The sequence below is a fragment of the Ambystoma mexicanum genome, chromosome 4p (assembly GCF_040938575.1).
Source record: "Ambystoma mexicanum isolate Mex_15411 chromosome 4p, UKY_AmexF1_1, whole genome shotgun sequence".
Lineage (NCBI taxonomy): Eukaryota > Metazoa > Chordata > Amphibia > Caudata > Ambystomatidae > Ambystoma > Ambystoma mexicanum.
Genome location: NC_090927.1, coordinates 401,430,289 through 401,502,377, shown reverse-complemented (window position 1 = coordinate 401,502,377; position 72,089 = coordinate 401,430,289).

The following is a 72,089-nucleotide window of genomic DNA, read 5'->3' as shown; positions in this document are numbered from 1 at the left end:
ATAAAGACAAGAAACAATGGAAAGACGAAACACATTGTGATCAGATACGAGAAGCCTGGAGTTAAAGTAGCAGAAATCATATGAGAATCAAATCACAAACTAAACGTTCAAGGAAAGACAGCAGAAGAGGCTTAAAAGTGAAAGAACATAGGCCAAATGCAAATTTGGGGAACAGAGCGTTCACCAGACGGATGGGAGAAAGGAGTGGTGATCTGCAGAGCATGGATGGTCTTCGGTCACTACGAACCCTCCATCAACATAGTGCAAAATGGATGCAAACCATTGTGGCCGAAGCTTGCAAAACTGCTAACATGGGTCGAAGACAAAGGAGGACCTTTGCAGATAGTGCCATTGGAAAGCCCAAAATTCTGCTTCAGGAATAATGGCACAAGAAAAATGGGAGAGAATCAGAACTGTGCACACGTTTTTGATGCTCCAGGAATGGTTCATGGGACTGCTGTAATTATGGATCATTATTGGGCATGTGGATCCAAAGCATACATCAGACTGCCAAGAGACTGGGGAGGTATATGCACAATAGTGAATGTCCAGGTTCCAGCATTAGGGATCCCGAAAAGTGACCTGAATATTGACAGTTTCCCAAAAACAGATGCTCACCTGAGGAAGAGGAGATCTGTGGAACTGAATGTAGAGAGAGAATTACTTCTCAGGCTGTTCAGCCTCGCCTCATCAGTGTTCACTATGATTTTCATGCCGAGAATCCAAGTTGGAGCAAATACTAAAGGGTTACAGGTAACCAGATGGGAGTTACTGCAGACCATCAACACAACCATAAAAGGATTCAATGCAATCAAGGAAGAGCTAAGAGCCATCCGACTGATGACTCTCCAGAACAGATATGTGCTTGACATGATCACAGCTATGGATGGAGGAGTTTGTGCAAAAATCGGAGAATCGTGTTGCACATTCATACCTTCTCACAATGAGGAAAATGGAACTTTAACAGAAGCTATAAGTATGCTGACAAATCTGCAGAACCAGATGATTGATGAAGCTGACAATGTTGATAATGACAGCTGGTTTGGATCACTGTTTTCATGGGTCCCACAGTGGATGGCAGACGCATTCAAGTTCTTGGGAGCCCTGCTAGTGATGATATTACTAGGATTTTGTGTTATCAAGATAGTAATCTTTCAGTGCCAGAAGACTGCGAAAAAAGCCATAGGGACGAAGATCATGATTGATGTCAAGCCAGGATGGAAGCCCAAAGACCTAACTGATGAAGAAATAAGAGACTTTGTGAAGACCAGCATTCACGCACCAGAAGTAACAAAGGTTCTCTATCCCAGGAAGCACAGAAATTATGTGGGAAGATGGGTTTACTGCAGCGCAAATGGTCAATGTCAATTTATGACATGGAATAAAGACGAACATGTAAGGACAGCAGGAAGCCTGAAAAGAGTAATAAAGATATGTACTCCAAAGAGACACTTCTTCAAACCATCATGTATAGATCCAGAAGACGAAGAAGGAATGAACCCAGACGATGGAATGAAGATGATACAGAACAACAAAGTACAATGAATCCAAAGATGGAAGTGAAAATGGTCGATAAATCGCCCAGAGGAGGTAGTGTAGAGGAGGTCCCAAATAAAACCTGCACTCCAGTCATCCATTTTGAAGTTTCAGGAATGTTCACACCGAGATATGTGACATATGATGAGCAAATAAACCAGGAGAGAGCCGCAGTAGAGCAGTGCCCAGTACCTATCAGAAGAGCAATACCTGTTGAAGTACCAATACCAAGAAAACCCATGGACAGTAGGTATCCATTAAGAAAACCCTACCAGCAAATGAAACGAAATGAAGATTGCCTAAGTACTGTCCAGGAAGAAACCAAAAAGGTCTTAATGGAAGATGAATGGTGACATCACGAGAACCCGGACAGACTCACAGATAGAAGAAATCACGACCCGAGAATGACACTTGGAGACGAAACGCCATGACTAAGGATATCGTGAACTTAAAACAAAAGAATGATGTCCTGTAAGAGGATTCAATTCAACACTACAGCTAAGTCAACGCCTAGTCTATAATACTGAATGAAAACCCTTATTGATATATCTTTATGTCCAGTTCATGCGTTCTGGATGACTACCCCCATATAACACCCCTCTCTTGGAATCCTCCTGACCCCACTGAGCCAAGAAGTAGTTCTGTTTTGCAAGTTAAAAGGTTTATTTGAGACTTTAAACAATATAGATATATATATCACACTTTATAATAAATTAATAATTGAATATCACACTTAATCTGATATGATAAAGATTAACAACGGAGAATCTGGCACTAGCACACTTCTTTATAATCACTAAGGAGTTGACATGAAATGGATAAGGTAGCACACTGGTAAATAGGGACAGAAGAATAATGTGGCAGAGAATGCTTTATAGATTTCAGATGGATGCAATGTTGAATGAAATGCAGTACAGAAAATACTCAATATGATTTCAACAAAACAATGTAATCACTTTTCTCTGGCAATTCACCCCCCCCCCCTTTTATGCAATGCAAGGAAATGGAAGGAAAAGCACACAGTTCTCAGAAATGCAATCAAATGTGATTCAGTTCACCCCAGCAAGCTTAGACAACAGAAGTTTAAAACACAGCCCAAAATGCTTCTATATGTGCTGGCAATGGAGTGAAAAATATGCTAAAATGCTTTTAATTCCCTGTAAAGGTTCAGGGTGAGTGGTATCTAGTTAATATTAGTCCAGGCTCACACTAGCAAGGATTCAGGGATGATTATCAGGTTAAACGAATTTCTGGCAAATGGAAGGCAAGCAGCAGCAGCTTTTTACACGTGAAGAAATTTGCAAATCGCGGCAAAATTTGCGAATGCGTGTTCCGCGATTGCGGTAAAACTATAAGGGGTAGGAATGTGGTTCTTGGTGCGATTAAAAGCTAAGATGAAAGTTACTGCAAGTCTCTAGCCCAAACGGTTACAGAGTTATGAGCGATTTAGTGAAGGTCGTTTTTGGTTTTGCAAATTTTAAACGCAACACTTTTTCAGCTTTAAAAACGATGGCAGAATAACACAATTTCTAAGATGCAGTTCTACTTAGATTAAAAATGGATTGAATTATATGATTTTAACTAAGAGATGTGTTCTGAGTTTTGCCGAGTACTCACAAGAGATTTTGAACCGGAAAGCGACTTGGTCACGGACTTCAGTCTGGTCAGGTCTTCCCGAGTTCCGCTCACAGCGCCTGGCCTCTGGAACTGCTCACAGCATCGGGGTCAGCACTCTCTCTCTCTGGGTACAGCACTGCTGCTGGATTCTGGAGATTGAGGGATTTGAAGTCCCTGTTTATCTTGGAGTCCAAGTGTTGGCTCTTTGAAGGTTGATGGAGGTAAGTATGGATTTTTCCGGCAGAGCTTCCAGCTGCAAATGTATTTGAAGGTCCCTATCTGTCCTGTCTCTCTGCTTTTATGTGTTTTGAAAATGGGTGTGTGTGAGCAGCATCACTAGCCAGCCCCTCTCCACTTATCATTGGCCACGCTTTCATTTCTCCCCTGATTGGGGGAGCTAAGTTGTGTCAGAGTGATGTCAGCCATTTATGATCTCTTGAAAAAACTCCCCTGTCATCTGTGCACCCAAATCTATATCTGATCAAAATACATATTTCTAGTTACACAGTTGTTTGAAATTACATACCCATGTCACATATCACATGAGGTATACTCTGTCCCAAATCTGCTGTTTCTAAGAGCTTGCATTCAAAAATGGCAACTTTTAGCACTTTTTAATGTGCTAAACAACATTGGATCTTCATTAAATTTTATACAACTGTTCCTCACATATCTACCCACATACCAATGCATTTTCGTTTGTCTAGCTGAAACAGGGAGTCTATAATAGTAATAAACAGCAGGGTTTTGTCCCAGAATATCCCACAATTTGGAGTTTGGGCTTGAATTAAAGGTACATTTTTTTAATTAAGTCTCTCAAAGTTATACATTTCTGTCATTTGATTACAAAGAGTTATCAGTGTTTTTGTAAAATATATATTTTACTTTCAATTCAGTCCTCAGAGTGTTGGAGTCCGCCTCCAAGACTTGGGTGGGTCAGTCACATGCATCCTCTGGCAGGCAGGCCTTTGTTCACAGTAAAACAGTAAAAATCAACATATTCCTTTCAGAGGAAAGGGTCCTTTGTGTGGTGTCTGGCAAGCTGACATCAGGAGGCCAGGGAGCCACTTTGCATCAAGTGTCAAGAGTTCTCAGGACAGGCAACCCCTTTGAACTTTTAATGACATGAGACCCCTTTCTTTGCACTTATACAGTTTTGCAAGACAGCTCTCCTGTCAGAGTTTAGACCGCTAGTGCCGCCTTGAGGATTTTGTTGGTACTGCATGCAATTTTGGGATCTTTCTTGGATTAATGCATTCTAAACAGGAATGGTTCTTACATGGTAGTAAATCCTTGCATAACATTGTTTTGATGGGGCTCCTTACAGTAAGATGGTTATGTGGAACCCCACAAAAAGGGTTGAATCTTTAAAGTGGTCCAATGAGTCACGATTTCAGCAACTTTTTGACATCAGTAACAGTGGATTTTGTTAACAAAGACCTTTCTTTACACTGGTGGGTGGCAAGTTAGGTAACCATTTTGGTGTGCGCACAACTGCGCAGCTCTCCTGGATTCTGGGATGAAATGATGGGCGGCGACAGCGCATCCCCATCTTTACCCACTCCAATGATTTATTTTTGTTCTGGGTAAAATGATGGGCAGCGACAGCTTAATCCCCACATTCACCCCGTCTAATGATTCCACATGGGTCAAAACCCTCCACAGTCCAAATGTAAGAAAAGTAAGCTGTAAGCAATACGAAGACAGTCGACCAGTTTACACCTGTAAATATGCTTGGAACCACAAAAAAAGCTAAGGAAACAGTGCGGCTTGCTATGCTAAGTAGGAGGGTAGTGTGGCAAGCACCATTATACTTAAATCTACCTCAAATGAAGTACTTTATTATAAGTATATTTCCACTTTGCAAATGAAGTAGAATCAACCCAGGTTACTAAAGGCCAAAAGAGCAGAGATTCATATTTAGTAAAACGAGAAGAGATGGCTGAATCGAAACTCGGCAGAAGCAACTCATGCCAGGGAATCCAAGGTCATACCAATAGATGAGGCGAACAGTAGCTACATTTAATTGAAACTAAGAACAAATTATCTTGCCTCTGAAAGGTCGAGATAAGAAGACGTAGGCAGGTGGGAGGCTAAATAAGAATCAAATACACAAATTGAGAGAAACAAGACAAATTCACAGTGTGGGAAGCACGTGACCAGCCGAGCAAGAAGAAGCAAGGGTTCACACCTATGCTTGGCACCCGGCCAGACAGAGATATCAGAATTGTTCCAGACAGAAGATGCAGTTTTGAGGCCAACCACAGTGAACTAATTGACACATGGCTACTAAAGTGATGATTGATTGTAAACATAATCGGAGGAAGGCCGGGTAAATAAAGGGCACCCTGCACCTGGCGGACCATTCTGCGTGCTGCTAAGCGAAGTGGAAAAAGTATGCATGGGGTTGGTGCCAACCCAATCACAATAGACCAAATAATATAGGGTCCTATAGTTAGTAGAACCAATGAGACATCGTACTCTTGGTTATGTCTACAGTAGTCATTTTTGAAGGAAGGGCTTAGACGTCCATCTGACAGTCTTTACCCAATCCCCTCACTCCGTTACCATATACAGATATACTACCTATAGTAAAGTTACCTTTTCCTAACCAATAGAATTGCATGTTAACTTTTGAGTGTTAGACATCAATTATGATGAGTTTTGAGTATAAATGTTACAACTTGTATGAAGTTCATTGGATTTGAAGCGACAAGGATGATCACATCACTGCTGATATCCATGGCTCACTGTTTTTTGTACTTGTCATTAAACGGACTCCATTTGCCCAACCATTGAGTTCTCATTATTGATTGGTGTTGGAGTAATACATCTGCACCCCCATCCATCCCAAGGGTGCAGCTATCTCGTCTTAAAGTACTTCTGAGCAAACCTCAGCTCTTTGGGCCAGCCGGGGGTCTCAGAGTGCAAATGTACAACACATTCTCCAATAAATACATTTAGATTACTCATAGACAGGTGCATAGAGATGTAGAGTGACCTTGGAACTAACCAGCGGATATGTACATAGCTCTGTCGACAACAGGCCTTCTGCCAGCTGTTCGTTCACCAGGGACAGCCGTATATAATAATCCACACCTGAGGACATTTTGCCTCTCACACAACTGAGGCTACCCTCCTTTAAAATGGATCTGCAACTCCTGATATGTCATAAGCAGTGAATAGGTTTGTTCACTAGGGATGGCTGGCTTTCAAAGCACCCCACTGAAATGCTTGAGACATTGTACATATACACATAATTAAGGTTCCTAGCTTTTGATGTCTCCCTGGGACCACATGGATAAATGGGGCAAGAAGACCCAAAAAAGAGTGAGCCCACAAGCCATTGTGTGTACTGTGTTAAAATACCAATTTGGAGGGTTTCTGCAATACAATGAATCGATAGTCTTGGATAGGGACTTCATGTCTCCCCTGCTGGGCCTTGAACAAGCATATCGTTAATCGGTAGATGGGAGTTTGGGTCCCTCTCCTGGCCTACAGACTGGCAGCTTCCATAGTGCTACGGGACCCCTAATAGTAGCAGAGTGACCAAACTCAGTGATATTCTTCCCCGTCGCTCGTCTGGCCGGGGCCCCAGGCCGAGTGGAAGGAGCTGCTGGAGGAGGCACCAATATGTTCTTAAACATCCCAACTGAGCGGGTATCAGTGCTGGCCAGCTAAGCCACTTTGTCGGCCAAGCATAGCACCACCTCCTTAACAATGCACAATAGGAGCATACTCTCACTCAGGTTAGCATAACCCACAGCTCTGGGGGATAGAGGACAAGTATCAAATACACTACACCATGAGGGAGACCATCAGCCTTGGCTGGTATCTTGGCTTTTTCCGTATCATGGCTACCCAGGAAATCATGGACTCCCCACCTTGTCTGCCCCCCATACTCAAACCACACTTCTCGACTGTCTCCTTTAAAATTCCAAACCGATTGGACCAAAATGGGTCCTTTTTCCTCAACCATCTCACTCTGAACCTGTGGCATCCCTCAGGGCTGTATACTATAGCCATTGATCTTCAACACAGACCTTGCCCCTCTGGCCCATCTGAAATCCACTTTCTCCCCTCATTTCCAGTTTTAAGCAGATGACACACAGTGCTCTTTCAAGTTGCCTCCCTCCTACCTGACTGCCTGGCTGCTATTCAGGCATGGTCCTCCACCGATGATCTCTGCCTGAATGCCAGTAAGACAGAGATCATTTTAATGCAACCTTTGCAATGGTGCAAATGCAGTTCATCATGTTGTTAGAACTAGAAAGAAAATCCCTAGGGCAAACACATATGATTTCAATGCATTTTCTGTATGAAGGTTGTCTCTGCCCTAGCCCTATAATGGTAAGGTATTAGCACTTTGGCAGACTCTGCTGAGTGAAAAATACTTTGAAAGAATGCATATTTGTTCTAGGGCTAATAACATCATGTGCCATTGTTGTTGGGCCAGTACACAGTTTTTTTTTATAATACAGCCCCACATATTCAGGAAAGCTGCTGTTGCAATCACTTTGTCGATTGGTTTTCTAATATAATAGCATCCTCTGAATTAAGCAGCTCCACCACATGTGCCAATAGTCAGCTTTCATTCCACAACCGTGTCAGCAGTGTGGGTCTACGTTTTAATAAATTTTGCCGGTTCTAGAGGGATCGTACTGCCGTCTGTGGAGCAATTTGATGCCGTGAAGTTGTTATTGACATGCAATGGATGTTTTAGCCGTTTTGTTGCAGATTTGATGCCACATCCTGGGGGGGAGTGGATACCATATGTTATTTCCCAAGTGAGCTGTACTGTCCATGTAATCATTTAGTTCAAAAGCAACCACTCTGGTGCTTCTTTTAGGCCTCATTCTTCTCATGTAACTTTCCATAATCATTTCATCAAGTGTGTTATCATAACTCCTTCAAGCTGGGTTGATTATAGGTGCATCTACATGTGTTATCCGAGTAGAAGAGGGTTCGGAAAGTGTCATCCTCTCAACATACCATTAAGACATGAAAATGTCTTGCATAATCTCCATGTGTGACTGTATTTTAGGAATAATCTTTGGGTTATTTATCACAGAACCAGGTGTAATTTCATGCATTACCTGTATAGGCTCACCGTCCAACAACCTCTTTTCCTGTCTGTCTTGACAAGGCTGTCTTTTGTGTCTTAAAAGGGTCTCTGAGACACTTCTTGCATGTGAATGATTGTTAGTGACACTTATCTCAGACTCAGGTAATTTGTTGTCTTTCTTTGGAACAGGAATGACTACATAGGGTGTTCGGTGCCTAGTAGTTGCCATGATTGTACCTTGCTTATGCTGAGGAAGATTCACAGGAGTCTTAGCTCCATGTACATTTATGCAATATGACATACGTATTGTGATATAGAGCAGTATTATTATGAACAAGATACAAGCATAAATGATGCATAAGAACGACCATTTACAGCAACGACTTCTTTCACATCGTGGATGTCTCCCAGAATCTGGCATAACAATGTACTACTAACACTTCCCATCTTTATTGCCTAGGAAAGGGAAAAGTTACTTTAATACATCAGCATTATGAACTGCTTCTTGAAGCTGCTATCTTGACTCAGCAACTTGTCTCCGATCAGCTGTTTGCTTACAGGATACCAAAAACAGACTCTTGATGTATCCCCGGAACCAGTCTTCAACCAGACGAAATGTGGATGCCTCTACAACAAGAAGAAACCCGACTTCAGTAAGTCTAAACAAGTTCAACGACATCCACCAGTTCCCAGTCGATTCTGTGAATCTGCCTTAGACCAGATGACATGATGAATTGTTTTCGGCATGAAACAAAAGTTCTGTCTGACCAACAATCTTTCGATCTGTCTCTCGAAGGAAAGTTTCATTCGGACCTCGAAGTTCTCGCAGAATAAGTATTTACTTGCAGTATGACGCCTCTCAAGATTTCATTTAGTGCTGCATTGTTTATCGGGTCCCTTAGGAATGTGTGCACATCAGTGTGTCTTCCAACATGATGCAGGTATTCTTCAATCAGACAATAGAAAACCACACTGATCAGTCTGTGAGAATCATCAGTGGATAGGGGCAATTGTCCTTTCCCCACTATACTCTGGAAACTGCGAAATTTGCTCGATGATTGCTGTGAGCAACCTCCTTATGATCGGATCATTCTTAGGATCTTGCAGAAAAACATGTACGCTAGTAATACTCCCCACGATACCTGGATAAGTTCGCAGAATTAAGGAAAAAACTTCAAATATGATTCTTGAAACATTGTCATTGGGAATCACCATGGGCAAATCTGAACAGAAACTCAGGGAGAAATGAATCAGGGTACTGCACCCTCTTCCAATTGTTGAAAATTAACTCAGAATTTGGCATATTTCTCTTCATATTAAGGCTTAAAGCATGCCTAAGTCCAAAGTTTAACAAGCTCCTGTGGCTTTAAGAACAAACAATATTCCATTAACCCTGAAATGACTCTACAAAGTGTTTGAATCAGCTTCCCTTAACTCTTTCAGAAGTGGCTAAAAGAGTGTCCCGAACTAAGCCACAGTCCAATGAAGTCTTTTCTTTTATTCAACAGCCTTTGCGTCCTTCTTCCTTATCATAGACCTTGCCTGCATTTGCTGAGGTTCGTCCCCGATGCTCGAAGAGGGTGGGGTCAGAGGGGTTTTCCAGTATAAACTTTTACATCACCTAAAAAGGTCCAAGCATGTTAGCCTTTCACTCTGACTGCAGACAGTGTGACGTCTTCTACAATGAAAGGGCCGTTAAGTCTGGGCTCATGCCACTTCCATGTGAAATTGCGGATTAGGACCGCATCTCCGGGGAATAATTTGGGAAGACAAAGGTATTGAATTCTACTTGTTGAATCATCTCCTTCTGTGTTCTGTACTGCCCCACACCCTTTTTGCCGTAGCTGACCTGAAATGACAGAGATACTTGAAGCAATACACATAAAATACTCACGTAGCTCCATTCCTAACAGTTCTTCTGTAGGCTGAGTATAACTTCTAACTCTGGAAGGAGGCTTGAGGGGTGTCCTCTTCCGTCTCCCCGTCACTATCTCATGGCAGGTGAGATGGTGGTCTAAACCTGGTTGTTTCCTTAATGCATATAGTGCTAGTGGTAGGCAATGCAACCACCCTTTCTTCAAGGTAATCTTCAACTTGGCTATTGTTTCTTTAACCAAGCCATTGAGCCGTTCACAGATCCCATTTCCTTGTGAATGATAGGCCAAAGAGAACTTGTGCTTTATACCAAGCAACAAGCTAATCTGCTCAAACGTTTGATTCACAAAATGTGGGCCATTGTCTGATCTCATTACTTCACACACACCCCATCTCGAAACACTTCCTGCACTAAGAATTTGGCTGCACAGGTAGAGTCTGGGTGTGTACACGGGTCCAGCCTCAATCCATCTTGAAAATGAACAAACGACTACAATCATGTATCTATATCCATTGCATGCTTGCAGCATGTCGACATAGTCGATATGCAAATGCTGAAAGGGGCAAGTAGGTCTCGGAATAACTCCCCTAACTGTGCGCAGTGTGTGCCAAGCCATACATTTTTGACACACGCTGCAGTTCACTTCATAGAATGCAACATGCTCTAACAAGTTTTGTACGAACCAATCATCTGCAATAGTTGCAGCGAGGTTCTCTCTAGTTGTGTGCGCAGGGTAGTGTAGCTGCTCCATCGCCATCCTTAATAAGGCTACAGGCATCACCATTTTACCAGTGCTGTCTTATTGCCAAAATGCCTCAGAGGGGTTTGAAGAACAACCTCTTTGTGTCCACAAATCCTTTTCATCCTGAGTTGCTTCCCCCTGGATCTCCATTAATTGTATCTTTGACAAATTACTATATCTTTCAGACACATTCATCATTACAACCATTTTCTGAGCATGCAGCGAGTTTCGCTTCATCGTCTGCTGCTTGGTTTCCACGTGAGATAAAGTCTGCCCTTTTAGTATGTGCTGCGCATTTAATGACTGCGATGGCCACTGAGAGTTGCAGTGCCTTAATAAGCCTGTCCAATAAGGCGGTGTGCTGCACTGGTGTGCCATCCGCTCGGAGGTTGCCCCTCCTTTTCCAACGTGCTAACCCTGCATGCACTGTTGACGTCACATAGGCCGAGTAACTGTACACTGTTACTTCCTGGTCTGCATGATTCTCGAGCATGACATCCGCGCCAATAACTCTGCAGCATTTGCTGAATAGTGAGACGCCAGTAGTGCACTTACCAATGTCTGAAACTCCCCATTGGCTGTATGTTTTACTACAGCGGCACCTGTATATCTCTGCCCATCATTCTGATCGATTCTTGAACCATCAATAAAAACAATTTCTCCTCCTGCTAAAGCTTTTTTTTTATCCTAGGGATTTCATCATAGAACTCTTCATAGTTTGAACAGTCATGCACATGCACGTCCTCTGCCAGTGGTTCAGCTACAAACATGATATGATTCACTATTGTGCATCAAACTATTTTGATTGCTGGATTCGATATGACCACTTCATAGGCAGAAGCCCTTTGAGGAGTCAACGTGCCTTTTGGGTTTTCCAAAATGGCAAACAATGCATGTTCAACAAATAATGTCCTAGAGCATCCCATCACTATGCTTGCAGCCTTCTCTGTGGCGAATGCGGCGGCTGCTAGCGATTGTTCACATGGAAAATGACCCCTCATCACTAGGTATAAAATCCCAATGTAGTATGCGAGGGGCTTGTATCCCAATGTGGTTCTTTGCGTAAGGACTGCTATCATAACAGTGCCATCCGTGTGCGAAAACAAAAAGAATTAATCAGCATAATTAGGAATCCCTAAAACTGGAGCTCTGCATATTGCTTTTTTCAACTCTTCAAAACCTTCTTCCATTTCCTCAGTCCACACAATGTTTTCCTGCGTTACCTGTACTTTCTTTAAAGCCTGCAATAAAGACCTTATGTATGAGCTGTAGTCAAAACCCATGCTCTCAATGGTTACACAATCCCAGAAATCTCTGCATGTGCTTTATTGTGTGTGGCTTTGTGGTTTTCAAAATAGCCTCAGCTCTCTCAGGAGTAAACTTCTTTCCTTCATGTGAAATCAATTGACCTATATATAACACTTCCTGTTGACAATACTGTAACTTCTCTTTGTCAACCTTATACCCTTTGTAAGCAAGTGTAATCATCAACTGAACAGAATTGTGTCTGCATTCTTCCTCTGAAGTGCTAAACACTAAAATGTAATTTACGTATTGCAGCACAACACTTTCTAAATCGATATTGCTTAAGTCCATCTGCAGGACTCTATTAAAAATAAATTGATGGAGACTCACAATACCTTTTAACTTAGTCTGTCTGAATGTGAATGACATCAGATCTTGCGAGTCTTTGTGCAATGGGATTGAGCATTTTTCAAATCAATCACAGTGAAATATCGTGCTTCAACAGGTATATTACACAAGATTATAGCCGGATTAGGAACTAGAGGGAACTCGGCCTCTACAATATGGATTATCGGGCGTACATCTTGAATTATTCTCCAAGACCCCCCTTAGATTTTTTGATAGGGTACACCGCAGTATTACATGGTGACTCTGACGTCACTAAGATACCCCGTTCCATCATTAGGAAATCATCTATCTTAAAAATACCTTAATCTGCCTCTGGAGATATGGGATACTGTCATTCTCGAGGTAAAATTGCTCCTAGTTCCAATTTAATCTTCACTTCTCTGACCCCCTTCAACAGGCCTATGTCATAGGGGCCTGCAGTCCATAATGACACTGGCACTTTCACTATATCTTCGTCAAAAGACTCAGGGTGTTTTTGTGCTAACATCATTTTCTGAGGAACCTCTCGTTTGATTGCTCTCACCTAATAAGTAATACTCATGTGAAATAGTACTTCGTCATCAGATGAATGATCTCCAAATAGATCATCTTCAGTGACGTCAGTCAGTCTGTAACCTTCACCGATGGCAATTACTGCACACCATCGTCTGCCCTCATCATCATTTCCATTAAGCAAAGCCATTTCATCTCGCGCTATGGCTGCTTGTAGCTCTAAGGGAAAACCTCATCCCTCTTCTTCATGCATAGGTATTCTTGGCTTAAACAAAAATTCATCAGATGTTGTCATAGTTCTACCTACTAGGCCTGGTAGCCATGTCAAAAGAATGCGTACTCCATAATGGAACACCTCTGGTTCTAAAGGCGTTGCCCATTTATGGCCATTTGTCCTGCAAATCCCATAATAAATTTGCTCACGTTTAAATAATGTGTTCCTGGTGTTGAACACACTATGCCTTCATCGGTAAACAAAATTGTCATATTCAACTTTGTCATTAAATCTCGACCCAAGATATTGACAGGTGTCTGCCTTGAATATAGCAATGGCACCTATAGAGACTGGTAATTCTTCAGTAAAAGGAACTCTACTTGTAGCTCCTGTGAAACCCTGAGTATTCATGGTATTGCCAGACATTGAAAACATACCTTCTCGTATACATGAGTGTGTTGCACCGGTGTCTACTAAAAATGAAAAACGTTTGCCTCCTATATTGATATCTACCCTCGGTTCCTCATGAGGATTTGGCATCACGGTTAGTATTGAACACATAAAGTCTCCCAGTGAGCTGTCCTATTGAGGGTACAGCCTCATTCTGTTACCTGTAAAAGGATTCCTTCCATCGACAGTGACACCCCCTACTCTAGGAGTCATTAGCTGTCCCTTATGGTGCATCGACTGCTACCTGCTGTGTTTGCATGACTTGCTGCTTTCTCAGCGCTTGCTGTTGCTGCTGCATCTTTTGATTCTGAGCAAACCCATCTCCACTCTGTTGTGAATATGCAGGCGAATTGGAGGCCCCCCTCTTAAAAATTGGCCGTTTTGCACGAACCCTTGACTTCTACACATACAAGCAAAGTGCCATGCCATCCCACATGTCCAACATGTAGGAGGGCTCCTAATCTGTCCATCCTGTGTATTTTGACTATCATTATGCATATTTTGAAACCCACCTTGATTATTCTGGAAACATCCCTGATTATTCTGCCAATTCCCTTGATTACTCTGAAAATATGGTGGCGACTCCCCCCTCTCACCATGGAGTTGCCCTTTAGGTCGGACTGTGATCGCATACATCCCCATTCTCTTCCCCACAGAAGGTGTCTGTGTCTTCGTCTGACATTTCCTGTGCCCAGCTCGTGAAACTTATCTCCTCCTTATCTCTGTTCAGAGTCAGTCTATCTAAAGACAAGTCCTTCTGCCCCGTACTACATGAGGCTCCCTCTGTGTCATACACTGTATACTCTCGAGTCGATATTTTTTTCCCATCCCCTTCTTTCTGGGCTTTCATTTCATGGTATACTTTATTGATCGCTTCCCCAATGCTCCTAGAGTCAAACTCGTTCTCTAGATTTACTCTAGAAGGGCTTGGTAATGATTCATATTCTGGGAAGAATTCCTCTATATTCTCCCATGCTACTTCTTGATTAGGATTCATTACTTCCTTCTCCGAGCAATCGAGATTGCATGCTTTTTGCCTTCTTTTGTGTTCTATTTCATCATCAAGCTCTATATGCTTTCTTGCTTCCTCTATTACCCTGTCCTCCTCTTTTTTCTTCATATCCCTTCTCTCGTTTGCCCTGTGTATCTCCTCATCCTTTCATCTTTGTATTCTCTTGTCCCTTAACTTCTGTTCCTCCTCTTCTATTGTTTATCATTCCAGCCGACCTGCTCATCGATTGTTCTTTGTCTGTTATCACATTTTCTTTGCTCTTCTGCTCTCTCTTGTTATCTCAATTGCTCCTCTAAATATAACTGCTTTCGTCTTTGTCTATCTTTCCTTTTCGCTCCTTCGCCTTTCAATCATTCCTCTCTTTTTTTTATCTTGCTCATCTTGATCTTCTCTTTGCCTCACATCCTCGATGTCTTTACCATTGAGTTTAAGTAACATCTGGCCACCCATCCATTAGTTCTGTAAGAGCGCTATCTCTTCAGCTCTGTCTCTTTCTCCCTTCCATCTCTTTATTTTTTTTTTACCGGCACCGTTAATTCCGGACTGGTAAACTTGTAATGAGGGCCAATGTCTTCATCTGTTTCTGTGGCATAAGCTTCTTCACCTTGATCCCAAGATGTCTCTTATCCTTGGTACTTTCTTGATTGCTTTATAGAATATCTGCATCCTCTAGTCTCTGAATCTCATCTATGTATGTCAGCTCAGCTCTGTGTGATGTCACCATTCATCTTGACCCTTTATTTTCTCTGGTTCTTCAGGAATCTCATTTAAACAACCATCATATATCCTGGTGTGCAGATATGCTTTCCTCAATGGGAATCTTTCCTCTAGGATTCCCTTTGACCTTTGTCGTTTCAACTGCTCCGTGTATGTCTCATACTCTGGTTTCCAACATACAGGCAATAGGGGAAGAGCAGTTGAGGTGAGTGTACTTGGCTCCTCCTCTACACTTTTTTTCTACCTAGAAGATTTTTCAGCAGATCTCCTTTGGTGAATTTGTAGGCAGCTGTCCCTCTTCCATAGTGCAAGACCTTTTTATTCTCTAACCTCCTCCTATGGAAAATTAACATTAGGAGGTGCTAACCTATGATCTCGCAACCAGGATTGGACATTTACATTTCTCTCCATCCCCAGGTCCAGCCGCTCTCTAAGGATTGACTTGGACTTTCCTTTTGTGTGCTGGCGCTATCATTACAGCCCATTATTGGCAAAGGCCACTCGTGTTTGCTTTGATATAGGCTTTGCAAACAGGGTCTATTCGGAGTGATGCACTATGGTGCAGTGAGGAATGAGGTAAAGAGAAGGCAAGAGAAAGAGATGGGTGAGGGAAAGAAATGTGAAGAAGAGCAGGAGAAGGAGCGGTAGTGATTAGAACGGGAAAGAGTAGCAATCTCATGGTGTTTTCTGAACATGTATGGCCAGGGAAAGGATGGGTGGTGCAGTGCACAGGAATGTACGGCCATCATCACTAAAACATTCTTCATGCATTTCAGGAGATTTTCAAAAACCTCCCTTTGCCAGCAACTGGATCCAGTAGAAACGATTTGGAAATAGTAAAGTGGAATTTCCAACAGATCACTGTGGGCCTGATTTACAAAAGCATTTTACAATTGCACAATCCCATTCAACAATGTTTTGTAAATGTGGCCTTCTGCCTTCAAGTAAAAAAAACGTGAAACAGCAGAGGTTGGTTAAAGATGGGGTGATTTATCACAAAGTTGTTCCATGCCAGATGTGAGTAGCTTGTGCTAGTAAACTTCCAATTGACATTTAAGAAATTATTTCTACTGGATCCAGTTAAAGCATATGGGTTTTAATAGTGAAATTCACATGACAAACTCATGTGAATTAAACCTGGATCTTTCATTATAGCAACTCAAGAGGCAGACAACCATCTGTGAGCAACTGTATCTATTAGAAAACATTTAAAAATAGCTGGAATTTACACCAGGACACTATGCTGGTATATGTCAATTGTGTTGCACAAAATCCAGTTGCTGATCTATACTTTTTCTCACAGTCAGGTAACCTATACAAATGACAGAAAACAAATAGGCACTTATTTTATTCACCGCCCCAAAAGAAGTTTTCCAATACATAACAGTCCCACCTCAAATAAACACAGAACACACATATGGTCCTATCCTTAAATGTGCTTACACCAAATAAAATGCTTTGCTTTTCCTAACCTAGGTAAATATATGTACTTTCGATTTCCATGCATCTTCATAATGCATTATATAAACGGCCTAACATTTAGCCTTTGTATTTTTTGTGCACAGATTTAGAGTACTGTTCCTATTTCAATAATTATTTCTTGCTCACAGACTTTAAATTCGGTTGAGCCTTGCAGGCAGTCATGTTGCTAGGAAGTGTGGCCTACAGAGGCATTCTTTTAGATTATATCATTGAATAGGTATGATTCTGGGCCTCATTCCGAGTCTGGCGGTAACCCTGCCGACGGACTCAGAATGAATTACTGGTGCCTGACTTCCCAGTAACACGGGGGGATTACAACCCCAGCAGTCCGACAAGTCAGGTGCCGACAATTTGTCAGTCCCCATTCCCATGGGACTCTATGGGAATGGGGATCACGGAAGCACCGGCTTGCCTACCATGGCCGCTGTGTCTGGCAGGGTCAGCCCTGTCGGGCACAGCGACTCCGGCAGGCAAACCCGTAGTGTGCCCGTCCGGAAAACAACACTGCCGCTAATCTTACCGGCACTGTTGTTTCCAGACCAGAACCTTTGTAATGAGGCCCTCTCTTTTTTCTTGAACAAATATCAAAAATCCATTTGCCGCAACAAAATCCAGAAGAAACTATTTGGAAATGAACAGTTGAAATGTTCAAGGTGTATAGAATTCAGTGAGGTGTTTTAATGGAGCACTTTCAGTGACTACGACCAATAGACAACATTTCTGGGAAGCTTCACTGTAACACTAGGATCAGAGATTCTTATACAATCACAGAGACTTCCCCGAATTATGGGATACTTGGACAACCAGCACATATATCGTTTTCCATGATATGTTAGGCATTTTCTTTCAGTGCATAAACTGAATCTCTTTGTCCATTTGCAGCACCCGTCCTTCTCACTTGTAGTATTGCCTTTGTGGGTTTAGTGTCATTTCTCAGTCTTCTTTATTAAACCCCTAAATGGAGGTCACACCAATGAGATTTATTTCCACAAGATGTTGTTTGACATGCCTTTTCTCCAGGGTTTTTATTCCTCAGTGGCGCACATGCGCAAACACACACACCACCATAATACTAGGATGCGAGTTTTGTATGAAAACAATAATTTTCATTTACAAATGTGAGCATCTACATAATATCGAATTCGAAGGATTCCAACCAATGTTAGCGCAGAGGTGGCAAAGGAGTCTGAATGTGTAGGCTGAGAGGGGGAGGTAGGGTCTCTGGCGGATGGGGGAATTACGGTTGAGTGGAGCGTTCAGCGATTCTCGAGATGTTCTCCAAAGAGTAGGATGTTCAGATCCTTCCTGAAGTATAGGATGGAGGGGAACAGTATTATCTGCACTGGTAACGTTTTCCGGCAACAGGGTGCAATGCAGTATAATTGAATCGCATTGAATCACGGTTTGATGCAATACCAAAACAATCTGCGAAATAAAAACAGCCCCAGGTCACTTAAAAGTCCAACATGGTGATTTATTGATTTTTCTTTCGGGATAAAATATTTCCCTCCTCTTAGGCAAGCATTAGCACAGACAATGATTGGGATGAAACAAATGAAGGAATAGGCCATTATATGGCAAAGTAGGGTCTGGACTCTCTAATGAAGCTTGCTTTGTAGGCTTGGCATGGGTGCATCACACTGCTTGCATACAGTGAGGGTTCCAGTGATGTACTTGCCACCTGACAATGGCTACTCGTGGTTCTGAAGGCAACCTCTACTGGAGATATTGATCCCCATTTTTCCTTGGGAAAATTCCAACCAACCACTTACAAGTAACTGTCGCAGGATCTATTTGGTATCATGTGGGTTTTTTGTCATATGCACAACCATGAAGACACAAAGTGGTGATTTCAGTTCCATCTGGGAACTAGTTATTGGTGTATAATGTGTCTGTTGGTTTTAATTGGTTGGCATTTCTATGCAGCTATTAGCCTGTCCCTTATCTATTGGCTTGAACATGTCTTCATATTCTTTTACAGTATTTGCAGTCATGATAACACACCATATTCCGATTCTTGAATCCATAAACACAAAGGAGAGTTCTCATGTCTCCTGCTGGTGGTTCTGTGGCCTGCCACTGGGCCAGCGCAAAACATAGTAAGGGATTATCACCACATTTCAGGCCTCGGGGCTCACCAACCATGTGAACTCCCTGCATAGGAGCCTCAAAGAAGAGCATGTAGCAATTCCATGAGAGCCAGAACCAAGCACGGAAGCTTCTCTTGAACCTATGAGTGGTTGGCCACTCCTCGATGGCCTTGAAAGCTCTACATTGGTTGCTGATTGAGCAGTACATACACAATCCCCTGTATCATGTTTAAAGCACAGAGAGGCAAGCAAGCTATGCACTTATACAAAATAGCCCCTGCATGTACCCTAGAGAAAACTCAAATCAAGCAGCAGTCCTTAAATCTGTAAGCCAACTTTTTTTTTCAAATTTGGCTTTTTATTGAAGTCTCGAGAAAGCATAGCCTTAACCAAAAGCTGTACAACATTCATATATAACCTCAAACTTATTTTAAATTCTTTCCCAGGTTTCCAAACAATAATAAATAAAAAACATAAATGAACAGCAAACAATAATGGAGGCAATGTGATCTAGATATTTGGCCCTGGCTCTTAACCACGCTAAATCAAATGTAAGGGCCCAACCCATCATTGCTGTCTTCGAGAAGCCTTCAAAACCTTTATTTACCTGGGAGATTCTTCAAGACCTGAGCCATTCAGACGATGGCTGGGTTAGTCAATATGGCAAATAATTATTTCTCGATCTTTATAGTTTTGGTTTCTTCTAGGGTGTGAATCTGCTGAAAGGAAAATGTGAGGTGCTTAGCCAAACAAATAAATAAATAAATAAATAAATAATAGAATAATGTTGTTTTGCTTCAAAAGTCACTAGCATTTTTTTAACCCCCTTGAATGTCTTGTTTTAATTAGTTTCATAAAATGTCATCCTCATGCTTAAAACACCACCAGTGTATTTTTACCCCTAGTCGTGCGCTTGAATGTATGTTCCTTAAACTATCTTACGCGCGCTATACCTTTCTTTCATTGCTTTGTTGCTGGTCGATATCTTAAAGTGACAGCATGAGAACATTTTTCTAAATGGGGTTATCTGAAATGTTTGAGACTTTCTGGTTCTTTTGCTCTCTGTCACTGCCTTTTGACCTTTCCCTTACCATGACCAATCCCAAATGTTCCCCCAAATCACCATGACCCCGTCACAGCTTCCATACAATGGGCTGCATCGGACATTAATGAACATAGATTAATTTATATCTATTAAAGGAAATGTGGTGGGGAGCACTTTGACGTCTGCACATGATTGATGGCTGTACGATAAAGGCAAGCATGGTCCCGATTGGTCAACGTTGTCACCTACGTTTATGTATTATTTATGTGCAATAGAGAAGAAACAGTCCCCATTATCGCCTGCACCGCCATGCATGCCTTTCACCCCAGAATCAGGGTGCAAGAAGTACATATTCGCATTTTCACAGTGCATGGTTCACTTTTTAGCGTGATGGATTGCAAGAGAAGCTCTAGATAATGTCTACTAGAAATCATATGTTTTCACACAGCAGTTGCTACTACACAAATGTCTTTTTCATAGCGCTACTATTATGCAACGCAAAGGCACTGCAAACGACAGGAATTCTGATCACCCAACTCAATGGTGCACATTTCAATAGCCTCGCTAGGATGGATGGCTTGTTCGGTCCTGCTGGGATTCAGCCATGCCTGCCACATGCTTTCCACACATGAGCGAGCTGAAGGATGCACCACAATGTGAAGTGTATGCAGAGATTTTACTTGTCAGTGATGTTCGATTCCTTTAAAGGTGCCATCGACCACACGGCGGCTGAGAGGAGGGATGTGAGAATGTGTGGGTCTCCGCTTTCCCTACTTCACCACGTTTACCAAAACAGTTTGTAAACTTTAAAAAGTTGCAAAGTTTCTTTTTATTAAATGCCCACAAATATGGTTTTGCTACCATTGAAGTACACATGTGATTATTAGTGCAATACAGTGTGCTTTATTAACTCTGCAAACAGCTACAACAGGAAATCAAATTCTTCTAACTTATGCTCTCATAACAATGATGTGGATGCAGAGAAATATTCCTGCAAAGCACTACTTGCTGACTTTATTCCTCACCAACCAATTACTTCCAGGTGAAAAAATGATGCTGATGTGAGAATGCCATGAACTGGAGGCTGCAGTCTGCACAGTGCAATGCTTTCACTTCGCGATTCACACTGGGAATGAAGCTAGAGACGAGCATGCCATGCACTGGAGGCTGCAGTCTGCACGGTGCAATACTTTCACTTCGCGAGTCACCCTAGGAAGGATGCTAGAGACGAGCATGCCATGCACTGGAGGCGGCAGTCTGTACAGTGCAATACTACTTTGCGAGTCACCCTAGGAAGGATGCTAGAGACGAGCATGCCATGCACTGGAGGCGGCAGTCTGCACAGTGCAATACTTTCACTTCGCGAGTCACCCTAGGAAGGATGCTAGAGACGAGCATGCCATGCACTGGAGGCTGCAGTCTGCACAGTGCAATGCTTTCACTTAGCGATTCACACTGGGAATTAAGCTAGAGACGAGCATGCCATGCACTGGAGGCTGCAGTCTGCACGGTGCAATGCCTTCACTTCGCGATTCACCCTGGGAATGATGCTAGAGACGAGCATGCCATGAACTGGAGGCTGCAGTCTGCACAGTACAATGCATTCGATTTGCGATTCACCCTGGGAATGATGCTAGAGACGAGCATGCCATGCACTGGAGGTGGCAGTCTGCACAGTGCAATGCATTCGATTTGCGATTCACCCTGGGAATGATGCTAGAGACGAGCATGCCATGCACTGGAGGCGGCAGTCTGCACAGTGCAATGCATTCGCTTTGCGATTCACCCTGGGAATGATGCTAGAGACGAGCATGCCATGCACTGGAGGCGGCAGTCTGCACAGTGCAATGCTTTCACTTCGCGATTCACCCTGGGAATGATGCTAGAGACGAGCATGCCATGCACTGGAGGCGGCAGTCTGCACAGTACAATGCATTCACTTCGCGATTCACCCTGGGAATGATGCTAGAGGCGAGCATGCCATGCACTGGAGTCTGCAGTCTGCACGGTACAATGCATTCGATTTGCGATTCACCCTGGGAATGATGCTAGAGACGAGCATGCCATGCACTGGAGGCGGCAGTCTGCACGGTACAATGCATTCGCTTTGCGATTCACCCTGGGAATGATGCTAGAGACGAGCATGCCATGCACTGGAGGCTGCAGTCTGCACGGTGCAATGCTTTCACTTAGTGATTCACACTGGGAAGGATGCTAGAGATGAGCATGCCATGCACTGGAGGCTTCAGTCTGCACAGTGCAATACTTTCACTTCGCGAGTCACCCTAGGAAGGATGCTAGAGACGAGCATGCCATGCACTGGAGGCGGCAGTCTGCACAGTACAATGCATTCGCTTTGCGATTCACCCTGGGAATGATGCTAGAGACGAGCATGCCATGCACTGAAGGCTGCAGTCTGCACAGTGCAATGCTTTCACTTAGCGATTCACACTGGGAAGGATGCTAGAGACGAGCATGCCATGCACTGGAGGCTGCAGCCTGCACAGTGCAATACTTTCACTTCACGAGTCACCCTAGGAAGGATGCTAGAGACGAGCATGCCATGCACTGGAGGCTGCAGCCTGCACAGTGCAATACTTTCACTTAGCGATTCACACTGGGAAGGATGCTAGAGACGAGCATGCCATGCACTGGAGGCTGCAGCCTGCACAGTGCAATACTTTCACTTCGCGAGTCACCCATCTCATGTTGTTCATACTAAACCACCTATAATGAATTACTAGTTACATGTATTAGAGCTGGTTCCTTTATTTTTGATGAATTGTCTCTACATTTTATTCAGAAGAATGGACATGTGCAACTGGGATTCAAATTGGTTATGTTTTCTTTTCTGCTAACTTTACGTTGGGAGTAATACACGTCAGAAAATGTGGTTATGTATGTTTTCTTTTCCACAAAATGTAACTAATCCACTTAGCAGATGGTGGGATGCATCACTGAACAGCTGTAGTTGTGTGAACTTCATGCACGTGACATTCACACATGTATACATTTGCAAAGGTTTTTAGCTGAAAATAGAACTGGCAGGAAATGTGATCGGATACATGAGGGCGCAGGTAAAAAAAAAGTAGCTGTCAGTCTGGACAGAAAAAAGGTGAACCTTGTCAACTTCATCTAGTTGCGAACTCGGTAACTTCCCACAATTACCTCAGCAGAAAAAAAAAAAAAGATTGCACTCTGCGAGGCGGTAGGGGAGGTACAATAATAATACAGGGTTGATGGTCTGGTTGAGGTCCTCAGTCAGTGACCCTTCATAATCAGATAATAGAGATTCTGCACATGATATTCATATTTCACATGGGGTGGCACTATAGTAAAAACTTACAGCACATTTCATTATTCTGCTCTCTGGCTGCTGATGCTTGAGGACTTAATGGGGGTCATTGTTTACAAAAAATGGTAATTGCATGCAGTGAACCACCAACACTTGCACTTACACATTGCTGGTCCCCTGCATTCAATGTTCAACACTCTCAAAGTGCAGCATAAAAGTTAAGAGGCGTAATTACATTTCGGACCCGATTCATGCAATCATTTGCGTGGTACTTTTCTTGGACTTGCGTAGAGTTCGCACAGGCTCGGCATGTCTCTGTGAGACATAGAGGGCCTTCCGTGAGACTCCACGCAGACCATGAGTGTGGCTTGCACAGAAGGCTGGAAAGGGGGTGCAACACCAAAACTGGGGAAGAACTAGCTAAAAAGTGGGAGTTCTGAGGGATAGCTTATAGGCAGTCCCTCGCACGCTCACAATTGCGCGGTTCGAGATGTATTCATGGATTCCATTGTGCAACATCTCAGCCAGGAAATGGCCATGCAAGTCCTTCATACTATCACCCAAAGGCAGACGTAAGCACACTTGTGTATAGGAATTACAGCGTGGAGGTGGGTTTCCATGTTGGATATCGAGGTGCGTGTACGCAACCGGGGTACCGATCCAATTTACGGGTGCACGTACAAAGTGTAGAGGGGTGCAGGAACGGTTTACGAGGGTTTGCACACATATTTTTTGAGATTACTACTGAGTTATGATTTTGCATATGCATGTTATCGGGGTGCCAGATACAGTTACCGGGGACCCTGCACAGAGTCTGTGAGATGCAGGTCTGCTTGCGGGGGACCCCATGCACTGTTTGAAGGGTGTGTGTATTCACTCCCGGGGGAGCACTCAAAGGTAGCTGCTCTGGCAGTTTTTTCTTTGCGTGGAGGCGTGTTTGGGGAGTTCCGGACACGACTTGCGAATATGGTTACTTTGCGCAGTAAATTCCATGAATACGCGGCCGTGAATTTTTTATCTGCACACAGGCTCGCGCAGTGTCCTTCTAGGTGCGCGGCCCCTGTGGGATTTCTGTGCACATTTCCATGAATAGGGCCCTTGGTCTTTACCTTGACTATACTCTTTGAGAGAAATAAAACACTGCCTGCAAATACACTTTGCAGGAAACGTTTTATATTGGACTCCAATGGAATCCGCCTACTCATATGCAGGTGCTCATGTGAGGCTCAGTCCTACGAATTTCATTCTTTTTACGCCTGCTTGAAAATCTCATGCATGGCGCAAAATGAAGTGATCACCTGAGATAGAGGATGAAAGCAAAGTGGAGATGCTATTGCCGCGTGCATAACCTCCTGCCCCTCAGGACGGCTGCAAAATGAGCTTGAGTGAAAAATGAAAGTGTGCAAGCAATTTTACACGATAATGTTCCACTTTGCCCACTTTAAAATGGCCACCAATTTGTTTTCATATGTACCCGATCTACGTCCTGTGCCCCCCGCTATAAAAATCATCCTCTAATTCCTTTCACCAATACACTGTGCAGTGTTTTTGCAATGGTGTTTCTACTATTTCTGCTATTCATAGTTTAATATTGTGTTCAGTGTTATTTTCAGCTGTGATTAAAAGTCTCAGTACATCAAACAGTGACAATGGAAATGATTAAGTGTAATGCTAAACTGGTAGCAGCACACAAGAAAGACACACTGTGTTTCATGTGTGCTGAACAAGGACACGTAATTTGTCTATTCATTCTTCTTACAATTCACAGGTAACCCTATCTGATCACTCAATGGTTATTTTTTATTGGGGAAATGTGTTCAGTTTTGTCACATTTTTCATCCCTCTACCTTTTTAACTCTTTGACCAATGTTAAGCCAATTTTCCAAAGATTGTGTGTGTGATGTGTGAAGATTGCTTTATCATTAGTGAATAATTTCAAAACTTATGGTGATGAGATAAAACAAGCATTTAGTGGATTGTAGCTTTTCTCAGGACAATTTCTCAAAATCAGTTGCTCAGATGTTCAGGAAATTGTACACACCGACACGTTTTGCTTTGAAGTGGTGCACATTGAGAAATAGTATTGAACTTGAGAATGACATTTGAACACATCACTCTTTTTTCCATGAGCAATGACTTCAATAGAAACTCTAATTGAAACGTCAGCCTTCACTGAGTGTTAAACTGCGTGAAGGGAGTACCCCTCATCTTACCGCAAAGCAGTAATAAAATCAAAAGATCGACTCCTTCTATTTACAAATCACAATCCTGCATTTTTGTGTTAATTGACAAATGCAAAGCAATATTTTGTGAATGAAAACAGAGCACAGCAATATTTTAACTACCAGGCTATGCAATATAGCGTGTTCTAGCATATTGTGAACATGCTGAACCCCTCCCTTTCTTTGTTTGTAGCATACCTTTCCCTCTGTCCTATCCTCTTTTCTTCTGCTTCCTCGTTTTGTTTCCTCTAGCAGACTAAGCTCTGCTTATCCCTGGTGGGGGCTCTGATAATACTGAGGTGATGATTAGGAACAGTATAACAATCTCTTAATATAACAGAAGCAAAACTTGGAAAAATTGGAGGATCATTTGTTAAAAAAAAAAAATAGAATTCAACCCATGTAAACATAACACTAGCTGCATATGCTCAGAGTCAGAGACTGTAATAAATACTTGGCAACATCTGTACCAAACGGGCACTGAAACCTCCGTTTCTAGACGACCACCACTGTCCACAAATTGTTTTTCCTTATATTTTTCACAAGAGTAACCTATGTCGGTTTATGAATTAGTTAGACCACAAACTAGAAGCCTGCTGTAACTATGATAACTACAAAGATGGTGAGCCTACCAAGACAAACAACATTCAGGCCGAAATATGTACTTCCACAGTAGGTTCATTACAAATAATTCTATAACTGTAACCACACGACGCGTGGCCCGTCACGTGACCAGTCAACGAAAGTACAAAATCAATGCAGGTTACTGCAGCAACCACAAAGATGACGAGTCTGTTGAGATAATAATATTCAGGCCGTAATATGTACTCTCACAGTAGTTTCATTAAAAAAAAATATATACGTGAAACCGTACATCACGTAACTCGTCATGTGACAAACCCACAAATGTATATTAACAATGCAATAGGACAAGACAAACGGTTGCCGTTACTGCTCTGAGCTTCCAGGACGCAATGGGCGTATATATATGTTTCCAAGTATGACTACTGGTAAGAATATAATTTGCTATGGAGATACTGTATGTGCTCTATGGACCAGCCCATAAGGGTACGAGATTGATGCACACGCTGTGTTTACGTTATTACAGTTATTATATCAGTTGACTCTAAAAGAGACGTGATGAACACACCGATCAGGCAACAGCCTGAAAGTAGTTGTTAAAGAAATGAACAAGAGCTTCACTTTGCGAAAGTGCTGCAAGCTCTATGTAAGAAGAGCTGATGTGTGTCTTCAGAATTGACCATTTGTAAGAAAACTTTAGGAAGTGCAGTCCTAGCATGTGCAAATTGTACTACTAATTAAGGGTATATTCACTAAAGTACACGTTGCCTGTCTGTTTCACGTTATTTTACTGCAGAAGCTATACAATAATTTCTATCATGAGATACACTCTGGTTTGGTACCAGCGCCAGGTTGTGAAACAAAGACAAGAAAGAGCATCATCAATGATTTAGTTTAAAAGTGGCTGATTTTCTTTATGAAGTAGATCACACTCAATGTACCAATGGAGAATGAGCATTCAGATAAGTTTGAGGTCCAACAGGTAATTTGATGATTAACAATTGATATATGGTTTGTAGACACAATAAGTGACAAATGATATTCAGCATTGCTCATTATTGTCTCCTTTCTTGTCTCCCCTTTCCTCTCACCTCTTGTTGCTTTCATTGTCTAGATTTATGAAACATCATTTATGATTTATCTGAGAATGTTACTTGATTAAGATATTTTGCCCTGAGGAAGACCTAGCAGGTTGAAACACGTGTCTGTGACATTTCTAGTTTCATGAGAATCTCAAATGTCTGACTTTGCACTGGTATCAATAAATGGCACACATTAAATGTCTTTCATATTGAAGATTGTAACTGTCTCTAATATTATATCCAGTGTACAGAGCGTACTTGTGGAACTGTTGTTCTATTATTAAAATAATTACTTGCCAACATCTGTACCAAACGGGCCCTGAAACCTCTGTTTCTAGACGGCCACCACTGTTCACAAATTGTTTTTCTATATATTTTTCACATGAGTAACCTATGTCGGTTTATGAATTAGTTAGACCACAAACTAGAAGCCTGCTGTTACTATGATAACTACAAAGATGATGAGTCTGCCAAGACCAACAACATTCAGGCCGAAATATGTACTTCCACAGTAGGTTCATTACAAATAATTCTATAACTGTAACCACACGTCACGTGACCAGTCAACGAATGTACAAAAACAATGCAGGTTACTACGGTAACCACAAAGATGACGAGTCTGTTGAGATAATAATATTCAGGTCGTAATATGTACTCTCACAGTAGTTTCATTAAAAGTAATTCTATACATGAAACCATATTTCAAGTAACTATTACAACTGCTCAAATACAAGTACAAAATAGTTTCAGAACACCACTAACCTGCTCAGATGACAGCAACTTTGTGAAAATGAGAAATCCCCCTGAGAGTCCTGCAGTCCGCCACCTGAATTGATACAGAACGGAGGAAAGCGTAACTCCCAGGGAAACCCTCTGGGGAAGAAAACCCTTGACTGGAATCGGGTGCAATGTTTATTTGGAATTCCTATCCTTCGAATCTTGTCTGGCGAGCTAGGGAGTCGCAGGGGATTAATCCTCTTCGCATGGAAGAGTCACTGAAGTTGTGGCTGGGTCCAAGACTCTTGTTGAATTCTATAGTACGCAATGACAGAAATAGTAAGTACGTGACACAATCAGAAAGGAGGGATACAGAACTGACAGTGTTAGAAATACCTACATGAGATGGTATTGCAAGGTCTTGGATTTTTGTGGGCAAGAAGGAAACTCCAGATGAGAAACTGTCTATTAGAAAAGGTAAACAATGAGAATAGTTTCCCTGAGGTAGCGTTACTTGTATTAGATGGGAGAGAATAGTGTCGGAACTTCCTAGGCTATCTACCTGATCTGCAACTACAATAGAATAGTCCGCCTACTACGGAGAGTGATCCGAAGGGCGAGGAGCGGCTGAAATTCCAACCGGCAGTTCGCGTCGGAAGATCCACGGCGATGAGAGGAGGAGTTTCCCCACGCGATTCTGAATCAAGCCAAGGGCAGGAAAGGCGAAGGGTGAATCTGTAGGAAAGAATCTAACACACATACAGCAGGTAAGAAAGGAAATCTACAGCAGGCAGGTTAACAGAGGTTAGTTAGTATCAAACTTACGAAGTGTCTCTCTTAAGAGTAGCGACGCGTTGTGTCCTCCCGTTCCGGCATCTATAAACAGTCACATGATCGCACGAACGTGGAAGTCCTGAGCGGACATAGTCTGTTGAAGCAGGCACACTGTGACGGGCTCGTTTGGCGGCCATCTTTGGACGGGTAGAAAAGGCTGCATAACCATATCTATTCCAATGCCAAAGAGACCAGCGCCTGTAGTGATTCATAACAGTAACTCGTCATGTGACAAACCCACAAATGTATATTAACAAAACAAGAGCACAAGACAAATGGTTGCCGTTGCTGCTCTGAACTTCCAGGACGCAGTGGGCGTATATATATGTTTCCAAGTATGACTACTGGTAAGAATATAATTTGCTATGGAGATACTGTATGTGCTCTATGGACCAGCCCATAAGGTTATGAGATTGATGCACGCGCTATTTGTTTACTTTTTTACAGCTATAATATGAGTTGACTCTAAAAGAGACATGACAAACACACCGATCAGGCAACAGCCTGAAAGTAGTTGTTAAAGAAACTAACAGGAGTTTCACTTTGCGAAAGTGTTGCAAACTCTATGTAAGACGGAGCTGATGTGTCTTAAGAATTAACTATTTCTAACAAAACTTTACGAAGTGCAGTTCTACCATGTGCAAATTGTACTACTAATTAATGGTATATTCACTAAAGTACACGTTGCCTGTCAGTTTCACTTTATTTTCCTGCAGAAGATGTATGATAATTTCTATCATGAGATACACTCTGGTTTGGTAACAAAGACAAAAACTGAAGTTGTTCTTTGAGATATTCCTACCACTATCAATACAGATTAGTTTCAACACACGACAGGAATAAGGTAATCTTAATAAGTACCTATCACTATGTCTGTCATTATCTAAGTAGAATCATGGATGATGGTGCGTTTGATTTTTGAGGTATAAATAAGTCATGAGCCGTATCTAGTAATCGCCAATGAGGACGACCTGATTGTTTGGTTAATTAATTACCAGCACTAGAATATGGTCCTAGGAGGACACATCTTTGACATCACTGTATATACTCACAGTGGGCATCACTTACTAGCCAGGGGTAATTTATCCTCTCTAATTTGAGAGTCACCACATGATTATGTGGTTCTATACAATGTCCTGTACTTTTCAAGATGGCAGACTCTATATATAGTTAGAACTCCTGAAAGTTAAGAAAGAGTATCATCATTGATTTATTTTAAATGTGCCTGATTTTCTTTATGAAGTAGATCGTACTCAATGTACCAATGGAGAATGAGCATTCAGATAAGTTTGAGGTTGGACCAGTGATCTGATGACTAACAATTGAGATATGGTTTGTAGACATAATAAGTGACAAATGATATTCAGCATTGCTCATGATTGTCTCCTTTCTTGTCTCCCATTTCCGCTCACCTCTTGTTGCTTTCATTTTCTAGATTTATGAAACATCATTTATGATCTGAGACTGTTACTTGATTATGATATTTTGTTCTGAGGAAGACCTAGAAGGTCGAAACACGTGTCTGCAACATTTCAAATGTCTGACTTTCCCATGGTATCAATAAATGGCACACATTAAGAGGCCGATTCATGGAATAATTGTGCACTGAAATGGGTGACGCAAGTGAGAAAAAGCTAGCGCACGCGTGCGAATCACACGCAAGCGATTCATCGAAGTCTGTGCGCATGTTTTTCCAGGGAGCTGCACCAAAACCGCGCATGGTGCACATGGGCACACACATCACTGTGACATCCTGAACGCCGTGTGCGATGCGCACAGCAAAAGCGCACAACGTGTAGCGCACACACCAAAAAGGGGGTGAAACATGCGAAATGGGGAACAACGTGTGAAAATAATGGCGTAACTGGGGAAGTTCTGCTGGGAAATACATGGAACGCCCACACGCTCGCGAACAACACGTATTCATATATTCGAGTAGGGGAAACCCGCACACCCCAAAATACACGCACAGACATAAACACGTCTGCCACACAAAGGCAGGTGGAAGCATCCCCACGCAGTATAAAAGTGCGCGCAAACAACAAACACGTATATACAGATACAATGAATGTTCCATTTCTCGCACCATTGATCGTGTGAGGTCTATGGCAGGTATAGGTTTCCACCTCATATCATCCTAGACCTGGTCACTGAGTGGGAGGATGAGCTCACATCACCCACCTTGTGCTCCAAGCACTGAGCCCTTTGGAAAAGGTGCTCAATGTCCTGCATTCTTTTGCCACTGGGTCATTTCAGCAGACAACTGCCATTGTTGGGGGTGTCTCACAGGCCACGCAGTCAAGCTGCCTACACCAGGTGTTGACAATCATGACTGCGCACCCCTCAGTCCGCAGGCACATATACATACCCAGAACACCTGCAGAAAGGCAGGCCGTGGTCCAGGACTTTTACAGGGTGGCACACTCCCCAAAGTTCTTGGTGCCATAGATTGCACCCATGTGGCCCTACGTCCACGGAGGGCCACTGAGAACATCTACTGCAAACGCAAGCACTGGCATTCCATCAATGTACAGGTTGTATGTGATGCCCATGGAATCATCACCTCTATCTATGCAAACTATCATGGGTCTACCCATGACAGTTTCATATACAGAATGTCCACCCTGAGCCGGGACCTGGAAGCTGGGAAGCATGGCGACACATGGCTCATTGGTGAGTACAAATGTCTGTGCACATGCCTGCATGTCACAAACAGACAAATACACAAACCCAACTAATAACAACCATCATCACCTCCCCAGGGGACAGTGACTACCCTCTGAGCACCCACATGATGATGCCAATACGGAACCCCACCCCACCACACCAGGTAAGATACAACGCAGCCCATATTGCAACCAGGGGTATAGTGGAGCACACATTTCGGAGTGTTCAAGTCACGCTTCCGCTCCCTTGACCGCTCTGGTGGGCAGCTACTATATGCACCCCCTGTAGTTTGCAGCATCATTGTGGCAGCATCTGTCCTGCACAATGTTGCAACACAGCGGTGCGTAACGGTGGACATGGTGGTGCCCCACATCCCCACCCACAGGCGCTGCTCATGGGAGGGGAAAGGGCACTTGGCGAGGCAGCCCGGACCCAGCTTGTGGCCACATTTTTCACCTAAACTCCCACCCCTGCGGAGTGCACACAGGCCTGGCACATACCAGGTGACAATTGATGATGACAAAGAGACAGTCAACTGTCACAACCTTGCCACCCTGAGAATGTTTCCACAGAAGTGCTACATTGTGTGCATCCCTAGCTACTTAAACATAACCAATCCGGTGTGACCAAAGGAACACATGCAAGGTGAATATCACACCACCCCTTGCAAAACAGGCCATGAAAATCACGGGAATGTCACCCAAACCCTCCCAACCCCCATCACCCTCGTCAGCCACACCATGACATGGATTGCAACAGCAAAAGAGCAAACCAAAAGCACAACACATGACAAATTAGATACAAAGTGCCACGTGATAAATGGAAAGAGGCCTGAGACAATCACACCTGACATGGAATCAGATGAAATATGACTGACCAACAACCTCCCACACATACAAAGTCATACACAAATGCATGCCACCAGCGGTACCATCAACAAAAGACAGAATACCTGTAGGCATACACATTGGCCAATCCAAATCTGCAAATCCTAAAACCGTGTGCTGTGTGTGTCCCCTGCAACAGACCGCTCAGCACACAGCACCGTGAGCGGCCATTGTGTTTGGGAATACTCCTTGAGCATCATATAAAAAAGGACAAGCACCAAAAATTACCCAGTGAAGCATGTACACGATCCCAAAATAGTAAGTGATCATGTGCTACAGGGACACAGCATGGCGGAGAAGGCAACCTGTGTGCACGTGTGGGCATGGATGGGTGGTTGTATGTGTGGTGGTGCATTGTGTAAGTGTGTGTGTCAGTAGGGACATGTACTCAATGCATGCATGTGAAATGAAGTGACCCTCAGTGTCCTGTACACATCACATATGAACATTGACCATGTGGACACCCCAGTGTGTCAAACCACACCAATCCCGTGACACATGAAAAGTAAACACAGCACAGGAACAGCCATTGCCAGCAGAACACATCATGTACATAGTACCCCACATTGACAATGTCAGAGAATGCCCAATCACTGTAGCCCAAGCGTACTGTCTAACAACAAAAGCCCTCCCTCATTTCCTCATCACCTTGACTTTCAGAAGCACTGTCTCTGGGGTCTGTCGGCTTCTTCCTTCTAGTCTACCTGGCTTCAGGATCCCCCTTCCCCTTGGTTTCCTTGTTCTTCCTTTCGTGTAAATAGGGTCTAGCCCCCTCAGACGCCACGTTGACCGGTAAAAATACCAAATCGCAGAGAACTCCAAGGAGGCAAACCCCCAAACCAGGAAAAAAGCCTCTAGGCACTGAAAAACCCTGGAAGAGTCTCCAGTAGATGACTTGAGTACATGTCCAAGTACATGTCCAAGCTGAATGATAACATAACTTCCAAGGTTGCACAGTTGTACAATGGTTCAACAGGATGGGTAGGAATTTGAGTACACAATAACCAAGGAGGCTGGCACAACTGGATGATTGAGCTGAAACCCAATCAATCCTTGATAGCGTGAACGAAGAAAGGCAGAGACAGCACAAGTCTGGAATTGCACAGTGAATGCGAGATAGCCTAACAGCTGACAGCAAGTTAAGAGCCAGAACAGTTGAATACCATTGGTAAAAGGCCAAAGACAACATAAAAGTATGGATGTAATAGATGAAAGACAGGAGGAGCGAGAGAGAGAGATGCTCAGGTGCAGAAGTGTACTGAGGCAGCGTAAGAGTATGTGGAAATAACTGCCTGAGAGACGAGCAGACAGATCTGCAACAAGGACAGTAGCAGGAAGAAAAACAGGCACTAAAGGCACCAGAGTGTGAAAAACAAGTAAAAGAGCTGTAGTGCAGTTGCAAAACTGCGCCATCACTCAGCAGTGAAGTCCAAGACGGAAGACAGATACAACGTGCCGTCCAAACGGAATGGAGCGGAGAAGTAGTTTAGGCAGACATCTCAGGTGAGGACTGGACCGTGAGTTGTGCTTCTTGGGTAACATTCCTAATGCTTCCTCCTTTGCCACAATCCCCAGGGGCTGAACTTAACACATACCAACTTGACGTTGTCATCACCTGGCCCCCTCCCACCATCAGTGTGACTTTGACAGCTAAAGGGTGCAGGCTACCGTCTACAGCATGAAGTGCATCAAGCACATATACAGGCAAGAAATTAAAAAACATCACAATCAGCTTCAATAAACGGACAGTTCAAAAATGTACTCACCAAAATTGATTGCAGACATGCCATGGAGAAAACATCCATAATCCCCACTAGGGGTGTAAACACAAGTAGTACAGCAGCAGACTGGCCACAGATATGACGAAAGTCCAATGCCCTTGTGTAAACTGCTGTCACACCGAACCATCCTTGCAAGTCCATGGAAAGGGGAAGCAGGTGTGGCATATGTGTCTGGACCCCAAGCCACAAACACATACACAAGACAAGCTTGAATTGGCCCAGCTGGAACAGACAGTGGATGCTTTCAAAAGCCATAAAGCACCACACTGTCACATGAATGCACAATAGACAAACAATATTATAAAAAAATAATAAATGGCCACATATGACCTGGGGGGAAAGAGGGAGCACCCGGGGGGGAGGTAACAGGGTGCACCTCAACACCCACATGCGATGATGTTGAGATAAAAAAAAAAACTCCATGGGCTCAGCGCCTGCACGGCCGACCTGTGTGGGAGATAAGTCGTCGTCCTGGTCACCCTCTGGATGGAAATCAGATGGAGGACGTGGCACAGTTCCCTGACCATGCCTATGCGCAGCTTGCCCCTCGACGGCAGCAAGCCTGGAGGTCTGGTAAGCCCGTTCCTGTGTGGCGATGGCACGTAGGTCAGCATGCAGCACCTCACGTGATACATGTGCTTCCTGTTGCAAGGTAGCATGTGTAACACAAAGTTCTGCCTGCATGGCCTCGCATGACATCTGGAGCACCTCCCGGCATGCATGTAGCTCAGCCGAGAAGGTATTCTCAAGCTGCTCCAACCTCTCCTCTGTCCGCTGCCTCTCGGACATGTTGAGCACACCCAGAGTAGCTCTGAGGGATTCATGGTCATCCCTCAGCGCCTCCATGTGTGCCTCTGCGTGAGCAGCAAGTGCTTGACGCAGAGACATTATTTCAGCCTGGCGTGCCCTGTCTTAGGCCACCATTCCCAGCCTGAGTGAGCAGCCCGTGGACTGTGCTGCCCGCTGCTGGAGCTCCACCTGCCTAGCAGGGGGGAGCACGGATTGGGCCACACGTTCCATGCTCTGAGTGATCTTATCAATAGCTGCCCCCTGTTGCTCTGAATTGGCATAAATGGATTGCTCCCACTCAGTATACCCCAGTGGCGCACGGCCACCGGGTTACCGGACATGACACCAGCGAGGCCCAAGCAGCCGTGGTCCTTGCTGGATTGGCACTGCCCGCGGCTGCAGGACTACATCCCTCTGTTGACATGATGCCCCAGGCACATCAGCAACTGGCGTGGAGTGTGACCGTGTGTCCCGAACCACCACAGGCGAAGGTTCCAACACTGTCTGGCCCCTCAGTGCAGGTGTCACAGACAGAAGATCGTCCACATCAGGATCACTCACCGGCAATGAATGGACATGACACGCATCCAACTCAACATTGTGCTCAGAGTGACCATCAGAGCTTGACTGATTGCCAGCCCTGGGCACGATGGTCTGGAACACAAGTGGGTTCTCGTGGTCTACCACCCCACGACCCCCACTTGTGCCGGGTTGCTGATGTGATAGCAACCCCGTGTCTGGAATGACATCACCATCCTCTGGCTCCATTGCGTCATCACCTGTAACGTGAAAAAAACAAACATGACTACAAATGTCAGAAGCACATAACCAACACACACATAGACATCACATCGACAGCCAACACATGAAGCAGACATGGCACACACAACTGAAATTTCGGCATGCATCCAGTGGCATTGATATGCAATGGCATCCCAAAAGCAGAAATGGATGCGTGTTAATTGTGAAGCCTACACATGTACTGAATGTAGTATATCACCTCCAACACACACCACCTCTGACAGGCATATATCACAGGCATAAATGACAGATGGCAACAAAGAGATGGCACGTACCATAAGCATGTCTGAACAGCCAAATGGCCACAGCTGCAAGTGAATCAAAACACACCATGACACACGTAATATGCATGTACACATGCATCACTAAATCATCATCACCAATATAGCTTCATCCATCTGCAGGTCGGCCAGTACCGGGCGTCATGGGCCATGTAGACATAATGAATGTCCCGAGCAAAGCGAGGGCCTCCAACGAGGCATGAGGGACCATAACGCCCAGTACGGTCTGAGCTGCCAGTCCATGAAGCCTCCAGAACCCCCCTCAGGGCCTGGTACAGCACATTGTATATTGAATGTGCCAAAAAACATTATTCAGTGTGTCAAATCATCACGCCTAGGCTCCACCAGATTAGCTAAGTGGGCCTGGGCGTACATGTACTGCACAACAGTGCACCTTCAGGATTGTGCCAGTTGAACATAACGGGTGCAATGCAGAAATCTCAGCACCATTGACGTTAAATAACAACATATTAGTCATTCAACAAAAAAGCTGCAGATAACATAAGTGTAAATAAACACTTTCACATGCACATAAGTGAGTAGCTGCAATGTTGCACTACGCAACTTTGAAGCTGCTTGCATATGTATATGTGAAAGTGTTCAGATACACCCGTGTTCATATACACCCGTATGGTGAATATGAACAGCATCCTATACAGCAAAGCAAGCAGCTACAATGCTGCTTGCTTTGATGTATGTGAAAGTGTACACACACACACATGTGCAGGCAGCTCCAAAGTCATTACAATCCGATTTGCAGGCTGTAATCAATCTGTGGCCTATACCAGTTAGTATAGGCTGCAGATTGACCAATCAACTTTGCTAAACACCCGCTAGGGTGTTCCAATACAGAGTACATGTGTCACAGGATGAACCTGTGCCCGTGCATTTCATGACAGTGAAGGGATGACAATCTGAACATACATGCCAGGTCACTTTGACATTGCAGCAGTGAGTAGGCATGTAGAACGGTGTAACATGGCTCAGAAGTGGGTGGGTGCAGTGCAGAACATGTGTACGTTACCAACTATCTACATCAACAAGTACGTTATGATGTCAATCAATAAACATGAAGGCAGTGTAAGGGCAAGTTCAGCCATCATGTGCAATGTGCATGCAATGGGTTGCATGGCTACAGTCAACACCCCCCTCCCCTTAGTGAAAAAGCAGGGAGGCATTGCATGGCAATGAAAGGTTGACCAGAGAATTGTGTATTGGCAGACAGTATTGAGTAGCATCAATTACATCATCTGAGTCAACTGACACCACAGCAGATGAGAATGGGACAGTAAGCAGGACACATAATGAACCCTCAGTAGTACACCCATTTGTGCAGAAGGCACTACACCAGTTGAACAGAGTCAGGGGGCCTGCAACATGGGGAGGCCTGTGCCCCACACAGAATATGACACCCTAAACATGTGCGTGATGCAGGACTGAGCCAGAGTGACCATGGAATGGATGACCAAATTCCATGTTACGTATGTCATCCTGGACACGTATTACAATGATCATCCTGGCAAGAACACATAGGGGCATGCATGGAATGCACATGGATCATGAATGGGCACACATGTCTCAGGGAAGCATCTGCCATCTGCACAGTCTGAGTGAGACACCCTGCATCAAGGACAAAGGATGTACCCCACAGTATGTGTCTGGCTGGTTGGCAGGGGGAAGTGTGCATGTGCACAGGAGTGTGGAACAGGCCATTGCAGTAGTCCAGCATGTTACCCACCAGTGCCATGGTGAAATTGAGGTGCAGGGGAGTGGAGGGGCAAGGGAGCATGCCCGGGTGGAGTACCCACATACAGGCTGAAGACACATGCACATCAGTCATGCAATGACGTAGGCCAAGTGCTGAGTAGAAGGACACCCCAGGTTACATGCAGAAGGGTCAGTGAGCTGGAACATGCACCGGAGGGGCAGCCGGGTGACTAGCATGTGAGTAAGGTGCACGTGTGGTGATGAGGACAGTCCCTGTCTGCTCTACATGTCTAGCATGCAGCACAACAGGCACGCAAAGTGAAGCATTGCTTGACTCGCACATGAGAACCATCTACACATAGCATGTAGTGGCAGTCAAGCAGAACACATCACACAAGCAAACCACACATGGGCTGGATAAACACACAACACTCACCGGACGGGCCATCAAAATCCAGCATCTCTCCCACCCCGTCGACCAATTGTGCCAGGATGAACTCCGCAGCAATCACCTTGTGTGGAGTGAGTTCTTCCTCCTCAGGTGCTGGCCCACTGCCAGTCACCAGAGTCATGGCATAATTGGAGACACGCTTTAGCTTAGCACAGTGTTGGAGGTCATCCCAACGCTTTTGCAGTCCTGAGCTGTGCGCACCTCATGTTCGAACACCCTCGGCAACATGCTTCCAGTGGGCCCAAACGTGTGACAATTTGGGCCCACTAGCATATCATGTTCATGTTCTGACACGTAGCCCACAAGGAAGTCCAGTTCTTGCTTGCCGAAAGGCTTCTTCCTCGACATGCCGGAGGCCGGAGCCGTGTCTGGGGTCCCACCCTCTTGTGCAGGTGCAACCTTCCTCCTCTTGAACAGTGGTCTGGACCCTGACTGGTCAATGCAACCCTGATCAGTAGGGGCAATGGTTCTGGTGGACTGGACTAAGGGAGTGACAGGTGGAACTAGGACGGAAGCCCTGACTTGCTTCAGTGGCTGCTGGGTGCTCTTGACTGGACCCAGTGCAGCAACATCCACTGTTCCAAAGTGTTTGACCAAAGCTGTCCTGGCTGGCAGACTCACAGCCTGGGTGGTATTGGCTGCATCTGCCCATGCAGTTCCCAACACCCGGCTGCTCGGGGCAGCAGATGACAACACTGCCCCAGGGACATGTGCCTCGGTCAGAGCAGCCCTGCACGCACTTTGCTTGTGCTTCCTGACTACCTGGAATTCTGCATGGGAATCGCATCATGCGCTGGCCGACCCTGAGCCTGGGTGGTGGTCGCCACAGCTGCACCTGCAGCTACCACTACCGTTGGGCTTGTGGCAGTAGATGAAACTGACTGCCGGGTCACATGGGCGCCAGTGTCAGATGCAAGAGCTGCATCTCCCGGAGCCGCAGGGGGTGGTGGCATGACTGCACCAACACGTGTCAGAACATCCTGCCGAAGTGGCGCACCCCTGCCTCTTCCCCCTCTGCAGCCACCCTGGGCACCTTGGACTCCCCCCTACTCCCTGGTCACCCCAGCCACGTCCCTGACCATGCCCACCACGTGGAGAATGCCCAACTGAGGCACCCCTCACCTTTTGTGGCCTCCCAACCATGGCACAGATGTAGTAGTTCCAATGGGAGGTGTACACGACAATTGTCCTGAGAAATTGGGGTGAAGGGGATGGGGTGCTAGATGTAAACAGCACTCTTGTGCACCTGCAAGGCTGTATGTGACCCTGGTGAGAAAATGACAGGTCACGCAATGATTAGGCCCCCCAAATCTGCAATAAAACTATGCACGCAACCCCGGTCGCCCACATGTATGGAATTAACCTCCCGCAGTACGCAGTGGCACCCAGGGACACAAAAAACGCATACGCGTGGGACACACAGGCTACTATAACCTCGAAAACGAGTACACAGGGGGACCAGCAGTGGGAAAAATTGCATGCGTGACTCACCATCTGACTAGCATTAGAGAGAAACACACGCGTATGCAAGACCCCCACCAAAAGAAGTGGTACGTCTTTGATCCGCTGTAAAGTGATGGTGCGTGAAACAAAAAGAAGTAGCAACACATGCGTCGGTCTCCACGAAAAGCACGTACAGCGAACTGCTGGGACGCGCTCACCTTTAGCCCATGCCGGGGGAAACGCCCGCACGTGTCACCTCACTTATGCGCTTAGGCCCTTTCCTCGATTTACACGCATTGACACGCGAACGTGCTGTTTTTGCACATGCGGATTCACTATGCACCCGTGCCGAGGGAAACACCCATTCGCATCACGTCACTTACGTGCTTACGCACTAAAGGCCCTTTAATCGAATTACGTGCAGACGTTCTGTTTTTTCACGTGCAGATTCACTCTGTATCAAGCTGGCTACGCGACAACACATGGAAGTCCATTTTCCTGCCCCCCAGAGCCCTGAGCCACCTCCGACGAGCTGTCTGCTGCTGCCTGCCTGCCTGCTGGCCACGTGCCCTGCTATTTGGTGCCTGCACATCAGCCATCTGCAGGGGTCCAGTTGCTGCGACCACCCCTGTTGGAACAGAAGACTCTCGGCTGCTGTTCCATCGCTCCACAGCCCAGCCCCTGGCCCCAGTTGCCCTTCCACACCTGCTTCGGGGGTTGCCATGTTGGGGAAAACACCATCTGAGACCACTGGCAACCCCCAGCCAGAGAGGCAGAGGGCTGTCAGCTTCTCAGCCAGAGAAGTTGGCATCCTGGTAGAGCAAGTCATGGGGCATTATGATGCACTCTTCAGACGACCCTGCACCGACAAGAAAGGACAGAAGAGGACCTGGTCGGACATCGTGGTTGCCATCAACATGGAGGGGGTGGCAACCGAAGACTTCAAACATGTCCAGAAGCGCTGAGAGGACTTCAGATCCAGGACCCTCATGAAGGCCCGGCGCCTCTTGCATGCAGCGGATGCAGAGGGGCGCCGGGTCCAACTTTCCATTGAACAGATGAGGGTCCTGGAACGCATCGACCCAGTGCTACACCACCAGGTCCTGGAGAGGCAGATCCGTCTGGAGTTGAGCGGTAAGTGTCCATGAATACTCATTGGACGCAGTGCATGTTGAGTGTACAGCTTGGACATATGTCTGACATGGCCCATGTATGGATGTGTATGTGCAGGGACATGCCAGTGCTGCATGTGAGTCCAGTCATGTGTGATGCACATAAATGGTGTATGTGTTCCAAAGCATGACGAACAACTGCATGTGCAGATGTACACTTGTTAGCATTTCTGTGTATGTACTATGCCATGGTTGGGGTGTGACATATGGATGATGGTTCCACCTTCATGTACGTGCACGGCGTACATGTGCGTGTGTGTGTTTGACATGTGTATGACTATGATTCGCCATGGATGCATGCGACACAGACATGTAGGTACCCGATTGGCAGATGTAACATAGTTGCCGATGGTTGCACTGTGTCCGGTGGTGGAGATGTACAGATGCATCTCTGTCTGGTGGCGTGAGTGCATGTTTTCGGCACTTCCCATGTTGCTTGTGATGTCATGTCAACCTTTGGATGTTCATGCAGTTGTGTGTGTATGGATGCTGCTGCCTGCTGCATGATTCCTGTTAAGTTGTACATGTGTGTGGGTTCAAATGATATGAGTGTTGGGGAGTGTGATGCCATCTGTGAAGTTTGACACTGCCACTCATGTGAAACTGTCATGTGTATATCAGACCATTGTACCGTGCCCTGATGCCTGTGTTCTATATCTCCCTGTCTGCAGCGTTGACTGATGAAGAGGGCGGAGGCGGTGCTGTGGAGCACAGCGACAGGGATCCCACTGCCAGCTGGAGACACATGGGCCAGCTCCCCTCCCAGGTACTGATATCTTCTGGACGTGAGGAGTCTGGTGCCGCATCCATGGCCGCAGCTGCCAAGGGAAGGTCCAAGAGGCAGAGGTTGGAAGTGGACTCCTCGGCAGCAGTAGGGGGAGCTGAGCCCCCACAGGGGCCTACGGAGGAAGATGGCACGGAGTCATACAGGTTGGTGGGGGGGTTTGGTTGAGGAGGAGGCCATGGAAGCCCCACGCATGGGGCCTGGAAGGGGGGATTCAAATTGTGCTAGTGGTGCAGTCCACTGGCAGGGACAGGAGGCAGCACAGGCTGCCGTGGAGGTGCCTGAGTGTAATCCTGTGCCCGATCCTGTGACTGCATCATCCCGCACCAGCAGGGATGCCTTCGTCCAGACCCGTTTTCAGGGAGGGGATGCGCAGACAACAGCTGGCCTTCCTTCCCTGTGGACATGGCAATCCGTGACCAGATTGAGCCTGTCCTAGCTGGTGTGGCATTGCGCCAACATGGTATTCGGGATGACATGCAGGGTTCTCGTGAGGACAATGCACTTCATTTCGAATACCTGTTTGGCCACGTCGCACTACTAGGACCGGTCGTAGGCACTGGGTTTCTCCGTGTGCTGGATCTTCTTGCGCCCCCCCTCCTCAACTGAACCCCCAATGCGCCAGTCGTCCTCCGTGCCATCTTCCCATCCAAGTATCACCTGGACCCCCTGTGGAGCTGCCCCTGAGCCAGCGGTCAGGCTGGTGGAGGATACATCCTTGCCACAGTCGGGAGTCGGAGGTCCAGCAGTGATGGCCACCCCACCAACTGGACCCCAGCAAATGGAGGACGTGCAGGCATCAACAAGCAGGGCACATGCATGGCGGCACCAGAGGATTCCATCAGCTTGGATGCCATTGTGGTGCCAGAGGCAGTTGCATTGGAGGCAGCACCAGGCTCAGCATGGGAGCCATCATGGCTCGGAGCCATCAACATCCCGGGGGCAGGCATCGGCCGGCAGGCAGAAGGACCTAGGATTGGGAGTGTCTTCCGTGTGGCAGCGGTTGGGCCAGCAAATAGATGCGGAGCAGCGGTGGGCGGAGATGGCACGGCTCACAATGGTCAGGGTGGAGAACTCCATGCACCGGGCTTTGAGGTGGGTCGAGTGCCATGAGGCAACTCGCAGGCAGTTGGAGGATGCCATGGCTGCATCCCTGCGAGACTTCCAGGCCAGGGAAGAGGCCCGCCTCCAGAACATCGACAAGGAGTTCAATGATGCCCTGGCCCGGGACATCGAAAATTGAGCTGTCGGACTAGCCCAAGCCTTTGTATATAGTTGTTTAGGTTTAGGTTTCATTTAGTTTTTTTTATGATTTGGAATACACAGACTTTGCTCCACTTTTTGTACATAGTTGTGTTTTACATAGGGTTTTTTGTAGGTTTCATTTTGTTTTGGGATCATGGACCCTTCAGACTTTCATTGTAAATAGTTCTGCATGTGTTCGTACTATCTTTTTTACATCATCCCATGGAGTAATGGTTTTTTATACTTTTAAATTTTTGATTTTTTTATTTGGACTTTGGCAATGGACCACTTTTCATTTTTCATGTCTTGGATTTTGCTTTCTTTTTCATTTTGCATTAGTTACTTCTTCATTTGCATGTGTGGTTTTCATTTTGTCATTTTTTCCTGATTCTTCATTATTGGTGTGGTCTACTCATTGGTTTCGTGCATGTCTCTATGAGCATTGGCTCAGTCATGTGTTGCCACTGTGTGGCTCTGTAGGACATTTATTTATGGGCATGCTGGTTCTTTTCAGACTCTCATGGCATGGGTAATTTACTAGGGTGTGGGTGCAGTGGATGGTTGCGTGTTTGTACCAGGCGTCAGGGGTGGGAATTGGGTTGACATTAGGGCTGTGGGTCTGTATACTTATGACCTGGTGTTTGCCGTCACTGGTGGGGGGGCATGAGTCAGTGCCTACTGGTAGGTGCCCGTCACTGGTGGATGGGACATGAGTCAGGGCCTGCTGGCAGGTTGCAGTCACTGGTGGGGGGACATGAGTCAGGGCCTGCTGGCAGGTGCCCGTCACTGGTGGGGGGGACATGTGTAGGGGCCTGCTGGAAGGTTGCTGTCACTGATGGGGGAACATGAGTCGGGGCCTGCTGCCAGGTGCCCATCACTGGTGGGGGTGGAAATGTGTCGGGGCCTGCTGGCAGGTGCCTGTCACTGGTGGGGGGGACTTGTGTTGGGGCTCACAAGTGCATGGTGCCAAGTGGGCTGCCTGCGGGGCATGCCCAGGGGTGTAGAGTTGTCCCCTGTGGTGTGGGATGCCTGCAGGGTACGGGGCGGGGTGAAGGGCTGCCTGCGGGGCATGTCCAGGGGGGATGGTCTGCCTGTGGGGCATGGGGAGGGTGGATGGGCTGCCTGCAAAATCGCGTGTAATTGTCACTTGCATACCCCCATATTCATGCAGCAGTGTGGTGAGGAGCCACATGCACCCACTGCAGCCGGTTGCCAGTCAAAGGATCGAATCTAAAGGGTCGACAGGTCAAAGGAACGACACCAAAGGGTCGACAGGTCAAAGGATCGAATTTTTTTTTTTCACATTTTCACCCCCTTTTTTGCTAAAAAACACTTTTTTTTCCCTAAATGAAAACCTAAAAAAATATATATAATTTTTTTAAAAAATGTGATCCTTTGACCTGTTAACCCTTTGGTGTCGATCCTTTGACCTGTCGACCCTTTAGATTCGATCCTTTGACTAGACACCACTGCAGCCAGCTCACACCACAGGGGTCCATCCTACACCCCTGTCCATGCCCCAGAGCCAGCCCATCCACCCTCCCCATGCCCTGCAGGCAGACCATCCTCCCTGGGCAAGCATTGCAGGCAGCCCATCCACCCTTCCGATGCCCAGCAGGCAGCCTATCCACCCTCCCCATGCCCAGCAGGCAGCCTATCCACCCTCCCCATGCCCTGCAGGCAGACCATCCCCCCTGGACAAGCCCCGCAGGCAGACCATCCGCCCGGACATGCCCCACAGGCAGCCAATCCACCCTCCCCATACCCCGCAGGCAGACCATCCCCCCTGGACATGCCCCGCAGGCAGCCCATCTACCCTCCCCATGCCCCGCAGGCAGCCCATCCACCCTCCCCATGCCTCGCAGGCAGCCCATCACCCCTGGACATGCCCCGCAGGCAGACCATCCCCCCTAGACATGCCCCACAGGCAGCCCATCCACCCTCCCCATGCGCCGCAGGCAGACCATCCCCCTGGACATGCCTCGCAGCAAGCCCATCCACCATCCCCATGCCATGCAGGCAGCCCATCCACCCTCTCCATGCTCCGCAGGCAGCCAGCCCATCCACAATCCCCATGCCCTGCAGGCAGCCCATCCACCCTCCCCATGCCCCGCAGGCAGCCCATCACCCCTGGACATGCCCCGCAGGCAGACCATCCCCCCTAGACATGCCCCGCAGGCAGCCCATCCACCCTCCCCATGCGCCGCAGGCAGACCATCCCCCTGGACATGCCTCGCAGCAAGCCCATCCACCCTCCCCATGCCATGCAGGCAGCCCATCCACCCTCTCCATGCTCCGCAGGCAGCCAGCCCATCCACAATCCCCATGCCCTGCAGGCAGCCCATCCACCCTCCCCATGCCCCGCAGGCAGACCACCCCCCTGGACATGCCCCGCAGGCAGCCCATCCACCCTCTCCATGCCCCGCAGGCAGCCCATCACCCTTGGACATGCCCCTCAGGCAGACCATCCCCCTGGACATGCCCCCCAGGCCGTACATCCCCTCTGGACATGCCCCGCAGGCAGACCATCCCCCTGGACATGCCCTGCAGACAACCCATCCACCCTCCCCATACCCACAGGCAGCCCATCACCCCTGGACATGCCCCGACGCCCCTACTGGGCCAAAGTTCTTCAGAAACTCTTTGCGGCAACAAACTATCATCATTGAGGTGCACCGCATGCCTCATCTTCGCAGGACGTCCATCGATCATTGACGAGCACTGTCAGGAACAAACCTGCTGCCTCGACAACTTTCTTAACCATTTCTTCAAGGGATCTCGATGATCTGTGGCTCCTGTCTTAAAGGGAGCTGCTGAAGAAGGACCTGTCGACGACCCGATGTGAAACTCTGATATTCCAGGTACATTGGGCTGTAGAGCTGTTTTAGAAGGAAATAAGACTTACATAAACAATATATGGACTGGGCTTGTATTACATCTTTCTTTACAGGTTGCCCAGGTCGGGGGATCCTCATACAGAACTGTGCCTAGTGGTAGGGGCCCAGCATTCTCTCCATTGTTTTAACCAACCTGCTTTCCTCCTATGTCTATTGTTGGTTCACTTTATTAACTGATTTGTATGAAATTTGAACTGAGCACAGTGGATGACTTTTAATGTAATCAGAGTAATAGTGATACCACATAGAAACTGTATATATTTAACATTTTAGTTTGTCTTGAGCGCAATGTAAGTTATTGTGATTGTGTACATAACTTGAACCTTATTTATATAAAGACTGTGTTTTCACTAACATAGTGTGTGAGCATTCCTTTGTGGGTGCTTGGGGTCTACACTGTACTTAAGTATCAGCCTGCATCACTTCCTGAGAGCTTAAGCCTTGATTGCACATCCATGATACCAAATAAAGAATCTTGGCTGGGGTGCTCTGTGCCTCTACTCTGCCATATAGAGAGCAGGACTACAGATACCCCTCTCCAGTCTTAACAGGGACTTTATGGTTAAGTTGCACTAATAAAAACCTATGAAATTAAATGAAAACACATTGTTAAAGGGACGTTATGGTTAAGTTGCACTAATAAAAACCTGTGAAATTCAATGAAAAAACTTTGTTAAAGGGACGTTATGGTTAAGTTTCACTAATAAAAACCTATGCCATTCAGTTAAAAAAGTTGTTAAAGGGACGTTATGGTTACAAGTAAAACTGAAAAACCTCAGAAATTTGCCAGCTATGGTAAGCTAAGCAACCATAACTCGCGCCACCACCGTGCACTGCTAAAACTAACACCCAGGACATCAAAGATGACATCACAAATGTCATTGATGACACGCTAGTCTCTTAAGAGGAGTGTGAATGTGGTTCAGCAGAAACGCAGACAGCAAAGTAGTTCAGTCCAAAATAAAGGAATGTCAACAGATGGTTCTATAAAAATATAAATACTTTAAATAAAAACAACCTTGTACAATAATAACTAACTGGAAAAAAACACTGCACAAAACCTACCCCTGAGGAATGAACACAGAATAAGCAAAGATAGTAGATGTGACACTCTGGGTAATGAATCAGGGGTGAAAGGCAATCAAAAGCAACAATGTTCTTGAAAAAGGATATGTGCTTGTGAGCAAAAAGGGTTAAAAGTGTCCTAACCAGTCTCTAGGGCCCACAAATGGACCAAGGGGGCAGTTAGCAGTCAATAGTACCTTATTTGCAGTTCTTGATGGTTTGACAGCACCAAACCAAGTTTCTTGGTGCTGAGTGATAGATCAGGAGAGAGCAAAAGGCAGCGACGGAGGGTCCTGCTGGTTCAAACTTGCTGAAAAGTTCTTGAAACATACTCCAAGCAGTTCAATGGTAAAAGACAATAGGAACCCGGCTGTCTTGGCTCTCAGAGTGCTGTGTGTCCCAATCAATCGACTTAAGGACACAATGAGTGTTTTGTTCATGCCCCCACACAGGTGGGAGGCTGGCACACAACTGCAGTGGTCCTCCAACACGCTGAGGTCCTGGGCACCGCTGTGGCTGGCAGAGAGGCAGTCTTGTTCCAGCAGCAGATTGCCCCCAATGGTCACTGGGGATGGTTAGGGGACACAGCTGATCTCTGCCTTGGAATACCTGCCATCACCTCACAACTGGTGGACTTCAGAAAGAACTTTGGAAAGGACTGCTCTCTCTGCTGGATCCAGTGAACCCAGCTCAAGTGATGATCCAAAGATGCTTCAAATTGATTCCCAAGATGATTCCAAGAAGTCTGCATGCTCTGAATATATACAAAAAAGATATCCTACCACAACCAGATAAGGAAACCAAGGTGTGGCATAATATAGGATGCCAAACGAGGGACAAAGTCATATAGAATAAGCATCATAATAAAAATGCGCAAGGGAGCTCCACTGAAGAATTAAAGGAACTGAAGAAGTTGATTATGATCAACTCGGAGAAAATAAAAAATGTGGGAAACCAGAGAGAAATGGAGCATGAAATTAGAGACAGTAAAGAAACTAATGTCTCAGAATTAAGTATTGGAAGTAAATCCGACAGCCCATCCATTCTATTGAGGGTCTTAGAAGAGGAGGTGACGGAGAAGCAGACATTGAAACAAACACAAGGCTTAGATCCTAACCAGGGAGAAGATCAACCCTTTGTACGTGCCATTTCACGTAGAGAAAAGAAAATGAGGGCAAGAGCTATTAAAAGAAGAGCTAAGAGTGAAAGGATTGCCAACTCTGGTACATCAAAGAAATCACAAAACCAACCCTCCTTAAAAATAAAAAATACGAACATGAACATTAAAGATATTTGTAGTTTATCAGGTGAGGGTGGCACATTAGATTTTACCCAACTTAATGAAGAAAGTAAGTTGGCATTGGATGTAAAGGAAGACTCAGGTAGACACGATCTGGGAAAAGTGGGCACTCCCACACAGACAGTAGGAACTGTATGTAAGGTCCATGATGCTGAATACGGAGCAGCCCAAAACACCCTATCTGAAGCCATGAATCTTAAGGGGAAAATTGCTACTACTAAACAAAAAAATAATAAAACAGAAACAACTAGGAAAAAAAAGATCTTAAAAAGTCGTATGATATTAGAGCAGAAGGGTGTAAAGTGGTAAGGAGTATCCAACAGTTTTTCAGCACAAAAACAAAAGAAAACAATGTTATAGAAAAAGTGCAGGAGACAGGAATGGATAAGACATCACATAAGGATGCCCCTAAGGGTTCGGACCCCCTCATTAATCCAACCGAGCAAGAAGCGTGGGAGGGATTGAAATTAAGGAAGCCAGTGATAATGATTCAACTGTTATTCCCAGTGAAGATATAAAATTACTGGTACAGGAAGCACTTCTCAAAATTCTTCAACAGTCATCCAAGCTTGCTCTAACCCTCCCTGCTCCATTAGTCCATTTAGAGCACAAATTCTTGGGGGAAGCACCAAGAAGGAACCCTCCTGAAATTGTCACACAAAGTAACAAAGACAATAGTCTACAGGGACCAAATGATCGACCGCATGAAGATGGGTCTAATACTGATATGCCAAATTTAAGACATGAATATCTTTCCGCTAAGGCCTCGGTCAGTAACACTGAGATGAGTATGGAAGGTAGAGGGGAAGGACCACCGATTAATCGAATACAACAGGTGGACAAGGAATTCGACGAACGTATCAGAGAAAAATTTGAACTATGGAATTTAGAGAAGGCCCATGAAAAAGGAAGGGACATCAATCCAGGGCGGGATGTAAAGTTTGAGACCAGCGGTGGTAGGGAGTGGGAATCAGATAAGCAAACTAAGCTTGAGGAACAAGATCTTAGGTATCAAGATGCCGGGCAAGAGAACTGGAGAGAATGGAGGGAACCGAAATATGTGGATGACCCTAGTGTCATATTGAATTTTGTATTAACAATAGGAGGTCCCCCCTCCCTAAACTGAGTCAGAATCCTCTCATTGTTTAACGAAATTCCACGCCTCTCATTGATCTCCTCTGGGGATATTGAGCTCATAGACTACATCCATCCGATGAGATATGATTGTGTCAGGATTGTGCTCCATTCAAGAGCAATTTACGAACTTGTACTCGCAGAAGGAGTGGCTTTGCAAAGATTTGGTTACGATATTGTACATTTTATTCAAGGTTCGGGAACACAACTGGGTGGGGACTGGATAGGTTATTCCAGCAAGTCAGAAGGGAATAACCAAACAAATGGAGGTTTCAACGTAAACATTGAGAAACAGCTCAAAGACATGAATGAGCTTAGAACATTGGCACAATCCCTGCGAGAATCCATAGCCAAGATTAAAGGTCTGAAAGACTCCACCTAGAGTATTGTGAAGCTAAATTTGCTAGCATGGAACTCTAGGGCGTCTCGCCCTTTAACTTACTCCGTAAACACCTGTTCAGAGCTCGTGAAATATTCCTTTCTGTGCATTCAAGAAACCTGGGCAACTACCGCTATATTTCTAGATGGCTTTACAATTTTTCAGGAGCCCGCTATGAAAAAAACTAAGGGGAGACCGGCGGGGGGACTGATTATTGCTATCAAGAATAATACTAACTTTGAAACAGTAAAGAATTTTAGTATAAATAAAGGGTGTATAGCCTTACTCATAAATGTGGGTTGGAAGAGTGCACAAATTTACTTGCTAATCATAAATATATATTGGCAACCAGAGTGTAATTTAAAGCAGTTTATTGAGTCTATTGATTCATTAATTCATGAATGTCAGGACTTAGATAAGGATTTGTACATTGTTATGTGTGGGGATTTTAACTCTGAAATTTGTGTGGAAGAAGAACAATATGTAGGAAGGGTTGGTCGTACTAGAATGGAGCGGGGGGACTCACGTAAGCACCTTCAGGGGCAGCAATGGGCACAATTTATAGTTGGCTGGGGGCTTCAGTGTGCAAATAATCTGCTGGAAAATTCAACGGATAAATCTACCTGGTCAAATGGAGTTCTACTATTGACTATATTTTTGTGTGTACGAAGACATTTCAAAATATACATGAGTTTAAATTAATGGGCGTATCTGAGAGTGACCACAAAATGTTGAGAATGGTATTAGTAACTGAGGTGGACAGGGTGGATGTATTTAGCTATGATATTCCACTGTCTTTAAATGCCCAACAGAATCGAATTGTATGGCATAAAACAAACATCAATAGAGTTATTATGTTTTTTCAAGAAGATTTTGACAATAGCACGTACACTCAAAAAAAATTGTTATATGCCCAAAATTCCTTTGGGGGCTATATAGAATCCATTGTTATTGGCAAAGCAGGATTAAACAAAAACAAAATATATACAAATAGGAAAGAACCCCACAAGCATGTATTCTCTGAGGAAATGAAAACACTAAAGAACGAACGTAATCGAGAAATACATAGATTCCTAACTTGTCATAAAAACTCACTAAAAGTGTTGAATAGGAGTGAATTCTCCCAGTTAAAAAACAGATGGAAGAGGAAAGCTAGGTTCCTATGTGCAAAATTATATCAGGGAGACGCCGAAGACATGTTGGTATCTCTTCGTGATGCTAACACACGTAGATTTTGGGCATTAGTAAATAAGGGAGGGACAACGCAAATGAAAGCTCAATCCGTTTGTGTAAATTCTGAAAAATGGGAAGGACATTTTGGTACACTATATTCAGCTCCAGGGGTGGCTTGGAATCCCTCACTGCAAATGGTAAATGTCATTTGGGATATTCCATTTGATGTGAAAGATATCGAATGTATCATCGTTAAAAGCTCCTCTTTGAGGGCCCCTGGTTCAAATCTGCTCTGTAATAGTGTCATGAAGGGAAACATAAATACATGGCCAAAAATGTTATTCCTCTTATTTAAAGACATTCTGTTTGCAAAGACTATCCCTTCAAGTTGGAGAATGTTGTATGTTGTACCCATCTATAAAAAAGGGGATAGGTCAATTCCATCAAGCTACAGACCCATTGCTCTGTTAGATGTTGACTCCAAAATTTTTGCAAGCCTCATACTGGTTCATATTCGGAGTTGGATGGACAAGTGTGGGATTTTGTCCCCCAATCAGTTTGGGTTTAGAAAAAATGTAGGTACAGACGTAGGTGGTGTTCTAATTAACATCTTAAAAAATGCAGCGTGGACCCCAGGAAATCTACCTATCTATATAGCTTCAACTGATCTCACTGCTGCTTTTGATCTAGTGGATAGAACAATTTTGTCGTCCAAACTTGAAAATTTAGGTATGCCAACACCTCTGTTATCTATATTGTATAATATGCATGGAGATTCTAGACTTAAGGTGAGACTTAATGTGGAGGGAGTCATATCTGAAGAGATTAGGGTAAAAAATGGCCTAAGGCAATGATGTATTTACGCACCGCAACAACTAACTAAGAGAGACCAATGGAGTTATTTATAGACGTATGTCCCGAACTCCTATAAAAACTTTATAGACAATATTCGACAAAAGGGGACAGACCGTCTTTCTCTTCCAATAACTCTCCTGACAATATCCCTATTTTCAAACACGGTCCGAGAACCAAATAAGGACCGCATACAGGGTATTAAGAATCAAATTCAGTACAATTTTATTCAAGAAAAAAACAACACTCAAAATTCTAAAAAGTCAACATATCTAAAAGAAGAATGTAAAACTGGGTGCACTTGAGTTAAAAAAATACAATAAAAGTTCTAAATCAGTTTTAAATAAAATACTGAAAAAAACTTTCACAAACCAGTCAAGGCGTCGCCTATACACCCAACAGAAAACTCCTGCCTATACAAATCTAAACAAAGCAGTACACAAAAATAAACCCTGGTGTATAATAACGCTTTTGGTAGGTAGCACCTTCAAACAACCCCTATTCAGGGTTTGATAAAGGTGTGTGAATAATCTACTGTTTGTTGATTGTCTACCCCTTACAGTTGCTACTGGGGTGACAGAAACCACTAGATTGGTCTATGTACAGCACCTTATTATTTAAGGTGTCCCTATGCCCGACATGTTTCATTCAAAAAACATATTTAGCCAAAATTACTTGAAATTCATCAGGGGATCAAAAGCAAAAAAATCTGCTATACATACAACAGATAAGCAAATTCAAAGACAACTATAAGTAACTGTCTGAGAAGATGGGGTGTGTCTCCATGTAGGGATACTTCCTCATGCTGAAGATTTAGGATGAGAAGCCACCTGTAGGAAAAGGAGAAAGGGAGAACAGGGAAACAAACAAGAGAAGGAGAGAAAGAAGGAAGAGAAGGGGTGGGTTGGGGTTATAAAATATACCTCAAATTGACTTACAAGGCAAAAACTGACCTAAGTAAGACTCACCGATTTCAGTTTCGCCAAGGCAAATACTGCAAAGTGACAGTGAAGGGGGGAGAAACATCTCCACTGTGGACGTTTAGTTACACGTTCTGCGGAACAGGAGAAGAGAACAACATAGCCAGTGTAAGCACATCTTTGCCGATCAAAAAAAGCACAAAGTCATCCGGGGTGAAAGAGGAGAGAAGAAACCATTTTCATCATCCCCTAATTTCCACCACGTAAACTAGTCAACCAAGACAAGAATCACAATACCCATCTCGTGTATCAGCGTGACCTTGGCATCTTTGGTCACACCATCTGTGTGACCCCGCCTCGCCTAAGCCATGTCTCATCTGAATATTAAAGGAGGACGAAACACGAGTCATGTGAGCTTCCCTTATTAAAAAGAACCTAGTCATATGAAGGGTATGAAGTCCTTTTATTTAACACAACCGCCACCGTGCTTCATCACAACTCCACCACACCGCTACTGGCAAAAATAGAGAGTGCACGAGGTGAAGATGAAAAGGTAGATACACCATAATAGCGTGGAGGTGCACCGACAACATGACATCCATCTAAGAAACATACCCTCTGAAGGAGGAAGGAAGACAAGGTGAGTAAAGGAGGCTCTTGTCACTTGCACTGCGCCCCGGCTCTGAAATGAAATCCCAGGGGAAAATCGCCACATTAATGCAGAAGTACCTGCAAGTTAACCGCGAACACATCCGTGATGAGTAAGTTGAAAAAGAGAGACAGCCAACGAGTAGGCATCATGCATGGCTTACCGCGGGGAACTGTAGACCGCAGGTTAGAAATGTGGAATCTAACTCCCGTCTTTCTCCATGCCCAGTGCGGTTCTCGTGGACGAAGAAGATGTATGGAGGGAGAGAAAAGTTGAAATTCCAGTGTCGTGCAAAAACGCTTTCTTCCTTTCGTCCTGCCAAATCACTCTCTGGTCAATAGAGGTAACCCGGAACCATAAGAGAGGATGGGGGGTGTGTCTAACGCACCGACCATTTTTAATCTGTATTTCTCAGATATGGGGCAGAGTTTTAAACATCTTTTAGTTAACTCACCAAAGATTGAGGGTACCAAGATTGTATGGACTGCCTATGCAGACGACGTGACACTGTACGACCATACTCCCATTGGACTCCAGCGTCTCTTATCAGCTTTTAAAGATTACATCTTTGTAAACGCGCTAAAAATAAACCACTCAAAAACAGTCAGAGTGCGTCTTTCCCATTGGCTTCTCATGGTTTCTAAACCATGAGAAACTTCCCACCAGTATAGCAATCAGATACCTTGGGTATCCCGTATTCGGGGACAAAAAAAGGAGAAGTTTCGTAACCTCCTGAATGCGAAGGTTGGCACAATGACTGCACAAGTGAGAAAAATGGATTCGAAATATGGAACATTTTCGTTAATGCCATGTATTCGCCTGTATAAAAGTCGAAATGTTGCCCAATTTAGTGATGGCCTAGAATTAGCTCCATTATGGTGCAGATCAGAGGTGGCACTATACGAAGCCAAAATTGTAAGATCAATGGTGAAGTGTCTGCCTAAATGTGTGCCCTTGGCGGCAATTCGATATGAACTTGGCAAGCACTCATTGAGGAGCGTTTTAGAATGGCGAAGATTATCCCTTTATAGGAAAATGATTACCAGCAACGAATCTACATTGTGTGATATTATGGGGAAGGGCATCCGGAGTGGTGCTCCTACTTCTAAATATCTGAAAGATATGATGGAGGAAGCTAATGCTGTATTGGATCTATTGGGTGTTCCTAGAGATATGTTAATTCGGAACCCAATGAAAGTAAAAAAACTACTGTCACAAGCGGACTGGAATCTTACAGTACATGAGGTCAGAAAAACCTGCCTATACAATCATATTGTAAATGACAGCAAAAAGATGGGGGAAACTGCACCATATCTAATAAAATTTCCGGATCGAGAATGGAGACAATACTTTATGAGATTTCGATTTAATGTTTTGGAAACGGGAGAAATACATGATATTAGAAATTGTGAAGTCAGGGGTTATTCGCTCTGTAAGTTTTGTAAACAGAAGGATTACTGCGAAAGGAAAGTATCAGCTATTTCAGTTGCCATGTACCCAATACTGAGTGCGTGGATTTGGAGCTTCTGTGGCAAGATATGTTGCATGGGAAAAGAGTAAAGTTACAGATTGCAATAATAAGATTTCTAAAAACGTGTTGCAATCTATGATATTCTTTTAAAAACCAGATGAAATAATGCCATATAATGTACTTGCAACGCACTGGCACCATATTAATTAATGTGCTGAGTTTATAAAACCCTGTCAAAGCAATACGAAATAGTTTCATATAATGTCTGGCAACGCATTTGAATTGTATCAACTCCTAAAAGTAACATACTGGGGTGTGTTATGGAAATGATAATCGTTACCCGTATGTATTGTTGGTAAGAAAATTGCTGTGTTTGGATGAGTGTTTTTATATGTATTTTATTGGATCGTACTGCAAACCGAATCTTAATATTATCATTAGCCATATGGCCTTTTAGAATTTTAAGATCTGAGTTTTTAGGGATTTTATGAAATTGTGTACGTAATTGTTATATGAAATTATATGGAAATCTTGAGACTTCTTTGTTAGTATTGTTTGTGCTTGTCTATATTCCTATGTTTCTTTGTATGTTCAAAGGAAAAAATTAAGAGAAAAAAGAATGTTCTTGTTGTTTTATGTAACTATAAATAAAAAAGAAAAAAAAAGGTGTGGGACCCCTTCTTTTAAAGGTGAAAGCGCACAGGTGAATGGACTAAAGCTTGCCCATTTTAAAGGCCCAATCCCTACTCATGAAATGAGTGGAATTTGCCCTTCTCACATCACACCCAAAGTTCTTAGTGCTAAAGGAAGTGGAGGGGACAGGAAAGAAAAAGAGACAGAGAGATTCAAAATGGTGGAAGTTTCTTTAGATATGCATCCCCCTGGTTTGATGCCTGGCTCGTTGTGAAAGGGTGTGTTCTGGTTCACAGGCCAGCATCCAGTAGAGTGGCTGTCCCAGGGAGAAAAGTGCTACCTGCCCTTACAAAGGAAGAAAGAGAGGCACCCCACCAGGTAACCTTCCCGCCACTTGAACAGAGTCCAGCCTGTATGGGGTAATACACATAACCCTTCCACAGCTGAACTGGGCCCACCGTGCTGACACATGTGCAATATCAATTTAACGTGGCTGGGATTACTCTGAAAGAATCTGACCACCATATCCTAACTCAGGTAGGGCTTATATTTAAAATTATATGTGCCACCAGGCAACTTTCTTCAGAGTTATGTAGTTTTGAAACTGGGGTACATATTTTAAATGCAGCTCTTGTGGTTATAGAAAGGGAGTCTGTTTAGAAGAGTTCCCTTTCAAAGATTTGACCGCACCATTTTATTATTTAATGAACATCTGTACATTGCTGTCATGAAGCATAATTGCTGTGATGAGTCATACTTAGGTCGTTTGTCCAGGATTGTTTCCTCAAAAAATAATAGTGCTAGTGTCACTCCTGTGTTGGTTTTTGTGTCCGCAGCAAGCATAGTGTGTACTTGTGCCTTGCTGCATCAGTAAACATGTGGATAAAACTATATACAGATTGCCCCGTATGTTAAAACAAAACCCACTTTACCGATCATCACAGTGTCGTATTGATACCACAAACCTGAACATGAAGCCTTTCGATGCAGGCGCGTATTGACAGATTTGCGAATCTCCATATTCATGCTACAGCTTCCAGAGGAAGTGCATGCATTTTCACTAAAATTTCTTCCAAACATAGTCTGCTGGAAACTTTCCCTGGATTACCTTTTTGGAGCATGGGGTTAAGATAAACAATTCCCAGTGCTGCTATAGAAATATCAGCTCTCTGGATCAATTTAACTAGGGAAGGCTCCTAGGCCTATGTTAAGAATCCCTTCCTGAATGCCTCTGGACCCCTCGAGGCTTTCATCACTGACAGTGGCTGGAACTTTCTCAATTCTCCACTGTGAATGGCCTACCCGCGTCCAGCCGGTAAAATAGCTCAGTGGGTTGAGCGCTCGCTGCTGCTATCTGAGCGTGATCTGTAGGTTTTAGGTTCGAATCCTGGCAAGGCCAACTCAGCCTTTCATCCTTCGGTTGTGTGATATTGTATGTAAATATGTGCTCTGTAAAGCGCTTTGGCTTAAGGCTCTATATAAATAACTCATCATTATCAATCCGTCTCAGGGACATGACAGTCAGACACTGAAGGGAGAGCCCTGTGAGATTGAGCACAGACTTCATTGCCTCCACGGACTGAGTCAGGAGTGAGCGATCTTTTGCTGACACTCTCTTGGCATGGCTTTGTATTCCACCTTGAAGCCATGTTCTGTACAGATTTGACATTCTGCCAGCTTCTGAAAGTGGCCCTCTCCCTACCCGACAGAGTGCTTGACCTCCCAGAGTGATCAGACAATAAGTGGCCATGTTTCATCCTTAAGATGCCCAATCAGATGTCAGCGAACGCTCAAGATGAAGATCATTTTCTATTCCTTGTATTCTTCTTTTAAGCCAAGTGAAATGTTGTAATAAAAGTTTGTAAGAACTAGATGTTACAAAAAAACATTTTTAAAACAATAATAAAAAAAAAAATGCCCATGTTCCAGCCCAATCAGATGTCAGCTGCTTGTCAACAACTGGCTGAGATCTCCTCTTACCTCAAGCTCTCTGCCAGATTCTAGCGAGTCATCTCTAGATTCTAAACTGTTGTCAAGCGCCACACTGCCCCACGTGTCACTGCACCTGGACCCTTGCCTCAAATGCATAAATATCAATGGTTACCTCCTAAATCATTCCACAGCACTCCGACCATGTACTATATGAGTGATCACTCAGTTCAAGGTGATAGCAAGCGGAAAAGGACATTACTTCTAAACATTAGTGAATAACATATTCATATTCTAGTAATAGAAAGAACGGGAATCAGGTGGGTAGAATCAGGTTTCTTTATTCAGGTCTTGGGCACATATATTGAAAGTAAAGGGGAAGGAGAAGACCCACTGGTCCCCCCACCCAGGTAGATATTCCAGCTGTAACTCCTGAAACCTCTTGGAGGGAACCTTCCATACTATGCATGCATTCCAACACTCACTCTGACATTACAGCTACAGGCTCACCAACACAGAGGGAAGGGAATACCAGACACTACACACCTCCCTTTCATCCACAACAAAAACCTACAGAGGGATAATGTACGGGGATGGGTGAAGGATACCACAGACCTCCCTATCAACCAAAGACAGAGCCACAAGTGATCATAACAGAGTCAAGAGAGAGATAGACAACACAAGCACAGCAGATGCACTGCTGTCTGGGAAGAGGCGAGGGAAAGATAGAACTAAAAGAACAAACATCCCAATCGGATACAGAGAACAGGGACCACACAGACAGATGGCCCACACAGCCTCAATGCCAGGTGAGGAAACACCTGCAATCAGGACCAACCCTCCTCTACCGAAGGATAAACAAACAAAACACCACTCTCTCTCAGCACACACACACAGCCTGTCTAGCAATCGAAAATGGAAGTCAAGTTAAATAAAACCCATATAACAGCAGCATACACCATATCAATGTGTGCATGCACTGAATCTGATCATTTTCAAACACCTTCCACTTATATTGTCAAGTGGAGGATACCAACATCGCAGCAGCATAAACCATGTAGATGCGGCTTACATTGTTAAATGGAGCATACCAAAATAGCAGCAGCATTCACAATAACAATGCGTGTATGCACTGCTTTGTTAAGAACAAAGGGTCACCATTTAACCAAATGCGCGACCTTTGTCCCATTAATGATTTACCCAATCAACATTTGTTAAGACCACTTTGCTTTTTAAATCACGTGACCTTTGCCACTTCACTCCAAACGGGCATCCTTTGTTGCATTATTGATATTGCCAATCAACATTTGGACTTTTCCCCTTTTTTTCCAATACACATGACTATCGTCACTATTAGTCATTTTGGACCACTATGGTTCACACATTGTCACTGTACTTCATGTGCAACCATTGCATGATATATATTAAGACCACCATTGTTGCAGTTTAGAATTCCTTAACTTGGCATCACATTTCTTACTTCAAAATGGATCATGGCTAATACAACATTCCCTTAATCTAAAATGCATCACTGTTACGCATTGTGCAGCAATCATTTAACAAAATTCATCCAAGAAATACGCATCGCTCGCTTTAATATAAACTATGAACTGCTAAACTACAGCATTAATATTTTTCATTGCCCCCTGTTATTCATAAGCCTTTTCAGTGCTAGCAATAATTCTTCAATCACTTCTAATGAGGGCAATCCGGAAACTCGAGGACGTGTTAAAACGAAATCTTCTTCTCCTCAGCGCCACCGCTAGCAATTAAGCACGTGCCAAACTTGTGGAGGGGCTAAAAGCCTCTGACGCTGCTTCGTGTGTAAAACAATTACATTACCTCATGTCCACTGCCACTCATCGCCGCCACTTTTAAAACATCAGTACACAAAGCATAAGAAAAAACAAAGGTTTCCAGTAGTCGCTGCCGCCCTCATTGTGTGCACATTAATTCCATCTGTTGATCACAGGCAGGTGCGTTAACCACCGTCGGCATGTCTCCATTTCACTGGATGACTACGAATACAGCTCTCATGACGCTAAGCTTCCGTGTCTGTCATCACGCACGGCACGCTGCTTCGTCCTTTCTTTTAATCCCAGAAACATGTGGGTAGAAGCAGGTTTCTTTATTCAGGTCCTGGGCGCCCAGGTTACAAGTCAAGGGGAAGCAGAAGAGCCACCAGTCCCCACCACCCAGGTAGCTCTTGCAGCTGCAACTCCTGAAACCTCTTGGAGGGAAGCTTCCTTGCATGCATGCATCCAGCACCCGCTCTGACATCAGCGGGGGAAGGGAAGGGAATGCAAGACACTACACATATCAGTATGCTTATACATACATGCCCCTCTCCTGTTAGGAGAGCCATCCCTGGAGGAAGTTATTACCTCGTCTATGATAAGGCCGCTATTGCGCCTTGCTGGACTTTCCCGGTGAAGTGGGATCACTGTCTGAAGGACAATGGCGGAGAAGGGTTTTTTTTCTACTAGGTGCATTTCTTTCTGGGTGGGGTTCTCCCCCACTGGACTGTTGTGTCCGCCTTGAATCCCGCTACGCGGTGACGCAAGGCGTCTAATAAAAGCCCCACCCCCGAGGAAGGGAGGCTGTTCCGGGGCAGAGACCAAGTGAAGCGCGTCTGTGTTTCCTTTCGCTCGTGTTTGGAGCTTCGTCACTGAGGCCTACGCCCACGGCCTCGCTCGCCCTGTCCCAGGCCGCCGCAGCGCTGGGACAGTATTCTACACTGGCGACGAGGACGCGAGAACCACAGCACACGCACAGGGCGCCATCGGTGGATCTGCCATTCACGGCAAGACGCACAATTTTTGGAAACCCGGTGGGGGGGGACACACAAAACCCCACCCACCTTAAAAAAAAGTAGAACATTTTTTTTTTCTTCTAAGGTAATCCCCTGACAGAGGGGGATCATAGACACTCTGCACAACGCTATGAAGGCCATAACAAGCAATGCAACTGCAACTGGGCTCAACAACCCTGCACTTCGACACCTGACAGGGGTGGCATATCCACGCACGCCCCACAAGGGAATGCACACGCAAGGGAGAACGCGGACCTCGGCAGGAACCCACCCAGGTGAGCCTGAAGACCCCGTTAGCGGCAAAAGTTAGGCCCAGTCATGGCCTCCGACACATCCACCCCCAGGCCCGGCACGCCATCTAGACTCGCCGCAAACCTATCAGTGTCCACACCGCAAGCCCGCCCACAAGGTGGCTTGTAGACTTTGATACATCCTTTTGACCCTTACACGGATCCGTTGTCGGTTGGCCCCAGATGGCAACTATGGATCCAAAAGTTTGAAATGGTGATGGAATGCAAGGACATAACCACGGCCAGAAAAATGAGATCACATCTGCTGTTGAACGTGGGGGATGAGGTGCTGCGTATTTTCAATTCGTTAACCATTGATGATGGCCAAGACATTTACCAGCAAGCTAAAGATGCCCTAACGGCCCATTTTCTCCCACAACTCAACCCTGACTATGAAACATTTATATTCTGCACTACGATTCAAGCGGAAGAGGAGACCTTAGATGCCTACCACACCCGGCTCAGAAAACTGGCAATATCCTGCAAATTCGCTAACACTGAGAAAGAGATCCAGAGACAGCTCATCAATGGCATCCAATCGGAAAAACTGAGAAGGATGATACTGAGTGAAAAAGGAATCTCATTAACACGAATTCTTGAATTAGGTCATCCGAGGGAACTATCACATGCCAGGGCAGCGTACATGGGCACCACACTCCAAAAACTACAGCCAGCACTCTCGGCAGCCAGAGTAGCCCAGATCACCAATCGACAATCAACCAGGGAGGAAACTGGTGGAAACTACACGCAGGCCAGATGGCAGCCACGAACCCCGGGGTCCACAGAGTGTGGATCGTGTGGAGGACCGAGACATGGACGGCGGAACTGCCCGGCACAAGGGACCACATGCGGCGCATGTGGCAGAAAGTATCATGCCAAAGTGTGCCGGTCGTCAGGTGCCCAACAACAAGCCCTGCAAGGAGCCCAAGAAAAGAGTGGGGGTACGAAAAAAAAGCAGGCGAGCGCCCGACGAGTGGAGACCACGAATTCCTCGACAGAGGAGGAAGGTGATGACACAACCAGGGCCCAACTTGAGCCTGTAAATGACCGACGGCGAAATGGAAGGAAAGTCTACCTGGTGTCAGCCCTCAATCATGGGCAGGCCACACCAAGGAAAAGACTCAGGAGACGCAAATGCCAGGTCACAATCCAAAACCAGCAAGTAGTAATGACCATAGACACCGGGGCATCCGTGAATGTCATGCCCATGACCACCTTCCAGACACTGCAGCCACAACCCAATCTGAAGGAAACGGACACACTGTTGTTCGCATACGGGTGCAAGAAACCATTACCCGTGGTTGGCAGGTTCAGCACCACCCTTAGGCACGGCGAAACCGTTCTACCATCCAAAATCTACATGGTCAACGCGGGGATCGAATGCCTCCTGAGTGGAGATGCTGCAGAAGATTTGGGGCTGGTGAGCTTCATCTGCGAAGTACAGAACTCACAGGAAGTCGAGAGGGTACTAGGATATTACCCCAACCTGCTAAAAGGGATAGGATGCCTCAAGGGGAAGTCGATCAGACTCCACATTGATGAGTCGGTCAAACCAAGAGCCGTACGACACAGGAGAACCCCATTCCACATGCGTGAACTGGTAGAAAAGGAGCTTGGAGCGTTGGAAAAGGCTGGCATTATAGAAGAGGTGAATGGACCCACGCAGTGGGTTTCCCGGATGGTAGTCACTAAAAAGCCTAAGCAACCTGGCAAGGTTCGAGTCTGCATAGACATGCGGTTGCCAAACGCCGCCATCAAGCGGGAGCGCCAGATTACTCCAACACTAGACGAAATTGTGGCTGACCTCACGGGGTCCACGATATTTCCGAAAGTAGACCTGAAAGCTGGCTATCATCAGCTAAAGTTACACAGGGACTCCCGATACATCACCACCTTCTCTACACACATCGGTCTACGAAGGTAGAAGCGTTTAAGCTTTGGAATCTCCTCAGCTGCTGAGGTGTTTCAACAGACAATACAAGAAGTCATTCGAGGCATACCAGGCATCCTAAATGTCAGCGATGATATCCTGATACATGCAAACAACAGGGAGGAACACATGAAAAGACTCCACATGCTCCTTAACAGGCTAGAAGGGGCAGGATTAACCATTCACAAAGAAAAATGTGAATTCCTGAAAACCGAGATATCTTTTTTTGGCTACACTTTCAGCAGCACAGGTATCTCACCGGACCCCCAAAAAAGTTGCTGATACCCAGGCTGCCAGTCCTCCCACCACGCCAACCGAAGTGCGCAGTTTCTTGGGGATGGCCACATACTGTGGAAGATTCATCCCAAATCTGGCCACACTGTCGGAACCCCTTTGTGAGTTTACAAAGTCCAGCACAAAGTGGGAGTGGGGAAAGGTGTGCCACGAAGCTTTTGAAAGCATAAAAGCGTTGCTATCAGCGGACACCACGATGGTGTACTATGACACCATTCTCCCAACAGAACTATACGTGGATGCTAGCCCCGTGGGCCTAGGGGCAATCCTCACGCAGGTCACAAAAGCGGGTGAACAGAGGCCTATCGCATATGCCTCCAGGGCACTCACGCAAACAGAGCAACGTTATTCTCACATTGAGAAGGAGGCGATAGCTGTACTATGGGGATGTCGCCATTTCCATCTCTACCTGTATGGCAAAAAATTCACAACGTATACGGATCATAAACCATTGCTGCCAATATTAATGGGTACATCCACCCACCCACCAGCGAGGATTGCCAAGTAGTTATTACACCTCCAACAATACAATTTCGAACTGACATACCAACCAGGAAGTGGAAACCCGGCAGATTTTCTGTCAAGGCACCCCCGAGAGGCCACGCCACAGGAAATTCAGGTTGCCGAAGACACAGAGGAGCATATCTACCAGGTAGACATCATGGAAGAAATTCACAAAGACTCTTGTTGCAACCTGATCAAGGACACCATTATATCAGGGAAATGGAGGTCATTCATGAGGAACACCCACATCAGGACGGCAGAGGCAAAGGACTTCCTCACAGGGATGTTCGCCATACGGCAAGACCTCTCCATCACGGAGCAGGGGCTCCTCCTCAGAGGGAATTGAATCATCATCCCACCAAGCCTCCAAGACAGGATAGTAGCACTAGCACATGAGGGCCACCAAGGAATGGTGCGGACCAAAGCTCGAATCAGGCATCGAGTGTGGTTCCCGCAGATTGATGACAAAGTTGAAAGACTGATCAACACCTACCATGCCAAATAACTGGAGGCTCACCAGACCCAGAACCGATCCAATCGGCCACACGTGGACTTGGAAGGTGGGAAGCAATAAGCATAGACTTTTGCACACTACAAGAAGGGCTATACCTCCTAGTGGCCATAGATGACCACTCACGCTACCCAGAGGTAGAGATTGTGAACTCCACGGCAGCGGAGGTAGTCAATCCCGCGATTGAAAAGATGTTTGCGATGCATGGACTGCCCACAAGAATCAAGAGCGACAATGGTCCACCCTGAAAGAACTAAACATACGCTACCATCACATCATGCCGAGGTGGCCCCAGGCTAATGGGGACATGGAACAGTTCATGAGGACACTCAATAAGGTCCTACGGCTATCAAGGGCGAATGCCAGTCCGTGGCAAGTCGATCTGTATCGGTTTCTGCAAAACTACAGAGTCACCCCTCACAGCACGACTGTCATCAAATCATCCATACCACACCACCCCAGCAGAAGCCCTGATGGATGGACCAGGAGCGAACTGAAGAGAAAACAACTGGAGCCAACGCACGAATGAGTGCCAAGAGACGGGCGAAACAATCCGACCACCGTGTGCGTGACCAGGTGGTCATGCTACGAAATCCGTCGAGATCCAAGCTAGACTGTCGCTATGAAGCAGTCCCATGGACCGTCAGCAAGCGACAAAGCACCATGATAACAGCCCAAAGAGAACACCGACAAGTGACGCGTAATGCGTCGTGGTTCAAGGCCGTGCCCAAGAACTTGTGGACCAATGGGGACTGTCCTCAAGAAGAAGACGACCGCCTGCCGAATGATGTCGAATCTGAACCCTGGAGCTGTGGAGTGAACCAGAAATGGGTGATCCGGACACTGAAGGTGAGACACCCAATGAGACAATGGGACCCAGGTCCAGGGATCGGGGATACGGGTTGAGAAATGCCACCAATCCGCCAGCCCGGCTCAAAGACTATGTGTGGCAGATAGTCCCACAATGACTCTAAAGAAAAAAAGGGACACCCTGTTGGGTAGTTTAAGTATTGCATTTGAATGTCATATGTTCTGTTTTGGTTTTAAAGTTATGATAAAGGAGGAATGTTGTGTCCGCCTTGCATCCCGCTACGCGGTGACGCAAGGCGTCTAATAAAAGCCCCGCCCCGAGGAAGGGAGGCAGTTCTGGGGCAGAGACCAAGCGAAGCGCGTCTGTGTTTCCTTTCGCTCCTGTTTGGAGCTTCGTCACGGAGGCCAGCGCCCTCGCCCTGTCCCAGGCCACCGCTGCGCTCAGACAGGATTCTACATGGACCACTTTTACTGTATCTGTGCGCTATTCAGAGGTTGCACGGTGGCTTCAGGGAACGTTCACCCAATCCTACAAGCCAAGAAGGGTTATGGGACAGAATGTCATCCTTATACTGAGTGTAATAATAACTGCAGTTATGCACAGGTACAGTAAGGTAAGCAGTCCTATAAAGCACAACATTAAAAAGCTGCAAAACAGCGCTAGAACTGCTGCATAAAACGAGTTACATTATTATTATTACACAAAACAATGAAGCACAATAGTACGTAGAACCCATTATGAAGAGAGTGCACACAACCTTAAATCTGTAAACAGTAAGACATACACGCATACACACACACCCACACCCCACATACACACCCACAAAAGCATAATAGTGGTCAAACCCTCCGGATTAAAATAGAAACATAAATGCACACATACAACTTTTCTTTAGTAAATTAAGTGATTGCTACGCAGGTCACTGGATTACATTCTGGCAGGACTCACTCATTGTTTTATTCTTCTGGGGTTGTTAAAGCAAATACTATTGAATTGTGAGATATATCCACTCTTAATAGTTAGACCACTTTGGATCAACGACCTCAGGAGAGGGTTCTTAATAAAAAGGAAATTACGGTATAATCATTACGGCATAGTTATCAATGTAACTAAGGATATTAATACAAGCTCCTAGAACTCATCCTGTGGTAATGTTCACTTGCACTCATACACTCAGAAAATCACGTTTGCACTCAATAGGATTTGATTTCGATTTGATCTGATTTGATCTTTTTCTAGAGTGCATGTACCTCATTAAGCTTCTTAGTGCTAGGATTCCCCACACAAACTCAAGCATACCACTTTCTTTTCCAATAAGCAGTTCACGTTTATTTCACCAGCTAGCCCATCGAGTTTTGTGTTTGCTGCTGAGATCGTCTTCCAGCATGTAGTTTTGACTATCAGCAGTGCTGACTCAGCATTTTAGCATTCCCCGCTTAACACTGAATAAATAGAACACCATTTAAATGAATAATGTTAATACTGTTATTTAATGCAAAAAGAAACATGGAAATAGCTGTGACAAGTGCTTTATTAAAGCTATTTTTAGCCTCAGAAATATACCTGCTTCCTTGGGATCTCAAGCTGTGGCTGACTGAACAGGACGTGTAAATACCCTTACATCCGTAAGGTTTAATGGTGGCGCGCCAACATAAATCTGCACTGAAACCCACATCCACACGCAGGCTTTAGCATGTCTTTACCAAAAAACACAGGTAAGGAATTGAACACAAATCCAGTTTCTAAAAAGAGTTAATAAAAGTGGTATACATTTGCCAAAGCGAAATGCAAATTTCAATATGGTGTTAGTGTGCTCTTCAACTTTTGATTTTTGGAAATATAATAATTTAGCTCCCCAGAATACTATAAGTTTGACTCGAGTTACTTAATCTCATACTATTACTGCGATTTCTTTCACAGATCTAAGTGCTCAATTATACAGTGTGCTCTTTAACATTATTGAAAAAAAAATGTATTGCATGCATATGAGCTCTAGCAGCAGCAACAGCACTGAGCTTTAAGAGGGCAATTATTGCTTATTAAAAGCTCCTGAGGGGAACGCAAGACTTGTAATGAGTATTGAAAAGGAACTAGCATTGCCACTTGTCCATGCAATTATCTGAACATTATGCACATACTAAAAGAACATATAGATGTTTTAGCAAAAGTAAAACGATTTTGTTGTGGAGTTCGATTTGTAGAAAAGCGGCGCAGCCCTCTTCAAATTAGAATTAAGACACACAAGAGTGCTCAATTTGTAGAGAGCAGCCCATGTTAGGTGTAATTGCTTGGATCACAGGAGCATATTATGTTCATTTCAACATGTCTTAGGTGCACTGGATGCCTTAGATCAGGGGCCTGCAACCTTTGGCTTTCCAGCTGTTTTGGACTACATTTCCCATGATATCTGGCCACTGCCTATGGTGGTTAGGGATGATGGGAGTTCATCGGGAGAGCCAAAGGTTACCGACCCCTACCTTAGATTAAGGTAAAAATGTGAAGCTTGCGAAGCCAAGCTTCTGTATGGCCTCTGGTCGATTATAAAGGCATGAGCGACTGACTTTGCACATTCATATAGTAGGCAGGAAGTCTACATGCCACACTCTCTATGGGAACATAAAATAATAATAAGCAGAAGTGATTAATATAATTCAACATGTTTTTCCCTTACAAAAGTGGAATTGTAGATATTCCCCCAAAGAAGGAAAGGACCTTCAAGCTCATGTGGCGCCAGCCACTCTTATCAGAGGAAACTAGCAAGGGATCCTATCATGAATTGAAGGGCCCGCCTAACAAGGGGACTAGAATGCGGGGACACACACAAAAGGTTTTTCCTGAGAGTCCTCAGGCATTGGGGCAGGGCATGGCTCGTTCTGCCCCTCAGTTTAGGATGTGGCTGTATCTGTTACAAATGCAAAATATATCACTTTTTTTAATACTTATCATCAAGTCATTCAAAGAGTTAAATCACGCTGTATATGCAATAAAACCAATTTAATGCGCAGAGTGATCTATCATCCGCTCTTAGATCATGGAATTGGCAGTAATAAGGCACTTTTACTTTGATGATAAGAGCCGGGAAACCAGGGTGAAACTTAATGCTTCAGGGTGCTTAAGAGCCGGGAAACCAGGGTGAAACGTAATGCTTCCGGGTGCTTAAGAGCCGGGAAACCAGGGTGAAACTTAATGCTTCCGGGTGCTTAAGAGCCGGGAAACCAGGGTGAAACTTAATGCTTCTGGGTGCTTAAGAGCCGGGAAACCAGGGTGAAACTTAATGCTTCCGGGTGCTTAAGAGCCGGGAAACCAGGGTGAATGCTTCTGGGTGCTTGGTTGTGATTCCAGTGTCTATTAAGCAGGCTCGGGAAAAAGCTCTACCTATCAAGTGTACGGCACGCCAAGCCAAGCCCTACAATCATCAACCTCTTCTCGACCTTCCTTTTGTGAGATGATGGTGAAGGAGGATGTGGAACAGCAGGTCCAAGTGCTAAGAAGCAGACACAAGGCAGCCAGCACACTATACGAATACCCAACATAAAATAATAATCTCTGGGTATGGTGCAGTCACGGGAAATTGTCTCAGCCAGTCTGAGCCTTGGATGTCAGCGTGTTTTCTGCCTAATTGCCGGAAAACGACAGATGCTTCGTATGGGATGCCTGTCCATTCTGCTCTCCAACTGACTGACCAATAGTGATGGGAGTTTCCTTGGAGAAAATACTAACCGCTTTAAAAGAACTTCACATTCTCGCCAGAGGTCAGCATCCGACGCTGCTCACTTCCCCACACAGGTGACAGCTGATTGAATCTATTGATAGCTCCAGAAGGCATTATTGTAGCACAGTTTACCTGGCTATTTTCAAAACTGTCATATGTAAACTACAGTTGGAACAACATAGAGCTGTTTTCATAGTTTTCGGCCTTAAGCACCCGTAGCATGTTCTTGACTGGAGACATGTGCTTAATTGTCTTGCTGTACAAAATGTTGTCAATATGAATGACCTTTATTTTATTTTAAAAGTCAAAAAGGTTAAGGTGCAGCTGTATATTTCTAGTCAGGTATAAGAGTATGGCCATGGCAGGACAGGGCGACCCAATTTTCAAAACACAAGGACAAATGTGTAAAATCTATTTCATAGGCATAGAAAACCATACATATCCTCCTTTTATTCAGCCATGGCCTACTTGATATGATATGATATGATATTTTATTTATATCGCGCTCATACACATGTGTTTCAGAGCGCGACCAGGCAAAGGGAGGGGAACAGGGGAGAATACAAAAACAACAATCTCACTAGGCCCAGTGACATTGAGAACGCGCAAGTGCATGGGGAAGGGAAAAGGGGGAAAGTTCATGGGTCGGGGGAGGAATTTGAAAGTGCAGAGCACAGGAGAGAAAAGATAAATAATAAGTAAATAAATAAGTAATGTGATCAAAAACAGTGGAAGTGCAGCTTGTGAAGGCAAAGTGCAAGGTTAGTCAGATAGGGTGTATCTGATAAGGGCAGACGACCAGTGGGGGTGGCTGTATGGGTACAGATACATGCCCCAGTGCAAGGGGTGGCCAGGAGGCAGTGCAGGAGGGTGGCAGGGTGAACAGGTATCTGGGCCTGAAGGACAGATGGTGGCCAGGTGCAACAGTGCCAAGAGAGAAAGCAGATCTGCAGTGGAGAAGAGGAGCAAAGGCAGAGGCAAAGAGGAAGGTCTTGAGGAGCTTCCAGAACCGTAGATGGTTCTCCTCAAGTTTCAAGGTGGCAGGGAGGCAATTCCAAAGGGAGGCCCCAGCTGAAGACAGGGATCTACCCCCAGCTCGTTTCTTTGAAAGACAACTGACCCTGAGGGAGTTAGAGGTAGAGGAGCGAAGGGCTCGAGAGGGGAGGTATTTATGGAGGGATAGTTGAAAATATTTTGGACCCATGCCCCAGAAAGCCTGGTGGACAATGCAAATGGTTTTAAATGTAATCCTTGCATCCACTGGGATCCAATGAAGGGATTTCAGAGCTGGAGAGATAATAGCCCAGGGCTTAAACACAAGGACATGTCTCGCAGTCCTGTTCTGGATTAGTTGTAACAGGCAGAGAGTGGAGGCAGGTAGATTTAGAAAGAGGCTGTTACAGTAGTCCAACCTAGAGAGAATCAGAGCTTGGGAGACAGTGAACTTCTGAGGGAAGGAGAGGAAAGGAAGAGTACCTCTACGGAGGTACAGTAAGAAATGTAACTTTTTAGAGACATCAGAGATGTGTGCAGAGAAGGAAAGTGTGGAGTCAAAGATGACCCTGAGGTTCTTAGCTTCGCAGGTAGGTGTAGGAGAATTGCCAATGGAGGTCGGCCAGAGAGTGATGAGAAAGGAGGGAGAGGGTGTACCAATGAGGAGGATCTCAGTATTGTTGTAATTTAAACAAAGATCATTGGCAGCACACCAATTTTGAATGGCGATTAGACAGTCAGAGATGAGGGAAGGAGAGGAGGCGGCTTAAGGAAGCCTGAAAATGAGTTGGATGTCATCAGCATAGCATTGGATATTTGAGCAGAAAATGGAAATGCAATAGAGGAGAGTTGCCAGGTATTGGTTGAAAAGCCAGGACGAGAGGTTAGATCCCTGGGGAACACCACAGGCAGAAAGGGAGATAGACGATAGGAAGGACCCAAGTTGTACCTGGGAGGGTCGATCAGAGAGAAAAGAGGTTAGCCAGGCCAGAGCCTGCTACCATATACATTATCACCCATTCTGTTCAACCCCATAACTTGTTTTCACCTGAATCTGATCCAATCACTCTATTTCCTGAGCAAGCTGATCTTCCAGGAGCAATCAGAGATGCCTACCTTTATACTCAGCAATCAGAGATGCCTACCTTTATACTCAGCAATCAGAGATGCCTACCTTTACACTCAGCAATCAGAGATGCCTGCCTTTACACTCAGCAATCAGAGAGGCCTGCCTTTACACTCAGCAATCAGAGATGCCTGCCTTTACACTCAGCAATCAGAGATGCATTCCTTTACACTCAGCAATCAGAGATGCCTGCTTTTACACTCAGCAATCAGAGATGCCTGCCTTTACACTCAACAATCAGAGATGCCTGCCTTTACACTCAGCAATCAGAGATGCACACCTTTACACTCAGCAATCAGAGATGCCTACGTTTACACTCAGCAGTCAGAGATGCCTGCCTTTAGACTCAGCAATCAGAGATGCTTGCCTTTACACTCAGCAATCAGAGCTGCCTGCCTTTACACTCAGCAATCAGAGATGCCTACCTTTACACTCAGCAATCATGGGTGCATGACTTTACACTCAGCAATTAGAGATGCCTACCTTTACACTCAGCAGTCAGAGATGCCTGCTTTTAGACTCAGCAATCAGAGATGCCTGACTTTACACGCCTGTCCTGGAAAAAAGCCATTCCGGGCCAAGGAATCCTGCCCTGCATTGATGCTTTCTAAGAGGCGTGTTTTGATGAGGATCTAGCTCCAAAGCTTATTCTAGAAAGTGGGATTATTTTGCTGGGTGCAGCAAGGGGGCATGCTGTGAAAAACCGGGACTGCTCCCAAAAACCCAGGATATCTGATTACCCCATGCTAGCAGCCTTCTCTTCAGCGGAGGCAAGAAAATGGACATTGAGAGAGCAGGACGTGCAAGGATTATTTTAATCTCAGAATACAAGATGGTGTTGTCAGTCTATGCAACTTCCTCCCACAGCAGTTTAAGGTAGCATGGAATCTTGTACACTTATAATATGTGGGCATAATTGTGATTTAGAGTACATTTTCTATAATGGGCACAGGACATAGATCTCTCCCTGGAGTTACTTTGTGAATATGTCGGGGATTGGTTGGCGTTTTTATGGTTTATTATTTTGGCTGGTTCACCTTTGCGTTTATAGTATGTTATGATTGTTATCACTGCTAGTCATAAATATCCTGTGTTGTCAGCTGTTGTATGTTTGGGCTTCTAAGCACTCTACGTTTTCCCAGAGATATATCAGTGGCATATAAGGAAAATAACTCAGATCAACTTAGTTATCATCTTTGATCAATCCGACCAGATGTTTCTTGATCATGTAGACTAGACTAGTTTACCCTATAAGTATTTATTTGTTTGATCACCTTCAGCCAAAAGTATTAAATCAGGATAGTAGATTTAATTTCCATTACCGTTTGGATGAGGCAAAAAGGTTGATTCATTAGTTATTTACCATGCATTGTCCCTAGGGGAGCACGTGTTTCTTATGAGTCTGGTGTGCAATTCACAAAGTGCAGGGGCATTTTACTTACTTTCTCCAGGCATAACTTACACATGACTGCATGCATAATGTACTAGTTTCTGGAAACTCACATACATTGCCCTATGTTGCTGCATAAAGTAATATGTGGCCCAGATTGCTTATGCATGTGATGTCTAGAAGCATATAGAGTTTGAAACATAGAGCCGACATAGGTCCTGAGCAGGGAATTAACACTTAATGAACCACAAAGTGGAAACAGTTGTATGTTTTTTTTATTAGTATGTTTGGCATCTAGAAGTACATTTTGAAAGTCTCAATACAACATTTCCCATATTTCTACCCAAACTATCTACGCCCCTCCAGATGTTCAGGAGATTCAGGCATGTCAAGTCTGGTTGTCTGTGAATGACACTCCAAGGGAATGCGTCCCTCGTTAAATAACTCTGGATGTAATCTCTCCTCCTTTTCTAAGCCTTTCTCAATTTCCTTTCTTATTATCTACTGCCCTCTTGGTCCACTGTCAAACGGTATCTCTGATCGTGATGGCTTCCCCCAGTCCCACCTCTATTCATTCTTGGTG